Consider the following 72,089-nt stretch of genomic DNA (forward strand, 5'->3'; position numbering starts at 1 on the left):
TTTGTTTTTTCTTATCCACTTATTAAAGTATAATAGATTGTATTTTCTATTTTAATTTAACTACTTGTTTTTTCACAATATATTTTCCTGTTTATTTGTAGGAAATAAAAAATAATAATTTTCAAGTATTGTCTTTAATGGATCACATTATTTTACTTGGAGACTGAGATTTGAAACTGAAAAGTTGTCAGTGATATTCTGGAATGTTTATTTATGTTTTAGCTTATATGCAAGTCCATAAATATGTGGATGGGTTAGATAAACTAATTCACAATTCTTTGGTGAAGCAGTTTGTTGCAATTAATTTTGATGGGTAAAATATGGAGCCAAATGAAAAAAGGGATGGGCGAAGTCACAGTGTGTTGTGGAAAATCAACTTTCGAAGCTAATTCATCAACCTTAACTTGTATAACAGGGGAAACAAATAAATTAGTTCGGATACAAAATGTCAAAATTTGTCCTCACTTTAATGAGTGATACTCGTTGAATATGTCAATGGATATAAATAATATATGATTCTTTTATTACACAAGATAATATATGTATTTTCCTATTTTGCTTTGCTTCAGTTTAAATATATATATATATATATATATATATATATATATATATATATATATATATATATATATATATATATATATATATATATATATTATTGTTTTAAATTATTAAAACACTTTTAATTTACTCAATCATAAAAAAAAAACCTTTTATGTACTGTTACATTGGGTTCTTTTCTTTTTTATATTTCATTTTATTTAAGTAATTCTTTTTCACTCTATAATCTTTCATTCTCTATTAATTATTTTAGTTGTTCAAAAGTTTACTCAAATACTCAGTTTTCTTTTCATCTCAAAATGATCTTGATTGTATATTTTTTCATTACATAATATATTTTTTCATTCTTACACTCAAAATATTCTAAATAATCATGATAAATCAGCTCGACTCAACAAGAAAATGTTAAATTTATGGTAAAAAAGAATTATTTTAAAAATAAAATTTATTAACAAATTTTATCGATGGATTTTAGAATTTTACTTATCGACAAATTTTTAATGGTAATGGATTCGTCGGTAAAATTTATTGGTAGTATTTGTCATTTAGTTATAATTTTGTTATTGATAAAAATATTCACCGATAATATATAATGTTTATTATTGACGAATATTTTTATATGTAGATGTCGATAAAATGGATTCTAAAGTCCCAACTTTAGGGTTTGATAATGTCGTGGTAAAAATCATCGGTAAATATATTTATGAAAGATTTTTTTTCTTAAATATGTCAATAGTGTTATTTTTCTAAATCTACTAGTAAATTGGTAGATAATTCAACTTTTTTTAATTTTTGTGGTAAAATGAGCATCAATTTTCCTACCAAATTTGACGGAATATGTGTTAGAAATTAATTAGAGATGGATAAGAAAAATAGAAGAAATGGATGAGGAGAAAATGAGGAAGAGGATAAGCAAGAGGAGGTAGTGGCAACAATAGAGGCGAAAGTGGCAACAACAAAAATGAAGGAGAAGGACGAGGAAAACAAGAAGAAAGGGAAAAAAAGAGGAAAAAGAGGAGTTGAAGGCGAAAATAGGCAACAACAACGACAAACTCAACGGTGACAACAATGATGAGAGACTCAATAGTGACCACGATGAAAATGGTAGTGACGATAATGACGTTGAAGGAGGAGGAGAGGTAGAAGACGAAGAAAAGGAAGAAGAAGAAGAAGAAAAGGAAAAAAAAAATAGAAGCTGGATGAAGGAGAAGATGAAATTGCAATATTTACCAACAAATTTTATTGATGAACAAAATTTGTTAGTAATTCACCAACTACAAATAATTACCTACAAATTTTTGCCACTGATAATTACCAACTATTTTTTCTATCCATTGATAAAATTTATCGGCATATGTTTTATTAGTAAGTTTTTAGTTGTTCATAATTTTATTGAGTAATAATTTATTGATAACTTTTTTCCTTAGTTGTGACCATAGGCTAACACTTAACATACCCTAAACCCACCAAACTTTATTTGGTCTATGTTCTCGATGCTAAAGTGACACAAGGCATTCATTGACACATGCTACCAAAAGCCAAATGTAAGAATCTATTAGCTTCACATTACTTGAAACCTTTTTTGTGACTAGAATACAATAAATTCGAAAGATAGTGATATTTTAACCCATTTTTTTGACTTACTTTTAATTCATCACTCCAATTACCATTTAGTTATCTATTTTAATTTTTGTAGTGGTCCGATATGATAATTTAAATGGTGATTGAAATAATAGGATAAAAGTAGATCAAAATATCATTATCCAAAATCAAAATACTTCTATTAATGTGATTTTTGTGTTTATTACAACAACCTATGACGTGATACTACCCTATATATCCTTGCATCACTCATTAGGATCATGCAACCACTCATCCATGATCAAACCACACATACATACACACACACACATATATATATATATATATATATATATATATATATATATATAAGTGATATATTTAGATCCACCATGAAGACCATAAAAAAAACTTGGATAACATTGATTATATATATCAATACCAAACTTTGATCAATTCAAAACATTTTATATTAGTTTAACTCCACAAACCTTAGTTTGAGAAGAAATCTACAGTCAAAATTGTGTTTTGTTGAAGTCAGAATGCAAAGAAAGAAAATTTTTATAATAAACTGATAAATGAGCGTCTAATTCTTATTCATAGACTTCATTTCCTATTTACTTTAAAATTTATTTATTAAAATATTTTGAATCTTACATCAATTCCTTTTCCTACCCGTCTTCCATCATTAATAGTTCCACAAAAACTTATAAAACAATATCTTTGTTATTTGTATACAATTAATGAATTATATTAAGTTTACATTCTTTTAATGGTTAAATTAGCACTTTTATTACATGCTTTAAAAATTGAAATAATACTTTACAATTTTAATAAAATTTTAAAGAATTAATATCATAACATACAAAAATTACCTTGAGATTTAAATTGTTTAAAAATATTTAATTTTGAACACATAAAATTTAACACAATAAAATAATAGCGACTGAGAGTCATTATTATATGACAATTCACAATTAAATGATATTATTATTATTTTTATATTATTAATTTTCTTTAACAAGTTTTTTAAATATCAAGAATAAATATTAAAATTATCACGTTAGAATATTAGTACAAATCATTAGTGTAAATTATCATGTTTTACATATTTGAGATAATATGTTAGATATAACTTTCTACAATGGAAAAAATTTAAAAAATTTATGATATATTAGTTTATAATCGAAAATCGACATTAAACAATTTATAAAGATGTTACATTGTTATTCTATCTATCGGATTAAGATAATATTTTTCTTTATTTCACCACTTAGTCTAATCATATATTTATAGTTTTTTATAATATCTTCTTAATTTTATTATTTTCCTAAGGAAAGAATATTACTATATTATCTCATTATATACTCTAATGTGAAAAAAATGAATAATATATTAAATATATTTTTAGTTTCGAAAAACTATAAAACAAAAATTCAAATATAATTATTCTAGCTCAGTTATATTTTTTCGACGTGTTAAACAATATTTAATGTTTCTAAAACTGTTTAACATATAGAAAGATAATTGACATGATTAAGTTAAAAATATATATTTATTCATTTTTTTTTAATTTGAGAATTAAAATATTAAAATCTGAAAGTTTAGAAATTCAAAATATATTTAACTTAAAATATTATAATTATTTATAATAATATATCTATTTTTACTCAACTACTTTTTTTTTTCTTTGTAAATAACGGAAAAGGAAAAATAATTTTTTTATAAACATTTTTTAAATTGCCTTCCGTTCCGTTTTCGTCTCTTTCCGCTGTCCCAAGCGGAGTGGATAGATAGAATGCACCAATTCATCAGAAATCATTTATTTACGCTATTGCTGTCATCTTCCGTGCGAGCCATTAATATGCAAGTCAGAGTAGATTTTCGTGAAAGATAAAAATATATATTCAATATTGAACTCACAACAACTATTTTCTACTTTTTTCTGTGCCTAAGCATGTTTTGATGTTCAACTTTAAGAAATTCTTCTCTCTTTTCTATACACACATTTTATAAAATTCTTTTTCATTAATTATTGAACTCACGTGTTAATGTAGTTCATTCAACTTTTTTTTAAGAACAATAATATTTTAACTATTAAATTTTAACAATTTTTTTTATAACATAAAGTGTCATTTTTTAAATAATTTTAAAATATTAAAAATAATAAAATAGAAAATTAGTAAACAACTTAAAAGATGTCACCTAAAGTTGTGAGAGAAAATTATCAAAATTTAGTAGTTAAAAAATTATTTTCTTTTTTTAACTCAAACTTAAACTTATATTTTATAATCAGAATTTCTCCCCATCAGTATATTTTTTTTCTATGATGAGTATCTGAAGATTTTTCTTGTAGTATCTTTTATCAATTATACATGATTGCATGACTTATAGATCATTTATATAGGTTCAAACTGAAATATCAAGACAAATTAAATTTTAATACCATCAATAGATTTTATGAGAGAGATTTGTCAAAAGTTTTTAAAAGTTAATTAAAAAATGCTTAATTATTATTGGAGCCAAACTTAAAGAAATTTCTCTTTCGACTATCTTTCGACTTTCTTCAATCTCTTATTCAACACTATTTTTTTTGGTTTTTTTCCCAAACTGGTGCAATTTAATTATGTATTTCCTGAAATGGTGCAAATTTTTTTAAAATTCCAGCAAAGGGTAAGTCGTGCCAAGACGATGCGATTTCAATGTGAAGAAGTCGTGCCAAAACGAGGCGATTTTAATTAAAATGACTTGAAGTCGTGCCAACATGGAGAGACTTTTGTGTTATGAAGAAGTCGTGCCATATTGAGACGACTTTAATTAACATTTTAAGCAAAGTCGTGTCAATATGGGAAGACTTCAGTATTAAATTGTTAATGAAAAAGTCGTCCCATATTGGAGAGACTTCAGTGTTGTATTGATAAAGAAGAAGTCGTACCATATTAGGACGACTTTAGTTCGAATAAAAATTAAATATTTTTTAGTCATATTAATTAATTAAATAATAATGCATATAAGTAATTAAAAATTTTATGATGTTTTGGTTTGTTATAGGGCATCAAAGTTATCTATGAGAGCCTGTGCCACAAGGAGGTCTTCTTCGGTGTCGTCTAGGTCTTAATTGAGGGCTCTGAACTGGATCGTCATCATCATTATCTTCATGTTGTTGTCTTTGGTTTATATCTTCCACCATTTGTGGCGGCATTGTAGGTCGATAATATTGCTGGAAGGATGTGGGATATGCAGACGGAGGTGTTGACGAAGAAGTTGCAAAGACATTTTGTGTAGGACCAGAAAAAGTGTCTGGTTGTTGAGGAAACATGTTGTATGTGTATGAAACTTGCTGGAATGGAGTATGTGAAGACATTGGTTGTGATGCATCCAAGTATGGTGGAAAAGGAAGTGGTTGAAAACCCGGTTGACCAAACGACTGGTATTGAGGTTGTTGAACATATGAAGAAGACCCAACACGCTGATAAGGAGTGTGTGGTGGAGGTTGGGTAGACTCTTGTGGCATATCGTACTGTAATATAAAATTAAAATATTAAGTTAAGATGATAAAAAATTTCAACTAAATTGTTCAAGTGAGGTGACTTACATCATCGTCGGATGATGATTGCAGAGGCGAAATATAACGAATAACATGGTTGATGTACCACTCCATATATGTTGTGGTGTCACGCAAGTGGCCATTGCCAGTGAAGTTAATACCCTCAATTAGACGATTATAGCGATCGTTCCACATTGCTATCCATGCGGCATGGTATTGAGGCCAATTTCTTTCTGTTCTACCTCTCATATCTTCTTTGTGAAGCTAATTCAAATTCAAAGGGTTAGTTGGAATATTTTGGCGAAATCCAAATTGTCACATGACCCGATCAGCCTGATGAAATTCCACGGTTGCAAAACAGATAAGAGGGACTACCGCCCGACAAACTGGAGAGACCTCAATATCAATTAGTGCAGCAACCTTTGGCTTACCAACTTTGTTGTTCACTTTTATTTTAACAAATATCAACTAAAAAATTATTGGATCTTATATATTTGTTATTAAAAAACTCTCTTTTTTCTTTTCTTTACTTTTTTATATCTCGGTACAATACAAATTTTAACTTTTTTATTCAATTTAATTTTATCATTATTCAATATTTTTTCTCTTTTCAATTTAACTTTTTCTCGTTAATCACTTACAACTATGAAGTCGTGCCATTATGATCAGACTTTCTTTATACCGAAAACACTAAAGTCGTGCCATAATGGCAAGACTTTCTTGAAAACCTAATACTGAAGTCGTGCCATTATAGCAAGACTTTCTTAATAACCCAATATTAAAGTCGTGCCAATATGGCAAGACTTTCTTAAAACCCTAATACTGAAGTCGTGCCATTATGGGAAGACTTTCTAAAAACCCATTACTGAAGTCGTGCCAATATGGCAAGACTTTCCTTGTTATGAAGTCGTCCCATTATAGGACGACTTTGATTATTCTCGTAATTAATTTAAGTGAAATCGTCTCCGTTTGGTACGACTTCATGAAAAATATTAAAGTCTCTACAATTTGAGACGATTTCAGCTCAAATTAATCAAAGTCGTCTTAATTTGGCACGACTTCTTTAAGATGAAGTCGCTCCATCTTCTCGCGACTTACCTCTGTCGGGAATTAAAAAAAAATCTGCACCATTTTGGAAAATTAGAAAAATAATTGCACCACTTTGGGAAAAAAACCATTTTTTTTATGACATATTCAATCTATTTCGCGAAATTATGCCAAAGCTATATTTGACACATTCTCTTATCATCAAAGTTTCTTTTCAACAAAATGACGTCCCTCTCTTATCACTTTATTTGACCACTGTACATCACGGTGTTTTTGACTTTTTCTTTCCCTCTTCACACTTATAATCGTTCTACAAATATGGTCTTGGAATTTCGTATATCGAAAAGCACTTTTCTACATGAAGGTAAGATGGAGAATGACTAACCAAGATGTAACTTTATAATTTCCCCTTAATTATTATTTTAAGAAGTAAATATTAAATTAATCATATATTTCGAATAAAATCATGTTTTTAATAAAAATTATTTGAATTTCCCCAGCTGCCAATACTAAGATATATTACATTTTAACCACTGTACCAGTTTTCTCAGGAAATATGGCTTTATGACATATTAAAGTTGTACTGTGGGTGGGTGTGCGACAAGCCTTAATTAAATTGGTCGATATTGAAGGCTGAAAATACTTACTTTATCTATTGAGAATAAAATTATTTATTACTTTTCAATTATTTTTATCTATTTCAATAAAAAAATTGTTTTTATTTTATTATACCTTATACATTTTCTAATTTTTAAATAAATTTTACATTAGTATTTAGTGCTTTAGATAGAAAAATGAGTAAAATAAGAAAATGAAAAATTATTTATTATAATTATTTTAATTAAAAAATAATATTCCGATTAGTGAATATTCAAAGATGTGAAATATCTAATTCTCATCTCTTTGTTTTATTATAAAGTCTTTTTCGAGTCTTCCAAACTTTTCACTAAAGTTTCTCTTCAATGATATTCTCTCTTTAATACATTTATTAAATTTATAATCATCATTTAAATAAGGTTTTAATACCTTTTTTGTTCAAAATTTTGTTCAATTTTGTCATTGTAGTCCAAATATTGTTTTTTGTTTAAATAGATCTTAATTTTCATCAATTTTGTTAAATTTGGTCATTTTTTATGCTAACGCCATATAAATAATTAAGACTAGTGAACAGTAACCGCTACATGTAACTTTGTGTCTTTTTTTATTTTTTTAATTTTAAAAAAATGTCTATGTGTCAATCTAATACTATGTCAAGTTAATGTTTTATATTCAAATTAGTCACTATATTCGTTATTTTTGTCTAATTTAGTTCAAATTTTGTTTAAAATTAAACTATTTTATCTATCCCGAAATTGATACCAAATTTAATTTTAATATAAAACTTATAATGATAATTTTATTAAAATTCACATCTTTATTAAATATTTTTTGTTGAAGGTTATTATTATTTTAAAATTAGAACGAAAATTTGAAGGATGACAACTAACACCATATATATATATAATTTTAAAATTAGTCCTCAGTTTTAGAATTTTCATTCTAATTTAAAACTAATTGTAACCCTAAACCAAAATATTTAATAAAAATATGAATTTTATTAAAAACATCATTATAACATTTATATAAAAATTAAATTTGGTCTTAATTTGAAAAGGGACAAAATTGTTCTATTTTTAAAAAAATAAGACTAAATTAAATAAATAAAAAATATAGGATCAAATTGAATATAAGATATTAAACATGACACGTGACACATTGTTGGATTGATAAGTGAATATTTTATAAAAAAATTTAAAAAAATTCAAAAATTAAAAAAAAAATTGCACAAAATGACACGTGATCGTTACCGTTAATTATTTAAATAATATTAATATAAAATTCAAATTAAACAAAATTAACAACAATTAAAACCTATTTGAATAACAAATAATATTATAACTAAAATAACAAAACTAAACCAAAATTAGAACCAAACAAATATTTTAACCTTCAAATATCAACATTTCCAAATTTTACCTTACCATTCAACCTTCATTAATACTAAATCCGATGTCAAATAGAGTTTTATCCTTTTGCCCGGATGACCCAATCGGCTTGCAATAATGAACAAAATTTATTGTGTTTCTTAATTCCTGCAAATAAAATTGACCACTATAAGTCTATAAATGAAGGGAGAGAGTATTCATTTAGTTCATACCACCAAATGCCACTCTTGCCCAGCTGGCTTATGTGAATAAACAGTATTTCTGAAATATTCAGTGTAACTTTCAAAGAGCAACTCACAAAAGGAAAAACTAACAAACAAACTAAGAAAGAAATACTTTAGATCTGAAAACTGTAATTAACTATAAGATAAGACTTTGGATGAATTAAGACTTAAAAACCATTTCAGAAAATATAGTTTCTTTCGCTTTAATTATATCACTAAAAGCTCTCTATTTAACACATTGTTTATTTTTCTTATTTTTGAAATATAATAAATTATTAAATTCACGAATTAAAATGTCAATAAATAACTAAATCCTAAGAATTAACATGATATTAAATGTTTTACCTGATTAACTTTAATCGAAATATTCCAACAAGAAATTAAGGCAACAAACTACTACTTCTAGTTTTTTTTTTCTCTTTTAAGATTATATACTTTTCAGACTTGAATGATAGGAAATTACTACTTTTAAATACTAATGTTTGATTGTAAAATAATCAAATATAAATCAAGATATAAGTAAACTTGGTGATTCAAGATTGTTTTTAAGTTTCACCGAAGACAATTTCCTATATATTTATATTTTGTAATGACAATAAACAAGATTAAGGACAACCTTATGTAAAGTTGGACTTTATCTTATGATTCTAATTTTACACATGAACAATTATATGTTGCAGTATCAAGAATGAAAAAAAAAATTAAAAATAAAAAAAATTAAAAATACTCATTTTGGATGATGATAACAATGTCAAAAATACAATTACAAATGTCATTTATAAAAAAATCTTTGAAAAACTTTAAAAGGTACCAAGTACATGTTTTTTTACTTAGTCATTTATTCAACTTTTGTTTTTCATTTATCATATATTTGATTCCAATATTTTAATATTGAAATACATATGGTTTGACCTTATTATAATCTTCATATTATATTAGTGAAATACATATGGTTTGATGTCATTATGGTTTTCGTATTATATTAAAGACAAGGGTTAAATATGTTTTTGGTCCCTTAACTTTCACTTAATTTTGGAATTAGTCCATTTCAAAACTTTGGACCAATTTAGTCCTTCATCTTTCGAAATATGTGGATTTAGTCATTTTAATCAAATTTTGTTATATTTATTTGATGTTTCGTACACATTTAAGGATTGTATTTGAGTTATTTATACTGTTTGACACATTTTTGCTTTAATGTTAAGTCAAATACTATTATGAAACGCGATTGAAATGTCAAATAAACTTAACAAAATTTGATTAAAAGGACTAAATCCACGTAATTCGAAAGATGAAGGACTAAATTGGTCCAAAGTTTCGAAATGGACTAATTTCAAAATTGACTGAAAGTTAAGAGACCAAAAACATATTTAACCCTAAAGACAATGTATTAAATATCATTGTAAGTTTTTATATTTTTATATCATTTCATATCATATCTTTATTTATAAGTTTCTAATAATTAACCTTTTCCTAAATAAATTGGTCATAAATCTTATTTTAAGAAATTTATTCACTCTTTATCTTTAAAAACATTTCTGTTGCACTTCAATAAATTATGTGCGTTGCATGGTACTAAATCTAGTTAAAGTTATATTTAGAACAATCTATAATTAGTTAATGATATACGCATGTTTGCATTGATTTTATTTATTTTTATAATATCATGAACGGGGAATTTCAGAGTCCTCAAATTTTGGAGCTACGTGGATAAATATTCAACCCATCAATAATATACATGTTTAATCCATGAATTATATATTAATTATAATAATTCGTCAATTTATTAGTTTTCTATACTATTATTTATTAGCATACAAGGATGTATATCCGTTGCTTTAATTTATTTGCATAAAAGTATACAAATTTCTAACTTAAAAGACAATGCTTTTAGACTCTTCTATTGCTATTGCTGAATACATTTTAAAAATTTGGTGTGATTTGCAAAGAAATTCACTCTAAAATGTGAAAAAGAAACAGAAACCTCGTCTATGTAAAACAAAAATAATTGCTTACTTCTTCATTTTTTGATATGAAAATATATATTCAATCAACTATATATCTTATTAAATGGATATATATATATATATATATATATATATATATATATATATATATATATATATATATATATATATATATATATATTTCAATTACTGTAAAAATGATATGTAATTAATTTATTAGCCGACTAATCTGATGTAGAATTATTTTGTATTTTTTTAATATCATATCTTGTATTTTATATATCCTATTGTGTATATAAAATATATGAAGAAATGAAGTATGATAATATGTTTGAGATATTTGTGTTTTCACCTAAGATCACTGAACACGAATGAATTGAATTGAATGTAGTGTTGGAAACTTATATTTGAAAATACCTCAGTCATGCATCCTTTCTCTTTCCTTGTTTGAGATAGATCTACCCACCCCATAACTTCTTAAATAGAGAAAAATTATGATGGATTAGATAAAACTTGTTAATTTGAATTGAATATATTTTTTTATTCAACCAAACATGGTTGGCCACTAGTCACAATAAATATTGTTCATCAATGCGTTATTGATAAGGCGTATGCATTAATATATAGTACTAATCAACACTGTTGATATACAAGTACATCCAATCATATCTAGGGAGGTATAACAATTTCTCGTTCTCATTAATCTGTTATTGGTACGGCTAATGTTATAGTACTTATCACACTGTATAGGGTGTGTTTTTCGTCTAAAAATCTCACCTTAATTAATGCCATTAGAGTTTTTTTTTTTTAATATAATGTCTTATTTGTCAGCTCAAACACTACACTTACTCTTGATTGTCTTATAACTTTTTGGCCATCTTGTGTTTTCCAAGATAAGAAATAGAAGACAATAATTCAATCATGCAATGTAATACAGCATAAAAGTTATAATGATAATATTATATTGTAGGTTGTATGTATATACATCTACAATTATCTTGAAGAAGGAAAAGATTATCTCGTAACATAGTATATAATATCTAACTTTTAAAATAATAAAAGTTGACACATTTTGAAAGTTGGAGTACAATTATAATAGTTAACACACACTTACAAATTTAAACTAATGAAATTAAAACTTGATTTCATTTTATGACGTGGTTAATTAGTATTTTGGTTCTTATATTTAATTATTTGATTTGTTTTATTCTTTATATTAGTTTTTACTCAATTGAGTTTATAGTTTTTTAGAAAAACTCAATGTGATTTATTATATCAAATTGACGTTAACATAGTTTGAAAGTGTCACATGTCAAAATTTAGGTTTCTCATGTGTCAAAATTGGAGACATTGTTTATCTTTGACCACTCTGATTTTGACATGTAATATCTTCAAAGTAGAAGGTGATCCATATTTTGACATGTGGTAGACCTCGATTGTGAGACATGACACTTTCAAATGACGTTAACACCAATTTAATGACAAATATCACATTAAATATTTGTTTACAAAAATAGAAACTCAATTGAGTCTTTTGTAAAAAAAAAAATAGGAACTTAAAGGAGTAAAAAATATATAGAAAACAAAAATGAATCAAAGGACTGAACCAAATCACTAATTAAATCTTTTATAACATTCTTATATTGCATCGTAATCATATATGTTTCAAAGCATATATAATTAATCTCACCCTTTACTGTTGGGCTGATGAAAATAATGTCTTGAAAAATCCCACATTGCTTAAGATAAGTTAGGGAGTGGATGTTTGTGATTATATAATGGCCCCAAGTCAAAGACACTTTGAGTTAGTGTTTGACTTTTCTTATACACTTGTAGTAGGGTGTTATGAGGTATAATTAAATTCTTGCTATGGAGAGTGTGAGTGTACTTAGGGTTAAAAGGTTGAGATTCTTTTATGTGTGTTGTTTGCAACTCTTTTTATGTAAGAGTGTGACAGCCCAAGCGTCACGGTTTGATTGTGACGCCGCCCACTTGGCCTCTATAATGGTACAATTGATACCACCTGCAATAATCTCCTCCTTAATAATTGTCCACTAGAAATCGAACTCGTGACCTTGGCTTTAATACTGTTAGAATGGAGCACTTACCACTTGGCCAACAATTATAGTCATTAGTTAGGGCACAACTCTTTTGTGACCCAACCCACTTAGCCTTTGCCACGGAACAATTGATTCCTCCTACAACAATCTCCCCTTCAACAATTATCTTAATAGGAATCTCACTCTTGGATTGTGACTTGGTTCACCTGACCTCCACCACCGGACAATTTTACAACCCGCAACATTTACACATCATACTATATCAATAAAACTATGTATAAAAACATACATTTCAATGTGAAGAAAACAAAACAAAACCATCATATTACAACCCATTATTGCTTAAGTAACTTCCTCAACATAAACAAAGTAGTGTCCATTTCAATTTTAGCGATATTTCTTGAGAAAAATGCAATTCAAGAACATTACCCTCTCAAGTTTCTCCTTACTGTAATAACCACATTGTCGCTTAAGTGTTTTAGCCAATGCTTAAGTGACAACCTCATGTTGGAATACCATACAATAAGTTCTATAACATTTTCTCAAACATTCATCTAGGTTGTGCCTCATATAACGACACACATTTATGTCATGTGCCCACCATCTTAGTATCATACTTAAGTGTTTAGAATAAATGCTTTGAGCCACGAACAATATCGCTAGGGCATCATGTTCAGTGCTTAAGTAATATGCTTCCAAATTAGATAAAATAGTATAAATATCTCTTTTGTTCATGTTATGAGTTATCACTTGTAGTATGTGTTACATCGCTTGAACGATGTAAGGTGGTTAGTATAATTAATGCATATCGCTTGGTCTCATTTACAACCACCTATCGTTATCGTTGGAGTGATACCTGGCTCGTGAGTAACCTTAAATAAAAATTATACAACATTTCAAAAAGTATTTAAAGTAATTGAAGTTATTTTTCCAACTTTAGCCATTTTGAGTTTTTGTCATAACATTTGGTGAATTGACTAAGAGTTGTTGTGCTCCTTATCTTTCTATATTGGAAAAAAAAAAACTTTTATAGTAATTCATTCTTATGTTACGAGTCATGCAAAGATCCTAACTCTTTCATAAGTTTGATATTTTGTTATATGTTATCTTAGGTTTCTTTACTAAAAGAGTCATGAGTATAGTGCTGAATCTTGATCAAAAATTTTGAAGGGGTCAAAATAATATATTAAAATTTTTACTAATATAACAAAAGTATATATAATTTAGTATTGAAATCTCCTCGTATTTTTTCCTTATAAAAATGATAATTTTGAAATTATATTTAATATAAAATCCATTTTAAATAAGTTTTTATAATTTCATATCTTTGCCGGGATATTCCCATAATTCTTTGAATATTAAGAAAGAGTTCATCTGATTCAACAATTGAATCCTTAGTATCATGCTTAAAGATTGAAGATATGTGAAGAAGTAAATTGTATTGTTTTCATTTTCACGAGTATATTTCTTTTTATCTCTTTAAAAAAAATGAATATATTATTTTATTATTCATCAATGTAGCTATTTTAAAAAAAAATTAATATTATAAAATAACTTATAAAAATCTAATAAAAAATTGAGATACATAATTATTAAAAAAAAATCTATGATAATTAAGCCACATTTAAAGAATGGTTATTAAAAAACATATAGTACACAAATTTTCTTTCTATATTCCCAAAAAGAAAAAAATATATACAAAAATATCATAAGATTAAAAAAAAATTCCCTATTAAGAGACAACAGAGAGTTACCTTTTCTATCTTAAAAGAGAAATAAGAGTGAGGAGAATGAATTTGTGTATAACTTTCTAATTCATTTTTAAAACAAAAAATAAAAAAAGATATGCAAGAGTAGAAATGAATACAATATGTGAAAAACTTAAAACGAGGAAGAACAAAAAAAAATCTCAATAAATTTTCTAATATTTATTTATTTTATTATATAGTAACATTAAATATTATATTTTATAAAAGAAATAAAAATCAATCTAAAAGAATTTAAAAAAATTTAAAAAATTTTGGGGGACATGGCCCCCTAATGGCCTTCTAAGCTCCACCACTAGATGTGTATAATATCTCATAACTTTCATAATATGGTGGAAATGTTGTAAGTGAGTGTGTCTATGTGTCTCTATTTGTGTCTGATTTTGTATTCATGTGTATGTCGACAAAGCTATTTTATCATGGTACCATCAAAAAGTATAGTAGATATTTATATTTCAAAAGTATTAACATAAATAATATATATATATATATATATATATATATATATTAAAATTATAATGGTTAAGATATATATTTTATAATTCCTACGATGATTTTGTAGTTAATTTGATTTGTGAATTAATTTTTAGTATTTCTAATAGAAATATTTAATTCCCCTTTAAATAACACATTTTTTAATTCCAAAAGATGTAATTCTATACATAAAAAATGAAAATGAATAGAAAAAAATCACAATCTACTTGTTAATTTTTTATTTATTTGATAACTTGTTTTATTATAAAAGTGCACGGTTTTATATTTAAAATTGTATATAGAAATTTAAAATGTAAAAGGTAGAAGTTATTAAAATTAATTTTAATTAAGATATAAATAATATACTCATGTTTGGTTTATTGAATACAATATTATATAATGTATTTATATATATTCATATAATTAATCAATTAACGTATTGGAATAGATTCAATTAATCCACCTACTCGCTTTTCTATTATGTTAATTTTTTAGTTGGTGGTTAGTTAGATATTATTTTATTATATAACATTTTATAAAATAATAAGAATTTGATATTATTGTGCTATATATTTATTTAACTTTTAATTATGCTATATTGGTAGATCAACTTAAATTCCCGTACAAGTTGGTACATTGTAATCATCTTCTAAATCAACCACAAAGAGATTAGGATGTGAACTATGATCTCAAACTTAATTAATCTTACTTGATCACTAAGATATATTAATTAAATTTTAATAAATACTAAATTATTTTTTATATATCAAAATATATATTTTTTTTTTTACTTTTTCAACTTTAGAGCTTCAATTTAATATAATAATAAATTATAATTAAAAAAATCGTATTCTGCAGGCGGCTGAAAAAATCTTATGTTACGATTAATTATTATACAACTACTAACGGATTTAGTTCCATAAATTGATAATATTCGTTATTACATAACCACCAACAACTTTAGTTTTAGGAATATTCATCTAAATGTAAAACATAAATGAATAGTTTTCCAAAAAAAGGTTCTGAAGCCCAATGTTACAACTGGAGAATAATTTAAAACCTAATTATTGCGAGTTGGTTCAGTTGGAAGCAGCTTTCAGTATTGTGTGTTTAATGATTGTATTAGTTACTAATCTTCTCCGTCCCAAAATAGTCACAGTCACATCACATCACAAACATTCATTAATCACTTTCTTCCCAAATCCATAATCTCTTATTAATTATGTTGTCATGAGGTGGCAGGTGGCAAACTTTAATACCAACTCAATGGCTACTAACGGTAATGTCGTAACAGAACTGCAACAATTGAATGAATACACTTTTATATATGGATCTTTCTTTCAGGGACAAAACTTCCACCTATTAAGAATTAATTCTAACTTTTCATTAATTATCTGAATTATTTTTATTAATTACCACAATGTCTTCCGATAGATGATATTTCTCCACCATAAATGACTGATTAACTAACTTATTGGAATAATTTTTAATATTTTATGGGCTTTTGAAGTTTGGTTTGGTAAATTAAACTATGTTTAAATGAATTTTGTAACAATGTTGTAAATTGTTTAAGAGTAAAAGTGATATACTAAAATATGAATTTTTCATTATTTAAGTATAAAATTTATAAATAAATAAAAAATTAATTATTCAATATTTTTTTAAACTAATTTATTTTTAAAGATCCATTTTTTATCTTTGTATCATTTTTAGATTTTTGAAGATCTATTAATCTTTTCCTATATCAAAATTCACGTTGAGAATTTTGGTGGAGAATAGAGTAAATTTACAATCATAATTTTCTTTAGAATCAAATTTTCTTTTCATTCATGAGATTACGTTAAGAATTTTGCTGGAGAATAGAGTAAATTTACAATCATAATTTTCATTAGAATCAAATTTTCTTTCCATTCATGAGATCAGAAGATTTGCATGTGAGACTTATAGGATAAATATGAATTTCTATTAGTTTAGGAACGTAAGAGTATGTCCAAATCATTAGTTAGAGTTTTTTTCTATACATTTATCTATTTGAGTTGTTTATACCATTTAATACGTTTCAACTTAAATGTTAATCTAAAATATCGTTTAACATGTAAAATAAATTTAATTTCATTGGGTTAAAAGGATATCCATTCATTTTTAAAGTTTAAGACCAAAATATATCAAAGTTTAAGACATGGACGAATTCTAATTTTATGTCCAAGTTTATAGATCAAAAACATAATTAATCCATTTAAAAATGAATATTAATTACATGTGTAATTGAAATATATATTATATGTATCTATGTAACGAGGTTCATATGATGAATTGTACTTAATTATTTATGGATAGAAAATATTGTGTTGAAATGTTTAGGTGGTGTGTTGAATTATTGAGATTTGTGAGATATCCTAATTTTACTAATATTAGACTCACATAGAAAAAATATATTATGTTTTAAAAGTTTGAAGAAAGTTCTTATGACCTAGTTTATAGTGTGAAAAAGAACTATATATATATATATATATATATATATATATATATATATATATATATATGCTTGGAAGGTAATAGGAATTTACTTTGTTATATGAATAGCTTTGAATTTCTATTATGTTATATCGTTGTAGTGACAATTTAATGAATATAATATGGTAGGTCAAATATCTTTGTATGTCTCTTTTAGACATATAGTCAATTGTCTTAATATTAATGTTTATAAACTATGACATGAGAGGTAACTAGTTGGGTTAGGAGTTAGATGTTATTAAACAAATTTATGGAATGTGTATTCTTGAAAAATGATATGTCTCGTATATTTATAAGTTGTTTACCAATTGTGATAATTATATATTAAATGAGAACAAATCATATTGTAGAGAGAAGATCTTAACAAAGATATATCCAAGAGGTAAAAAAAAGAAAAGTTTATTATTAACTTCAAATATAAAACTAATTCTTAAATTTCAATGATGTTAATATTTATTTATTTAAAATTACTTAACTGGCTAATGCTGGTTTGATAATTTTTATCATTATTATATAAAAAAAATTAGTCAAAATATCATATATATATATATATATATATATATATATATATATATATATATATATATATAGTGGTGGAACTTGGACAAAAAATGTAGGGGAGCCAAATAGTTTTTTTATATATAATTTTTTTTAGTTAGAAAAAAAGCTCTTCATCTTTTCTCTTCATTTTCTCTGCTTAAAATAAGCACACATAATAGTAGAATTCAAACAAAAATATTACTATCATTCATTATTATATCATGCTATTATTTCATGATACCAAATCATGAATACCATTTTAGATAAGTCATTCGTACCTTATCAATTTGATTTTATGGTATTGTCAAATTTGAGGCTGTTTTTCTCGCGTTATAATGAATTTTTAAATTCATTATATTATAACTCTAAGAACTTAGATATTTGTTTTTTATTGTCTTGAATTCATGGTTCTCATGAAATTTCTCAAGTTTAATTAATGTAAATGCATTTTTTTTATCTTTATCACAAACCTACCTCTTTAAAAAAAGAATCAATTTTTTTTACTTTTTATCATAATCTTTCTAATATAAATTTATCATCTCTTGCCTATCTGAAAAAAATAAAATTTATATTCACAAATCACAATTATTACAATGCAAAACATAACAAAACTCATATCACTTTAATTAAATAAGCAACACGGTATGAATTCAAAACTTAAAAAAAAATTACCATAGGCAGCAAAAAACACAAAATCCATAAATTTCACAATTAAGGATTATAATAATATGAGAAAAATTATAATTAGGTTCATACCATTTTCATGAAAGAATCCCTAAAATCATAATTAGGGTTTTATTAATTTGGGATAAACATTCTAAATAAATATAACATACATAAATCATGATAAAATACTAACCTTGATCTGAGAGATCATGCAATAATGTATACTTCAATCTCAATTTATGTGTTTTCCAACCTCTATTTCCCGATCTATCTCTTTGTATTGATTTCTCATAATTTACATGGTGAAAAGATCTTATAACGAGAAAAAAAATCTAATCTCTTTTATAAATCAATGTCTTTATTAAATTTTTTTTATTTTATCTTTTATTATAATTTTTTATAATATAAATAATATATAAATATAATTTAAAAAATATATAAATATATATAAAAAAAAATTGGGGGAGCCACGGCTCCCCTGTCACCACATAAGTTAGGTCCGTCCCTATATATATATATATATATATATATATATATATATATATATATATATATATATATATTGAATTTTCTCTTATTTACGAAGTAATTTTTAAATAACCTTTTACACACAATAAAAAAGTTAATTCTAAAATTGATATCATACTACTTCCATAATCGAAGTTATTTTGTGCTATTAAAGCAATGTTACTCATTATTCAATAATATCAATTTGAAATTGTTACCTGAATATTCTTCAACATAAAATCACCTTTGCTTTTACAAATACAAACGCATGATGAAAACCCAGAAGAATTTATTAACACAATGAAGATAAACAATTAAGTACATTTCGTTCTGACTATTTTTAATGCAAAGTTTCTAAAATCTAAGATATAAAATTTTGTTCAATGATTCATGGATGCAGAAAGAGTTGTATATCGAAGTTGATTTTTAGGTTTTTTTTTTCTTTTCTTTTCACTTTTCTTCGTTTCTCTATATATTTTTTTCTTCAAAACACGACGAGATTTTTGTGTATATTGGAAAAGATGGCTGTTGGGTTTAGGGTAAACAACTTTTGACAGAAAAGTATTTTACTATTCATATGGATTACATATTACAATATTTTCAATAAAAGTTAAGATAAAGTGAAAATATTGTATTTTTTAACTAGTCAACATGCCTCTTGCTATGTTAATTAACATAACGATGAAAATTTAGTACAGTATAAATGACTATTAATTACCGATATCAATACCTTGAAGCTTAATATATACTAATAAAAAATAATATTAAAGTATTATAGTTAAAATAAATATTGTAACATAAAAATATCATTAAACTAATTATTATTTATCCTATCAACATATTATGTAATAAAAAATGTGAAAAAAGAGAAAATTTATCTTATATAAACAAAATAAAATCCTAAGTTAAAGAAGATAAACAAAAGATTATATGATAAAATCTTAGCTTATATAGTAAAATCTAAAAGAAAAATTAATAATAAAAGGAAAAATATTTTTAAAAATCATTACGGATTAATAAAAAAAGCTTGTTTATCAAACAAAACTAATAAGGTTAAATAAATCTTTTAACTATTAAAAAAATTAAAACTATATGAAATAAGATGTTAATCATATATAGCATGTGTCAACAATTTAGATTGACTCAATTTTATTACTAATATTATCAGATTTTAATGGGATGAATGAGTCCAAGTTTACAACATTAATAAACGAAAATGTTGAATAGAGTAGTAATGTAAGTAAAAATAATCCGTGTCATAAGTTTTATCACTTTCTTTATTTGGTATTTAGTGACCTCTTGGTGGAGAATGGCAAGTCGATAAACGAAGGGAATAATTATTATGTTTCGCTTTTGAGTGTAGGAAATAACTGTCTTAGATAGTTATACATTTAATAATTCAAATTGTTTTCTCATTGTATTTATCAGGGCTGACTTAATTTTTTTCCTATAAGATAAAAAAACAAAACTAATTCAATCTAAAAAACTTTCTTTTAAAATGCATTTTTTTTAAATTTAAATTTACAACTAAAGTAATTGGATTGTTATAATAAATTTAATGTAATTGAATTGAATGTTTGTTTTATCTAAAAAAAATCAAACTCAACTCAACGATCCTAATGTATAATTATAAATTCACAAAAATAAATTAATTTGAAAGTGTTATTAAAGCACTATCATATTATTAGTTATGTCCATTACCTCTTCAATGATTTCGTGAGGTACTTATATGCGTTGAATAAGATCATGTCCAAGCCCAACTACGCCTATGATAGGCCAAATCGAAACCATTTCAGCAGCCGTACACCATGAATGCACTCATATTTTTTTTTCTTGCTTCACCATTATTGAGCTGCAAATGTGATCCATGCGTCAACTATAGGAATTTTGGATACGTACGGGTGAAAGTGAGTCCATTCAATTCACACGGAATTCACTCAATCAAGGTTGAATTCAAGGAGTTGACTCGACGTGACTACAGTTAAAAGTGAGTCAACTTAAATATGATTTACTTTTTCTGAGTTTGAGATCTTATAATTTGATTTGATCTATTAGAGGTGATGAACCATTGGATTGACTTAACAATTTTTTTTTTATATTTTAGATATTTATTATAGTATGATCAAAATAAATTACTGATTTTTTTAATAATATTATAATCAAAATATTCATCTATTTTATTAAATATTATTATAAAGATAATTATTAAAAGTCAAAATATTAAGATGTAAAACTCGAAACAAACAAATTAATTAAATATTTAAACTATTAAAGTTTTAATTTTAATGAATAATATTTTAATATTTAAAAATATTAAATTATTAACTTGCATAATTAAAATTAATAAATAATAATAATAAAAAGTTAAAAAGAAACTAATAAAAAATTATCGTTTGTGGGTCATGGATCAATCCATCATCAATGGAGTTCAAACCCACAGTGAGACAAATAGACTCACAAGTTAGAACCGATATTAACATTTGTAATTATACGTATCAATCTCAAAAAAGAAAAGTTGTGGGAAGGAATTATTGGACTCCAGGAATCAACTGCCTTCGCAAGAAGGTAAAACACGAGTGATAGCCCAATAATAGCATCTATGAATTGCTCCACTTAGAAATGAAGCTTTCAAAAACCAAGCACAGCCTAATTTATTTAAGAAAAATTATATTATAATAATTAAATTTTGACAATTTTTTCTTATAATCTAACTTATTATTTTTTAAATGATTTTTCATTTTTCTATATTTCAAACCCACTTAAACTATGACATCTCAGATTGTAAGATAAAGTTGTCAAGATTTAGTTGTTATAGTATCATTATCCTTTATCTAATGTGCATAGATACCAATGTTTTTTTAGGAAAATTATATTTTGACTCTTATTTTTTTATTCTCATCATTTACTTCTTGACGTGACTTAATATAGACCATTGATTCTTTCAAAGAAAAAAATAGTGGTACATTAATTAATGATCCATAGTAAATCATGTCAAAAATGAAAAGGTGAGAATAAAAAAAATGAGAGTCATAATATCAATGTCCATGTTTCTAAGAGTATCGTCTAGCGAAGAAAAACCAATGTGGATACATACCAGCTAACGATGCTTTTAAGAGTTTCTCATTTGAAAAATTGTTAAAGTTAAAACCTCTAATTTTGCATTTCAAGCTCACTCCTGATCCAGAAGATTGGTGAATATAGGTATATATATACTAATAAATTACATGGAGAAACTTGATAACCTCATCTTAGTGTTGAACAGGAACAGATAGAGAGAGGAGTTAGAATTGACTGAAGTGGTTAAGCTAAGTCATTGTGAGTACAGTCTGATATGTATCAGTATCATCATATATTAAACCAATAAATGCCTTGACACATTGTTCTTGTCTAAGGCTGCAAATTGGTGTTAATGGAATAGGCAGCAGGGTACATAATGTTTTAGGAAGACTCATCTGTGGGAGGAGCATAAACTGTTCTCAACCACCGTGACAAATTGATTAAGAATGGCGTATACACGAAGTAGCAAGTGAGTGTCCAAGTGACCAGTCCCTGCACATGGTGTTGGGTGAGAAAATCATCAAAAAGTTCAAAAAATTGATGAAAGGTTTAGAGGGAACTCTTTGCACCTGACCAAAGATTTCAATGTTGGGTTTAGGGTAGTACCAAAGGTGGAAGAACCTGAAAGAAGCAATTGCAAAAGAAAAACAATCATGCATATTTCGAATTTCAACTGGTCATATGAAGCAAAAGCAAACACTGAAAATTAAGGGAGAAACGTTTTACTTCATAATTGGAACCTCAGCCAATGGGCAACCAAGGCCAACAATGCATGCCAAGGTGAAACCTAGCCATGTCCTATCCAAGAAGAACCACATGAACTCTGCTGCAGCAAATAAAATGTAGGCCTCAATGTTCTCCGCTATTCCACCTTTGTAAAGTTCAGCACTCACTTCAATAAACAGCGCCAGCAATCTAGAATAAGACAACCTCAATTTCTGATAATGTCATGGTTTGATATTTTATAGTTGTAGTTGCGTGTTGCAAGTTTTCTAAGTGCTAAAGTAAGATTAAAACACTAAGGACTAAACTGAAAAGTTGAGATATTTATTGGACCCAAATCATTTCCAACCCCATACTTACACGAATGAGACAATTGTTTTTGCTAAACTTGCCTCTTGAACCTTGTCGAAGAGCTTTTGGTCTAGGTAGAGTTGAAGCAAGCCAACGGAGGAATAAAATAGCCCTAGCAAGAAAGGAACCTGTGAATTTGGATTTTGGAGAAGATAAATTAAAAAGCAAAGGCAATAAAGAAGGGTAGAGAAAATTGAAGTTGAAACCCACCCAGATGTTTGTGTGGAGTGGACCTATGTTAATGGAGCCTGAGTCGTAGACGACGAGATTGACCCTGGAATGGAGTCCATCGAGAAGAGGACCGAGTAAGAAGCCTGTGCCAAAAAGTGTGAGTGAGATTGAAGGCCATGAAGTTCTGAGGTTTGTTAGGCTCTCTTTTCTCTTAACACAGTGAGTCTTAAGCAAACCCAATTTGCGTATTCTGGGAAGAGGGTAACTGTGGCGGAGGAAAGTATAAGCGTGAACAGAGGAAGAGGAAGAAGAAGCAGATGCAAGAAGGTATTGCATACTTAGCCCTCTTTGCGGAAACACCAGAAGTGAAGACAGGTTTTAATTTTTTATATAAATATTTATAAAATGAAAAACAGTAGTTTTTTTTTCTTTTTATTAATTGTAATTAACTTATAATCACTATATATCTAACAATTTATAATAACTTATTAATCACAAACATAATCAAATTGAGATACTCTTTGTTGTCCTTCGGAGAATAACTTTGATAACGTAAATATTAATTTGACCAATAATTTCTATAGTTGAGACAGATTTCTCACTCCTAAAAGTAATGTGTTATATTTATATTTTGTAATTATTCAGAGCGGGTATCCTTCACCAAAGATAGCAACGGATATACAGTGAATCAACTACTTGTTACAAATTTTCATTTCAAGCGATGGAACACTGAAAACAACTCATTTATGAATTACAATTTAATTTAAATGTATATTGCATGTTGCCCTATTTAAATGCTGAATTAAAAATTATAATGGCAAGTGGTCGAGTGAGAGCATGTTTGTTATATAATACACATTCTTAAAAGATAAAATTTATACCTATATTTGTTTCATTGCTGTCTCTATTAGATAACAGGTATATCCACTACCGGTATGAATACTTGTTTTTTTTACTGTTTTAAATCAATTAATTAGCTTTTATAAAATTATAAAAATTCTTATAAATGCAGAACATAATATTATCATGTATCCAATATAAAAATAACATAATTTCGTTTTATAATAACAAATATTTAAGAAAAAATTATAATTATATACATTTAAATTTAAAATATTAAATAAAATTCATAAAAATTAAAACCTTTATTAAATTTGTAAAATATTAATGAAGCAAAAGTGATAAAATTTAAAAATACTTTTAAAAGATTATAAAAAGAAAATAGATATTCAAATTTAAAAATATTTTAAATGTTTATTTATTCTCATTCTTTAAATTTTAATGAAATAACTTTTTTTTATACACTAATAAAAATTATAATACACCACTTGAATAAAATTACACAAAGAACAAAAATTAAACTAATAATAATTGAAATTTAACATATATTTTTTCATTTTTTGAACTTCAATATATGTTAGATAGTCTCTAGCTTAGAGTTTTTATACCTTTCGAGTAAAACATTTGTGTAGTATAAGGGTTAATTCTCATTGAAATATTAGGCCCAAGTGCGATCTTTATCTAGTCTTATAAGTTATAATCTAAAGGCTATGGTTAGGGAGTTATGTGGTGTTAAGTCTAATCATGGTTAAGTTGTTAGGCCTAATTTTGAAGGTTTAGTTAGACTCATTTCTTATTGTTATGAGTGGGTATATGTAGGTATCACAAAAATACCCATGGCCGCTAATATTTGTGAATAAAATTCGAGACATATAGTTCATATCTGTGAGTATTTATAAACGAATTGAATGCGGTATCATATTACTCGCGGTATCATATTATTCGTACTTGCAGGTATCCTGAACAAAAATAAAATAAAATTTTAATTTATATTTTATTAAGTTAAATTTAATTTATATTTTATTAAGTTAAATTTAAAATTATATTTTAATGCATATTTAATTTAATTTATATTACATTTGCTATTTTTTATAATTATTTAAATTTTATTTAAAAATTTATAAAATACATATCTTTTTAAATACTTGTTGGTATGCGGGTATCCATGGGTATTGGGTTTTAGAATGAGTACTTTTTAAACGGACACCAGACAAGTAAATAGGCAGGTGGACTTTTTTTTTGCGGGTGAGTGACGGATAAGCATTATTTGTGACCGACCCGGCCCATTGTCATCCCTAGATATATGAGGTCAAGTACCTTCTGAATATATGATAGATGCTTTTGTTACATGAGGTTTTTATATGGAAATATAATTCTTGATGATGGGGAGAAATGAAAGATCGATAAAAAAGGAAGATCAGAAAGCAAAACAAATAAGCGACCATGATATAAAATAAAAGCTTAAGAAAGAGAAGTAAAGCACATTTAATGTTTAACTTAAGAGTAGAGATGCCAAAATAGGTTCTAACTCGTGAGTCAATCCATCTCATCACATGTTTGAGTTGGGTTGAATTGAAAAAATTTCATTTTTTTCAAAAGTGAGTTGAGCTGAATCCGACTCAAGGTACGGATTCAAAGTTGAAGGCGGGTTGATCTACAATACAACCCACCAACAAGAACACTATTATTTTTTTTGCAATTTTTTAAAATGTTTTTATTGTAATTATTTACTATTAATTATATAGGTTCACAATTTGATATTTTTAAACACTAGAATGTTGCTCAATTTGATATATACATTGATGCTTTAATCTTTAACTACTATTTTTATAAAAATATTTTGAGAATTAGGTGAACACTTTGATTTCACTATTAAAAAATAATTTGAGTCAATTCATTTTCATTGTAATGCAATAAATATATAAAATAATTATAAAAAAAAACGATTCGTAAGTGAGTGAGTCAACCTAGTAACCCACCATCTAGTGGTGGGTCAAACCGAGTTGTAAAATTTCTGACTTACCAAAAAATGAATTGGGTTGAATGTACCCTTTTTTTAGTTGAAACGACATCCGTTTCATAAAAAACAAAAAAAAATAACGAAACCAATGTCGACAACCATTTCAAGAATTTGTGAAACGGATTTCGACATCTGTTTCATAAAAAAAAACAAAAAAAGGAAACAGATCTCGAAATCCGTCTCTCAAAATCCTAAAACGGATTTCGACATCCATTTCATAAGAAAACAAAATAAAAATGAAATGCATCTCGACATCCACTGTACACTTCTCTAAAGCGGATGTTGACATCCGTTTTGACACACATAAATTATAACATGGATACAACACCATTCAGCATTCAGGTTCATCAATCACCATCATCATTCACGAAAAATCAATAAAAAGATTCAGAAAACTTAATTGAATGTGTGGATTGTGGATTAAGTGCGGCTGCGGGGCAAATCTACTCCACATGGCAGCAACGAGTGAATGCAAAAATGAGTGAAGGCAAAGAAGAGTGAATGGAAATAAGAGAGGAAGGCTAATTTTAAATGCCCGCTGCTGCTGGGTTAGGTCAACGAGATTCCTTTTTAGGGTGCAGGACTGCAGTAAAAGCAGATTCATTGGGGTACAGGGAGTGCAGTGCGGTTGCAATTTTTTTTTTAATGTTTTTGCTCTTTCTTCTTTTATTTTTAATTGTGGGCAAAACTGGGAATAAAAAAAGTTTTGGGGTATATGAAAAAGGTTGGGGTGCAGGGAGAAGCTCCCATTCAATTCCTAAGATTTTGTTAGTCCCATGCCAGATGTTTATGACTAAATATGAGTGGTTGGGTAACTTTGGAATAAATGATAAATGCTTCTTTTACATCATAAGTTTTTGTAAAGGAATATAATTCCTCATGATTGTAAGAATAGAGGAGGAAATAAACGATCCATAAAAAGAGATAAGAATGTAAAAAGTCAAAGCGACAAAAAGGTAAGATGAAATAAATCATTAATTTATTAATTATTTAAGAACAAGTTATATTTTATCTTGAATGCCTTACAAAACCTTTTTTAATAAATTTCGGCAATATTAAAATTTTCTTAATAAATGATAAATGACTAATTTTCCTAATAAATAATAAATTATTAGAATGTTTATATTTCGCAATAAATATTTATATTTAGCCAATTGATATTATATATTTACATTATTTTCTCAATGCGATATTTTGGCTCAAAATTTTATGTTTATTTTAATTTGCATTATCTTCAATCAATAAATAATAAAATTGCGCCACCAATTGAAAATATCCAACAAAAAAAGACTCAACATGTGAGAAACATAGAAATAAAAATAAATTAAAACGCATTATTAAAGAGCTCCAACATTTTGGGCCCAGGCCCGTTTCAGTATGAACAAACCCAAATCTCTAACATCCTGTTGTTAATTACATTTTTCTCGGTTTCAATCATTCTCTCTTGTCTTGAACAAAATTTACGTGGCGTAAACTTGGTTAAAATTTTTGTTTTATTTTGATCTCGAAAACACTAATTTTGTAGGAACGAGATAAAATGCTAATTTTGATTTACACCATATTACACCAATAAAAAAAAAAAAGAAGAAAAAACTGAATCCTGATCTGATTGTCCCCATTGAAGACCAAAACACCACACAGCTCAAATACGGTCTCTGGGCCGGTTGGTTTCTGTTTTGTGGGTTGGCCCACCATTCTCTATGCCCCTTTCGTGTTTCTTCATCTCATTCTCCTTTCTGTGGACGCCACAGTTACACATCTTAAGATGCAGGGGCAGAGATCCAACACACACCCAAACCAAATATTAAAATTCTGTGCCCAAACTTCTCTCCAATCATAATTTTTATCAAAAGCACCATCACAATGTTTTCTAAACAAAAGAAAAGATTGATGAAGCAATTATGGCCGGAGAGAAACATCAGAATAATTAATATTCTTGTTTATGATGTAACACCAATAGCAAATATATAAATATAATAAAACAAAGGAGTTTACTTTTAACATATGGATTGTGTTGGGAACACGTATGCACAAGAAAAATTTCCGAATCGCACATTTTAATTCCGAAGCAAGTGAAGTCTGAAAACTCCCTTTGCAGGCCTCAAGAGTTATTTTAAGGCAAAAGAATTTGAAATGAGATGACGCTACAAAAGTTGGTCTTGATTCAACTTCTCACAAGAATCCAGTGAACAAGACACAACAGAAAACTTCCAACACTTGACTCATTTTTGTACACGAACTTCTCCTTTTTACCCAAACGACACGATATTTGGCTTTTGTTTCTCATTGTCATATTCTTATCTACCCTTTCTTATATCACCTTTGTCTCTTAATTTCATCTTTTGCTGTCAATTCCATCTTGTCTTCTATTGCCCTTCATGCTCTGCTTGCAGCAGGCGCTTCTATATAATCAAAAATTAACACACAACAAGAAGTCAGATTTAAAGTGATTTTTATTAGATGTAAATATTTGAATTTTAAAATGAATATAAAAAAATATTATTGTATTATTTGAGATGAAGCATAACATAGGCATCTCTCTGTCTATAGTTATTTGCAGAAACAGTGGTTGTCCATAAGCAAGTGTCTCCATTTGTTGTTGTTTTCGACATCGTTATTCTTGAGACAAAAGTTAAGGTATTATATTATGAAATATTTTCCCCCTTTACAGACAGATAAATCAGCCTCATTCATCATCATATATTATCACTTCTACTTTTTCTGATTAAATATGTCGGCAGGACGGAGGTGGGAAGCCAAATATATACTTATTTTATAAACTAATAATTCATAAAACCAATTAGTCCTCCCAGACTTGTCATGCATCATACGTGATCATTAGAAAGTGCAACATTTAACTAAACACATCTTTTTCTGCCGCTTTTTTATTTATCTATTTTTTTATTACTATAATAATAACTACTCCTCCACCCAAATCTGAATCCAAGCCTAACAATCCGCCATTACGCCAAGAACTCAACCCATGGATACTAAGAGAAAATTGTTTATTTTATCCAAAAGAGACCACACATCTCATATTATGACATCACTAAAATACCCAAGTGAATTCATGCTACCTTTGATTATGTTCATTAAATAACATTTTTTTTTTTGGACATGGAAATGAAAGAAAAGAGATATTTTTGTTTTGAAAAAGTGGGGGTTGGGTCCATGAGGGTGAAAAAGAAAAAATAATAATAATAATAATAATAGAAGAGAAAACCTGAATAGAGAGGATGCAGGAGATAAGGGTGGTGGAAAGCACTACCAACTGCAAGTGCAACTGCAACTGCCACCGGAAGAGGGTGGCAGGCAGGTTGTATATATTATAAATATGATTGGAGACGAAAAAGGCGTTTTTGTCTGAATCCATTCACCAGATAACGTCTTCTTCAATATTTTATTCCTATATAATTAATTCCATTAACTACATTTAATATCATTCTGTCATCATCAAAATGCCACCCACTTCATCACCATTATTAATAGATTCTACCTACCATTGCAAGTAGCAGAGTAATTCACGTCAACACCTTCACCATATTCCTCAATTTCCATTTTCTTAAATAACCAATTCTATTCTTCTCAACCTGCAGAGGGACCCAACCCAACACTCTAACCAGTCAAACACCTCCATCGTCTTTCTCAACCTTCTACATTAATTATCGATTCATCAAAACAACATATAATATTAATAATGTAATGTGATATAGACCTTGCTCATATTCTTCCGTAACTTACGCTCAATCATTGCCCAATTTCATTTCTATATTCTCCCTGCTTGCCTTAATTAATCACTCATCACCTCACTAATAATGCCACATGCCAAACCCTGCTAAATTCTTTTCATCGTTTTATCAGTTTCGATTTGACTTTGGTCCATTCAGATATGTTGCATGTGAACTTTGTTTCACTCGTATGGGAAAACACTTGTGCTACTCTATAATTACAGAAAATGCTTGTTGTGTTGTGTCTATCCAATGAATGAACCAACCTTATATATATTAGAGAAAATGGTTAATTAGGGCATGTGAAGGTGTGGTTATTCAGGTGGTGTTGAATATATTTTGTGGACAGGTGTGTTTATTTTTATTAAGGAATATTGGTTAAGGGTAGGGGTGATGAATGTAAGGTTATGACTTCCGACTTATCACGAGCTTTTGTTTCAAAAAATCTTCCCAATACTAGGTCAATATTCCTTAAATAGATTCTACCCATTTTCAAACAATACTTATTGACTCTGGTTGAAGAATATTCTGAGCTTAGAGAAGGTTTATAACTTCTAAGCTTATTTACTAATTTCTTTTAAACTTGTTATTATGAATATAACGGGTAATATCAGTCGGTAGTCTCCGGTTTATAGTGCTGAGCAAAATAAACCTAATTGCACTAAACTATAGATTATCTATACTATATTGTACTAAAAAAACTAAACTATTTCTAACAAAAACTGCATTGTACTGTTTGAAAGTTCAGTTAAAAAAAATTAAACAATTGTATATGCAATACAGTTAACTGTTTGAACCTCTTGTACTGTATTAAATTTAAGTTTGGAGTTGTCCAATTTTTATATACAGGGTAAGTTATTATAGTAGTATAAAATGTTATATTATAAGCGTCCCATGTAGGTAGAGTAATATTAATTTACGACAACTTACTCTACATATTTTTTCTATTCAAATCATTCAAGGTTTCGGTTTTTGAACTCAAATATAAAATTTATGGCAACTTTTGTTTAATACTTGAGATATTTTTACTGAGAATTAGAAATTATTTTGTTATAAAATATTAAAATCAATTTTAGAGGATAATTTTTTAATAGATATTTTTCACATATACAAATATCAAAATACCTATTAAGGAATACAAAAATTTACCAGTATTTAATTTTTGAAATATTTTTTTATGCAAGAATATTTATAATAACAATAAATATTTATAATTTATGTTTAATAATTTTTTTGTGATAAATTTGCTTATTACCTGGTAAATAGTATCTTTCAGAAATGTTAAAATTCAATTTTAAAATAAATGTAAAAGATAAAGTGGATAATATAAACTTTTAAGAAAATAAAATGCAGAAATAAATAAATAAAAGAGATGTTTAAAATAATCAAGAAATAAAAGAGAGGTTTAAAATAATCAAGAAATAAAAGAGAGGTTTAAAATAGATAAAGTGAATATTATAGTACAGTTCAATGCAGTGCAGTTCAGTTTATTAAATAGAAAAACAGTTCAGTTCAGTTCGTCTGAACTGTTTTTCAGATTAGTGTAGTTCATGCAAATTACTTTTGTAGTTCAGTGCAGTTTTTGGTAGTGCAGTGCAGTTTGGTATATTTTGTCCAACTCTACTGATTTGACGTGTTAGTTTTAGAGAAATATTTATAAAATTAGGGTATTGTTAACCTATTTGGATAGACTAAATAAATCTCTTAGATACCTATTTTAATGATATTAACATTAAAATCTGCATTAATTACACTAGAAATATCTTTTAAATATTTAATATTTTTCAAAATTTTAACTTCTTTAAATCAGGTATCTATGAAGTCTAATCTTGTGCAGTGATTGAATTATATTGATTAAAGAAAACAAAAGTTTACAGACTATTAAATTTTTATAAAGCAAACGAATGCGTGATTGTTACAAATTAACCCTATAAAATATTCTCTTTCCAAGAAAAACTCTTCTTGGCTACCTATTTAAGCGCTTCATTAGTTCTAGTCCATTGTAAATCTAATAGGTATTTCATTTATTTTTTTTAAATGTGTAGCTCTCCTATGGATAAATATTTTAAAATTTACTTAAATATATTTTTGTTAATTTTTAGTCATTAAACAAATCTGTAGAACATAATTGTCTAAAAGTAACACCATTATTTTTCGATTATTTAAAAGAATATATAAAAATTAGTTTAAGAAAATGATATTAACTTTGTTTGGTCACTCTACGAAAATTAGTTTTAAAAATATATTACAATTGCTTTTATATATACGAATGAATAAAATAAGTACCAAATAATAATACCAACAAAATAAAAGAAAGATCAACATCGAAATTTTAGATTAATGTTTACGAAATTTGTAAAAAACTATAAATAATAATTATATCTTATACACAAACTAATTTCTATAATCTTTTTAAAACCAAAAGGAACATTTCAATTAAATCAATTGATTAAAAGTACATCTAAACCTTTTAAAGATAATCAAATAAGTACATACATGGTAGTAATTATACTACTAACTAACCACCGTTTGGCTGAAAATTTTTAAATATATAGTTTACTCGATCTTTTAAATCTTTGAATAAAAAAAATCCTACTGCTAGATCATGGAGTTTTTTTTAATATATTTATAATTGTATAAATTACTCAAGTTTATTACTAAAAATTAGCATTGAGTAATGTAATGTGTTTGAATAAAAGGGAAAAGAAGTTTTTTTTTTTTTTTTCATTTTATAAAAGATACAATATTACATTATAATTTATTATTGTTCATTGTTGCTTTTACAATTAAATTAATGTTGTATTTGGATCCGCATGAGTAATGTTCATGTGGATGCTAAGTGAGTTCCAGACGTGTTTGATTTCAGTGATTTGTGCTGATTTGAGAAGACGGATTTGAACGTGAGTTATATTGTAGCACTCTCTAAATTGCAGAGAAATGCAGAGAAAGACAACTCATCACATTAAAATTACTTCATTGTCCTATGTTTAATAACTTAATTCATTTTATATTTATTACTTTCTATTTTGTATATAATAATTATATATATATATATATATTATATATATATAAACATGTATTATATGTATATAATGATAGAATATATTATAAAGATAATATATAAAATAATCATTATATATATATATATATATTATAATAATTATACATATATATTTAATTACTATTTTTTAAATATTAATAATAATTGTAATTGTAATTCTTATAATAATTAGTATTATATAATAATAATAATATTATTATTATTATTCAAATAAATATTTTTTGTATTTGAATTAATTATATCAAATAAAATAAATTTAAATAAATGTGGAGATATAAATTAAATAGTTTATATTTTGAATTATTTCAAGATATCATTGAGAATAATAATAATTTATTTTAATTTATTAATGATAATATCAATAAATTATATTTTTCTAATTTTAAATAATATTTTTATTTTATTTTAATATCATTTCTTCTATTTACATCAAAGGATAAAATAGTAATCATACAATTTACTCTATTAAAAATTATAATTTATTAACTTTTATCAATCGTATCATACACAACTTTTCATAAATTTTTCAGTCATATCCGATCAAATCATGTTATATTTCTCTTAATTTAAACAACTCAATCTTTACATACAAAGCAATTCAAATCATTACAAATTCACTCTTTCAAATCTACACCCCCAATCCAAACACACCATAAGTCTCTCACCAGTTTATTCTTTTACCTATTGAATTAAACAACCAAAAGTTATTAAAATAAAAAAAAACTAACAAAAATTATTAATTAAAAAATAAAATTGAATTATCAACAAGTTTTTAAATAAATTATAATAACAAAAATCAGAATTAAAAAAAATACTCTATTTTGCAGAAATTAAAGAAGAATGTTTTAATTGCATATAACTGTGAATTCACAACAGAATGAATCGATACTCAACCCATAATTAACTTAATTTAAACCTACATTCTTTTCTATATCATGCATTAATATGAAGTATTATCGATTTTCTAAATAAAATAACAAATATTTATACGAGTGTTTAATTTGATGGATTTAAAGAAGGAGAAGAAAAAATTGGAAAATAAGGACATTAATAAAGATAATACTTAATAGAAACTATGAAATTTTTAAAAAAGTTGAATACTAATAGAATAAAGAATAAAATAACTTAGTAATTTTACAATTTCTTCCCAAGATTTTTTTTCTTAATTATATTATTGGTGCACTGCATTAAAGCTTATTTTTAACAAGCTTGGATCCCTCCACGTAGTCTGTGATTCAACCGGCTGGTTAACATTCAATAAATAGAATAAAATAAAATTGAAAACATCATTTTAAAATTGTACTTGTGTTAACAATCTAACTATAACTTGTCAACTGAATATTTTTTTTTTCAAAATAGTAATATGATTTGTACGTTAAATCCATCTATTATTTTTGTCTACATTATATTTACTTAATCTATAATTTCACAATAAATAAAAATATTGTACTACCGTTCAATCATTGTTAGAATATATATATATATATATATATATATATATATATATATATATATACTTTTTATTTAATTTTTCAATCTTATATATTAACACTATAGTTATATATTGATATATAAAAGCAAGTGATCTACTAGACCTAGAGATAAAACTTCATTTAAGACGGTTATATATTGACAATAGTTAATAGTTTTACATTACGCATTAAAAATATTTATAAAAAAAAAAAAAGCCACTTACTTTGAATTTGTCATCATAGTTTTTTCTTTTTACTTATTTAAGGCTAAATATATTCAAATTCAATACTACCAAATGTTAAATAAGACGCTGTCCTAATAATTTTAAGAACTCATCGTACCATTAATAGGTTTTAATGAAGCTGTTTTTCTGTCGAATTTAGGTCATGAGTTTAACACTAAAAAAAGTTAATTTTTCCTCAATTCACAAATGAACAAGCCGCTGAATGGTAACCAACAAGAAAAACACAACTAATATCGTAAAATTTAAAACGTCCGAACTCATTAATCAAAACCTTAAAGACAAAAACCTTCAAAACCTGACTTCTCAAACAAATATTAACCCTTCCATTTTAATTTAATTGGCACGAAACTTTTTGTCCCGTGACTACACTATAAAGGTCAAATACGAGGTGACAAGAGTGAGGTAAGGATGATGAAGTATTGATGGCATGTGAATTTTCAAGTGACTTGTTGATTTGCCCATTCTGGAGACTTCATTTTTCTTACTATATTCCCTTTATGTTTTTTCTTTCATATTTTCATAAAACCTTTTTTTAGTGACTTCACATATATAGCTATAAGATTTGTAGATCTTAGACCCACTACAAATGTCCAAGTAAGATTATTTTACCACGTAATAAGTCAACCTACTAGTACTCCACATTTCTCATTGTTTAATAAATATCTAAAAATTAATTAAGATGTTCTAAGTCATATACAATAAAAGCTTAGCACAGTGACAACATTAAGCAAAATTAGGACAAGTTATTTCCAATAACCTACAACCATGTCACAAGAAAACATTTGATTTTATTTATTCTAGACAAGCTTCCAAAATAAAAAGTCAAATGGTAACCCTAATATTGTAAATTCAAATGGCAACCCTAATATTGTAAATTCAAATGGTAACACTAAATAAACATTATAAAGATTTAGGTCCCATAAGTAAGGATGGTCATGGATTAAATTTTTAATGATCCAATTCACGTCTATTTTAAATCCAAATAGTTAGATTAGATTTTCGATCCAAATCTATTAATTAGTTTGAATTTTTTTAAAATCTAGATCCAAATATTTGGATCAAAATTTAAATTCAATCCAAATATTTGGATCAAATTCAAAACCCAAAATCCATTTTTTATAAAAGAAATTTAATTCTTTGGGATATTGGAAACTGCTTTTTTCCATAGGGTTTATTGCTCTTTTATGTTTTCATGAACCAACATAGTAAGTAACCAATATCTTGTTATTTTGTAAATTAATATCTAAATTGGTCACTATAGTGACTAACAAATTTTTGTCACTAAAATTGGTTATTATCGGAGGATTTTCTTATAGTTTATATTTATTTATTTTAGTATCGATTAATCTAATTTTAATTTATATATATTATCAATATGTGTGCCTATGTGACATCGAATAAGAACCATAGATTATTTCAATTCAAAAGTCCAAATTTGAAGAGGACAAGTTTTCTCACTCAATTTTTCTTTCCCACTTTTGATATAAATATCCTTACACTCATCTCATCCATAATCATATCCTTTATCCACACTCATCTTCTTCGTCCACACACATTTTCTTCATACACACTCTTATATCCTTCTTCCACATTTATTTTCTTTACTCACATTGATCTCCTTCATCCACAACATTTTTTTCTATATTTTTGTATTTTGTCTTGGAGATGAATGTTTTCTGCAAGAATATTTCTTTTTGAAATTATTATCATTAATGTTTGCTAGGTTGATGCAAATTAAATTAATATGAAAAGGATTAAATATGCTTTAAATTTCTAAATTTTGACATGAAATTGAAATTCGTCTGTGTTTCAAACTTTGATACATTTTGATACCTAAATTTAAAAAGTAAATGAATATATTCTTTTTAATCCAGTTATGTTAAATTTTTTTGATGTGCCAAATGGATTTTAGGGTGACATTTAAGTTATTTATACCATTTTACCATGTTCATGCTTAAATGTCAATTCGAAACGCCATTTAATAAGCCTAAAAAGCCTAACATCATTGGATATTGGATTAAAAGTACTATATTAATTATTCTTAAAGTTTGTGGAACAAAATTGTTGGGAAGATAAACAAGCGAAACAGAACTCAAATCAAATCTTCCTTAAATAAATAATATGCAAAATAATAAAATGCGTTAAACAAAGAAGAGAGGAACCAACAAACACCAGAACTTTTTAACATGGGAAAATCTCAAGAGGAAAAATCCACGGGAACTAGTCCAATAAAATCTTTCAATAATAACAATTAATTGATACACCACAAGTTCTCTTGGAGCTTCCAAAGATCAACAAAACACTGTTCTCTTCGCCAACAACAAGGTGGATAACAAACCCCAATGAATACTTTAAATAAACAACATAAGCAACCCTCATATATGAGATGGTGAATAAAACATTTTCTCCAAGATAGTTTCTCTGCACAGACTTGCACATGATAAATTGATTGCTCTTTTTTTTTTCTTCTTCATGTCTGATGAGTTATTTTCTTTTTTCACTAGAGATACTCACAAACTTCTGTCTTTGCACACTATTTTCCCTCATAACAAATTTGATGCAAGAGTTACATATTTTAAATTGCATAATGGGCCGGGAACCCATAAAAAATACCTAATTTTTTTTTAATTAAATCAGTGTAGGTCTAATATATTGGTGATTCACATGACAAGAACGTATCAAAGTTTGGGACATTGACGAGTTTTAATTTCACAGATAAATTTAAGAACTAAAAACAGCTTGGTTAAATTATGCCTTCGTCCCCATTTTTGTTGGAAAATATCAATTTGGTCATTTTTTTATTTGTCTCAATTTGGTCTCTTTGTTGAGAAATATTATCCAATTAGATCTTTTTCGTTAGTATGATATTAACAACGTGAATAAGTGTCACGTGTCAGTTCCTAGTCTTATTTTTTAATTATTATTATGTTTTTTGATTTGATTTGATTTTTATTATTTAAATTTTTAAAAAATAAAAAAATATTCACGTGTTAAACTGACGTCATGTCATGTGATAGTTGTGGTGTGGTAGTAACACTGCCACATTATGTGTCAATGTCTCGGTCTTAATTTGGTCCATGTACTTTTCTTTTGTTTCAATTTAGTCCATTTTTTTTTAAAATTGAGTTAGAGATTAAAATAAAATTAATTTTTATATAAATGCTATACAAGTATTTTTGTTAAAATTGATATTTTTATTCAAATTAATACTTTTATTATATATTTTTAATAAAATTAAGTTTATTTAAATTTGTATTTCACATTCAACTTTATTTATTTATTTTTTAATTTTTTAATTTTTTAATTTATTTGTTTTAAATTGTTATAAAAAAATTTTAAAATTATTTAAAAATTTTACACTTGAATTTATATAATTGTATAGAATATTAAATTTATCACATTTTAAAAATATACAATTATTTGAAATATAAATTCATATAAAAAAACATTAAAGAATAATGTAGTAAATTATCAATACAAATACAAATCAATGTAAAATAAAAATTTTAAGATAGTTGAAAAAGTTGATAAATTTATTTTATTTTATGAAATACAATTGATCAACAAGTTTAACATTAGTTGAAATTAATTTTGATTTTTTTTTCTATTAACAAATTTAAAACAATTTTAAATAAAATTCAATGTAAAATATAAATTTAAATAATCTTAACCTTGCTAAAAAAATTTAACAAGAACATTAATTTTAATAAAAATATTTGTATACCATTTAAATAAAAATTAAATTTTGTTTTAATTGGAGGATTAACGAATGCTAAATTTTAAAAAAAATGGAATTAAGTTGAGACAAAATAAAAATACACGAACTAAATTGAGATTGAGTGTAATAGTGACATGTGTCCCTACTATTGCCACATCATACCATCATTGTCATGTCATCAACGCGACACATGATAAAATTTTAATTATTTAAAAAATTTAAAAATAATTAAAAAATAAAAATTCAAAAAAATAAAAAACTGACACACATAATACTTCTCTCTTTTTAACGTTGTTAGTACAATGTTAACAAAAAGATCTGATTGCATCATATTTTCAAAAATAAAAATCAAATTGAGATGAATAAAAAAAATGATATTTCTCAACAAAAATAAAAACCAAAAACATAATTTAATTAAACATATTTAATTCATATACAAAATAGTTTTTATTTAACTTCAAATAAGTCGATATTAAATTAAATAAATTTTAAAATAAAAATTTTTAGTGTCCACTGTGAAGGTAAACTGATTTAGTTAAATATTAATTTAAAACCTATTGTTGAGTTAACATCTGCTTACCAAATATCAGTTAGAGTTGATCTTCAACAGTTGATATTAATGGATTAATATTTAAGATTTTAAAGTCCGGGCAATGCAAATTTGATGTTATGGAATAATTGATGAGGATTTTTGATTGATACTAAATATTTTTTTATCTATAATCTTGTACATTTCGTAAAATACAGTAAAATTCAATAAAGGAAAGACTAAAATGAAAAAAAAAATTATAGAATGGTTAAGAAACTAAAAATGAATTTCGTAAAAAAACTAAAATCATAATTTTTATAAAATTTTATGTGAAGTTAAACTACTGGATGATATGACTACTGGCATTATCTTTATATTATGTTTATATCATTATACTTTATGATAAAAACAAAAATACATTAACCGGAAGAATATAGAAATTAAGACTAATGAAATTTTCATTTATTTAATTGAGAGTGAAATTGAAAAAATAGAACGTACAACCCCGGAAGATAACAAAAGTGAGGAATAATTACATAAACTATAATTTTAAAAATATTTCCCATCTTCGAACTTTTTTAATCTAATGAATTTATTGAGTAACAAACTTTTTACCATTAAATTAAAAAAAGTAAATAAAATAAAAAAACAAAAGGATTACAAATTAATTTTAAAATGTCTTTTTCCCTGTTTCTTTCTATAAAGAAAACATAACTCGGAGAAGGAATCTATAAAGAGCTTTATAAAAGTAGAAATAACCTAATTCCGTATGAATGCTCAAGAGACCACCATTATTATTATTATTATTAGTGTTAAATCTTAAAGTAGCTTATAAATACACTAATTAGTTTATTTGTAATTGCGCCTTTAGTTAATTTGTTTAGAGTTAGAAAGGTGTATGAAAGTGAAAAAGTTGTTGAGAAAAAAACTGTGTGAAAGGGTTGGGCATTAACTTTGTTCGCAAAAACAGTGTGGGGAACATGGGCGACTCTAAAGAACATGGTCCAAACCTGACAAGCCACCACCTTCGCCAAACAAAAAAATTAAAATATGAATTATGAATAAACTTGAACCTCCTACGCCCAACACTGTCTGGGCAACACCTGCAATATGTTTAAAGTTTGTATCATATGATATTCCCGTTAAGATCACTACTTAACCTTCTACTTCTCTAAATTAAAATGCTTTCACTTTGAACCACTGAGGAACATGTTTCAACAAAAACCGCCTGAAACAATAAGGATACCCGACAATGTCTTATGCAAATTACAGAAAGAGTAGATTCTCCGTTTTCAGTTTCTCAACACCACCCAACATCATCATGCGCACTTTGACCATTCTCAATAACTTACTTCTGCAATAATATAACAAAATTTTCGTATTATAAACCTTGGGTCCCCTAATTAAAAAAATAACACATATATTTCAATTGATTAGATTAGTAAAATATTACATGATAAAAAGGAGCGAGTGGGGTAAAGTAGAATCTTTAATCTTATAGATAGGTTGCAGTGGGTGAGTCAAAGATATATACGCGTAACTCGTATGTGTAAATATGTAAAATATGTAGAGCAGCCAACAAGAAGAACACCTTTAGACCACGCAGTTCTGAAAAGCTTTTGGTAGCAGCCAAGTCCAATTAAGGCAGCAAGCAGCCGCTACCAGTTGGCTCCCAAGTCTTAAATTTTTCTTTCACCTAAACCTAATCTCGTCACTTCCCACCTTCAAATCTTCCTCTGAAAAATATTCAATTAAATGATTAATGTGACACTGTAACACCACAAATCTCACTCACATCTTTCATAAATTAATCAACTCCTAATCACTTCTTCAACATTCCTGCTTTCGTTAATTCTCATCATTACTTGCTTTAGTTACTCTCCTGCATTATAATATTTCCTTAATTATCCCTTTTTAAATTCCACCCGTCTTTTTACTTGGTGTAGACCGTGGAAGATTAGGATTGGAAGATTTTCGACTTGTCAAATTTTCTTCTATCAATTCATGCACACCACCAAGATCACAATTCCTTCTTCCTTTTGAATTCCTTTTGCTTTTTTCACCCATCTTGGACTGTCTTGTCTACGAAGTCCACGCCACCTTAAATAATCACAACATTTATAATATATATATATATATATATATATATATATCAATTTCTTATTCTTATATATAAAATTGTCACTTAATCACCATACCCCATCTCGCTCCTGCTCCTGCACGTAATAATTTAATTGCTTTCAATAGAAAAAATAAAAATTTAAACAAAACCTCTTTTTCCTTCTCCTCATTCTCTCCCTTCCCACCCCTTACATGTCAAGTATAAATAGGTGATATGTGATGCCACCTTTCTGCAACCAAAAATCCACAACCCTCTCCGGAGTTATACCAGTTCTCTATATACAACCCATTCACATATATTCCTCGTGGATCAAAATAACACACAGACATATTATAGCAATGGTTGCGCCTTGTCCAACTTCCATGATGGTAAGAAGCAAGAAAACAAAGGGTATGGGAGTTCCGACGATCGACCTTTCATTGGAGAGGTCGAAGCTGTCGGAAATAGTGGTGAAAGCATGTGAAGAATATGGTTTCTTCAAGGTGGTGAAGCACAGTGTGGCGAAGGAGGTGATTTCAAGGTTGGAAGAGGAGGGAACGGCGTTTTTCTCGAAAAGCTCCTCCGAGAAGCGTCAAGCTGGCCCTGCAAATCCTTTTGGCTATGGCTGCAGAAATATTGGCCCCAATGGCGATATGGGTCACCTCGAGTATCTTCTCCTTCATACCAATCCTCTTTCCGTATCTGAGAGATCCCAAACCATAGCCAACGACCCTACCAAGTTCAGGTACTCCCTCCTATTACTTTCACAACTCTTCTATCTCCTTTCTTCTCTCAACTACGGATTCCATTAACACGTCCTCAAAATAATAATACACTCATAAACTTATTTACAACTGATTTTTAATCTTTTACGAGTCTTAAGTTTGTTCGACAATAGTATTACTATAGGAACAGTTTAAGATTTACTACTACAACATAATAATTACTGTTTATTGGCATGTGTGTGACAGGGATGGGTAGAAAGCCAGGGGGAGGGGGGGTCTGTGGGGATATAGAGTAGGGAACAACCCCTTATCTGTTTGTGTTTCTTAAGAGCCAAGCAGGGTGGTGGGTGTTTTAGTCCGTAACTCTGACGAAATTCATATAACTTTTCATTTTTTTTTTATCATGTATTTCATAGCTGTATTTTTCCTATTTCGATAACATTTCTCAATAAATTAGAAAACAATGATTATGTCTTAATATGAACAAGAGAATTTAATCATGAAAAATTGAAAGAATTATTAGTATTTCTTTCTTCACGTCTACATTCTTTGAGAAGACATCTTTCCTTTATACCGGAAGTTATGACGGCTGCAAATTTTTTCCACTTTTTAATATTTAGCAGTTAATAACCTCATTTTTATATAAAAAAAGAAAAAAATTACCTCACCAATGTATTTATGATTTATGTAGAACTTCTTTTTCATGGTTTACCGGATATTTAATAAAGACTTCTAGTCGTTTACATTACTGGTAGACCATTCTTACGAGGATAAAGGATCATCTAGAAATCTATATTCGTACTAATAATATTTTTTTGGATTACTTTATTTATATGTATATATTAATATGGCCCTGTCTACCGCTTTCCGTGTATGATAAATAAAGTGAAATAACAACAATTATGGTAGCTTATTTTATGGTTTTTTAGTAAAATAACAACACAATTATGCTATCTTATTTTATTAATTTTCTATCCATTAAATATGAATATTTGAGTTGAAAAGGTATAAGCAACACGTGCACAAACAATGACTGTGTCAAAGAACCTTAATTAATTATTTTTCTTCGGGTACAAATCCTGACTGATTTGCAGTTCAATTTTCCGGTTAAAATTTTAAAATAAATGTAAAACACATTTCAAAATACCATTACACTTACAATCATTGTGTTTTATATATATTATTTTTATGTATTTTCTGTAATTCAGCATTAAGCAGCACCTTTAGCATTAATAGTTTAATAAAAGTTTTTTAATATTCCTATACATATATATATATTTTTTTTATCTTTTCTCTTTTCAGTATATCCAATTGTTTTTTCTCATTTCCGCCTCCTCTATCCTGAGATGGGTGTGTATGTCTCATTTTTCTTCTTTAAAATGCATGGGAATTGGCAGCAGCTATAAAACTGTTTTTGTTTATGGAACACACTTTCTATGAGTGCTGGGCCCAACATATGTAGAACTAACATTATTGCACGACAATCACGTTATTTAATGGCTTTACCACAAGTCATTACGTGGCAGTGGTTTGAAGTAAAAAGGAAAATGAGGCGCATAATTTTGGGTTAAATTGTGAATAAGCCGAAAAGGGTAGATATAGAATATAAGCTTGGTTTAGCAGTGTATTAAGGAGAAAGGAGAGTAGAAAGTTAATGTAAGAGGTTGTGTTATTTGTGCTATGAGTAGCAGTGGTCTTTATTGAAATTGTGGAGCCACGTTGCCCACTTTTCCTAGCATGCCCGTACAAAGGCAGTGACCATATATCTTGATGTCACCGGAAGAAAATGGACCAAATATTGGGGTAACACTGTCACATAGAAACAAACAAGTGACACAATCCAATCAAGAATAGAGAAAAGTAATATTATATGATATGATCCTCCATGTGTGTTTGCCTGGTAGTATGTGGTAACATGAGAAAAGACGCATGTTTAGATATACTTGAGATAGGTTTTTAACCTTAAATAGAGGTCAGTAACGCCCTGCATGTTTTGGTTTCAATTGCAGTTGCGCCGTAAATGATTATATAGAAGCAGCTAAAGGACTAACATGTGAGATTCTTGATCTTGTGGCGGAGGGTCTGTGGGTCCAAGACAAGTTCTTACTCAGCAACCTCATCAAAGACGTCCACAGTGACTCACTCCTCAGGATCAATCAGTACCCTCCCGTGAGCCTAAACGGCAACAAGAACAGGGACACCTCCAAACTTGAGCCACATCACCTCCACAACCAAAATAATAATAATAATAATAACAACACCACCAACAACATTGGTTTCGGAGAGCATTCTGACCCTCAGATCTTGACCATCATGCGATCCAACAACGTGGACGGCCTTCAGATTTCCACCCACGATGGCTTGTGGATCCCTGTCCCCCCTGACCCTAATCACTTCTTCGTTATGGTTGGTGATGCCCTCCAGGTTGGTTTCTAATCAACTCAATATCACACTCATAACATACTATAACCACGATTACCACTAATCAACTTCTCATTTACTGTACCTTACTTAACATGTCTGCAAACAGAGACACGCCTTAGGCATAGTAACATAATGTTGTTTCATATGTTTGTATATTTTTTCTTAGGTTTTGACAAATGGAAGGTTTAGAAGCGTGAGACACAGAGTATTGACCAACGCGACCAAAGCCAGAATGTCGATGATGTACTTCGCAGCACCACCGCTGAATTGGTGGATCACTCCACTGCCCAAGATGGTGACACCGCACAATCCAACTCTCTATAAGCCCTTCACCTGGGCCCAATACAAACAAGCAGCATACTCTCTACGATTGGGAGACACTCGCCTTGATCTCTTCAAGATCCAACGACAACAAGATACCCATCTCGCTTCTGCTTCTCCCTGACACTTACATCGCATTCCTTCTGCATATTCTTCCACCACCTAATGTTACTCACAGAGAGCAAGCAGCACTTGGACTTTCCCAATACCTCTTTTTTCTCTCTCTCTCTCTCTTTTTTTTTTTTTTTTATATAATATAGTCTCTATAGTTTCATAGAGTTGTAAAAGCTCACCATTAGTGATTTACATTGGTGGAAAAGTATTCCACCTTGTTCCTACTGCTGTAAAATATAGCCAACTTTGAATTCCTATACAAGGGTATTTTGACATAATCAATCATCATCTATGAATTCAGCACCACCATCATTTATTTATTTATTCTTTTGAGTCCCCTGCTACAGAGCTACCAGATCTAATAATGCATAAATTTTTTAAAAATGGCCATTTGTGTATTTATTACCCCAATGTTTGACTATGCACATTTAAACGAGTTCAGGTAGAGTGATTTTTAGCACCTGTTAAAGCTTATTAAAAAATAATTATTAATTAAGGTTTGGTCGCTTGATTTGTGTTGAAAAAGTTGGAATCTTTCTTGTTGAATAAGTATAACATGCAGCATGTTTAGTTTTTTTCTTTATTAACTATAAAAATGTATGAAGCAACCGGAGACTGATATTCTGGTCTTCGTTGACACTGACAGAAGAGAAAGCCAGCTACTAGAATTTGAAAGTCAACTTAGATTTTGGCGGAGAGTAGAAAACTGGAAACCAGATCTGTTCTGTCTATTACAGATAAATATAGCTATTCACAAATCAAAGCTAGTGTTTCTAACTTCTAAGTATAAAAAAACTTGTGTTTTCTGAAAATGCAGTAATTTCTACACATTTTATATTTTAATTTTAGTTCTTTAGACTGGTAGACTTATCTGGGGGGAAATAGATAAATCATGTATCAACAAGTCTAATTTCAACAGGATCGTAGAACCATTTCTATCGCAATAATGTTTTGTTTCCTCTGTAGGTTTTAATTGAGCTAAATTCCTGACAAAACTGTGTAGGACAAATGCTTTAAGTTTGTTGAAAACACATCCTTAAGTGTTTATAATTTTGTGCATGGAATTTATGAATAAAAGGGAAATGAATTTCTCTAGAATAATATATCTTTCTTTAAATATATTTTCTGTATAAAAAACCAGTAATTGGTATCAAGATTATGTTCTAAAAGTCAAAGACTTTTAGATCTGTGAGAGGTCTTCAAAGAAGATTACGATGTTGCTTTGTAGTCACAATATTTCCACCATTATCCAGATAAAAATTGACAAGAAAAAAACAAAAATTAAGAACGAAAAAGTGAAGCCATTTTGTTGTATTTTGTGTTTCACAAACCATTTTCACCAAAATCATGGATCTTAAAATTGTAAATACAATTTGTGATTGCAAGATACGAAGAATATGAAATGATCCTAAGGATACAAACTGAAAATGGAAAATAGTACTTGATTAATGCGTGGCATTACTAACAAGGCGTGAAAAAAGTTGCGACTATGCTTGAAAATATGAAACTTATATAGTCACGATAGAACAAAGTATCACTTTGGCAGAGTGTTATATGCATCGCAGAACTTGAATAAACTTGAATAAAGAAGACTTAAAGAGACAAGAAAGAAGAAAGGTGCTTTAAGCTAGATTGAAGATAAGAAACGAGGCCAAACAAGAAAAAAGAGCATGTAGGAAATAGCAATGAAAACAATAATAACCTAACTTTTTCACCATGCCCTTTAAAATGTAAAATGTAATGGCTGGGCAAGATAGTTGTTGGATATGAGTGTAGGCATGTTGCAGCAATAATGCAGTAGCTTGAACAGGTGGTGTGATGACATACATAGTGTAATGTTTTGAAAAAGGAGAGAAAGTGTTTGAGGTAGCTAGCAGAGTGTGAGAATTATGGACTTAGAATAGAAGCCCCCATTAGAGTGTGAAAGGTCCACCTATCTGATGCAGAGGTGGTGGGTTCTTTGTAGATGACAAGCAGAAAGGACAAGATGAGAAGAGTGATGAAGATGAGCAACAGTTGCAGCATTTTCATTAAACCCTGCATCGACATTGAATTTAACATGATTTTGCTAAACAATAAGGTCATTTCATTTCTGTCTGGGGTTGATTACTATTACTATTACTATTGTTGTTTGATGCAGGTATTTTTTTCAGGTTACTTAAGCTGCTTTTAGTTGGTGTTTATGTCTTGGTACAATGTCTAGTTTGGACCCAATTCTTGTATTCTATCAAGTACTACTTTGAGCCAACCCTCCTGTAATTAACTGCCACTTTCAGATATTGGCTAGGAAGGAAGCACCCTTCTTTTAAACCGCTAATGTCATGTCCCAATGTTTCTATGTCAAACATCACATAACATTTCAAACACTTTTAGCTGTATTTTTTAATTCCTTTATTTTATACTTCTATATATTCAAATCCCATAATAACTTACATATTTATTATCATTAATACTGTTAAAATAACTGAATTATGAATATATATACATATATATGTATATTCACTAATATTGATGAACATTATTGGAGGTTCTTAACCTTTTTTATGGATTGTCTAGTCATTTATCTTGAGAGAGATGTTTTTTTTTTTTTCCAGTGACCAGTTTCTCTCAACTCACTTCATCAAAGATTAGTGAATTCACATCTGGTACTGGTAAAAGATACGTTTTTATGCGAAGTAAGTATAACAAGAAAATTCGAATACAACATACCCATTCCATTTAAATGGCAAAAAAAATGTTTTGATCGAGTTTAGATTTCGATACAGCAAAACCAATTGTCTGTTATCTTCGAACTATCCTGTTATACTTATACATATATTCATATACATATGTGTAATATAATTTATTTTTTGTGATGATTAAAAATAAAAAGTGAATTATTATTTGAGTAGTTAAATAATAATAATATTAATTAAAATTGTGATAATTAAATAACAAAAATAAAACTTTAAAATTATACATTCAAATAAAAGTATACGTTGATTCCTATTTTTTATTTTATTATTTGTTTACATACTATTTTAACTATAATATAACCAATAACTTAATTCGTGTAATTTAATTGAATTGTATGAGTAAATCAACATTGAAAAATTTAACTGACATGGATGATAAAGAATTTTAAAATCTAAAACCCGTATCCTTTGTAGGGACCTTACACTTAGCATTACTCTTTTTAGAAACTTTAACATTTTTGTTTTTGAATTATGTAACTCCAATAACTTAAAATGAATCCTATAAATTAAGAGAATTGAGGAGATGAGTTATCATAATTAAAATATATTCTAAGAATGTTAGAAATTATAGTTATTATATAATTAATGATGTGAATATATTGGAAGTAAATTAATTATTTGTTTTTATTTAGTTTGTAATGGTAAATATAATTAAAATTATAAAAAAGAATTGATATGTAATTAAAGAGAGTAAAAAAAAAAAGAGTGGCATACCCTGTGAAATTGATGATCCAGCAGTTTAAAGGTCCTCTTCATTTTGGCAGCAAGATTGCATATATTATCGTTCAGCCTTTTGTGAGTTGGCTTCACTCCAATGGTGTTGTACGCTCTGAACCTCAAGACATCACTATCCAATGCGAAAGATTTTGTGCACAAAAAGAGCAGCACATCAAGATTAAGACCTAAGCAAACAAATGGCTCCATAGGGAACAATCAAGATAATCCCTTCTTTCAAGCCCTTTTACCAAGATTCGGACACTCGCTTCACACCACTAATCGTCCTTGCCGACTCGTTGACTGCAACATAACATTTCATTACGCATGTCATTTCTCAGGAAAATCACATTTTACCAACATTTCAGCCTCACTCAACTTTCTAAGATGGTTTTACTGTCATTCTCATTTGATCATTTCTTCTTGCTCCACACAGCCCCGAATCAGAAGCAAACACCTACGTAAATCTAAAGAAAGAAAACTGAATCAATAGAAGCCCTTTTCCTTTCTAGATAGTAAAGTCTTGCTTGTCTAATTCGGTCCTACCAACTAACCAATATGACGAAGAATTAAGTCACACCTGTTCCATCAACCATTCAAGATCCCTCATGCGTGCTTCTTTACATTTTTTGAGTTAACCAAAATGGTAGGTAAGCTACACTGTGACCTCACACAAGCTTTTCTCTGTTATACTGCACTTTCTTCCGCTAGATTCAGTTCCCAAGTTGCATGGTTGGTGGCCAGTATTTTTCTCATGCACAAAAGAAATTTACAAAACGAATCTAACACGGCTAATAATATCCATTTTTTTATGATCAAAAATAACTTTCCAAGTTGCTAAACTTATATTTCAGACAAGTGCTGTCGACACGTGAGAAAAAGAAATTTTTACTCTATGCCATTCATCACAAGCCAAGTGCACAAGTGTTAGTTTGGAGGTTTTTTGGTCATGCAGAAAGACCCATCAAGATTTTGTATTAATTGTCATAATTTGGTAAGAAAATGGAATAACCAACCTGGTATAATTACTAATTTCACAAGGAATTAATCCTGATTTTTTTTTCTACTTTTTTTGCGTAAGAGATAAGCTTCCCTTCAAATCCTAGTATTAAAACCTTGTTATACGTATCTGATATTTGAAATTTATTTTGTGGCGAAACCTTAAAAACGTACATGTCCAATCTGTGTTCTGGTCTACTACAATGGCTTCAATTTTGCTATTACTAAAAGCGTTACTAAGATGCTGTCACCATGAACTTCAGCCCGAGAGTCGAAGGTGGAAAGACACAGAAACAAAGGAGTTGATATCCACTATTAAGGGAAAGAAAGCAGGGAAATCATCCAGTGGCTTAGACAACCTAGAACACTTCTGGAATTTCTTCAATGGTCACAACGATGAGACCAGACCCTGGAAATTAGCCGAGTGTTGCATTTGGCCTTAAAATTCTGTTCCCTGTCTTATCCTGCTCCATCATGTTCGTGTTTTTTTGCGTATTCCTGCTTCATCATGCTGCCATTCCATAACTCACAAGCTTCAAGATCAAATTTTATGTCTTTCTTTTTCCGTACTTTGATAAGTATAAAGCTGGTTCAGCTTGCGCATGCGTGGTGTTCATTGTGCTCACATCATTTCCTTTCCACCACAACAGTTTTAAACAGTGTTCTCCTTTTATTTATATTCCCATTTAAGGAACACATTTATGAAACAAATTTGGTGGTGTAACATACAACAAAGAATGGATGTAGTGCTAATATTTTCAATCAATGAAAACAAACCACTGTTTATTTGTAAATTATCAATATTCAGAAGCACCAGGGTTTTAATTAACTCATAAATACGTACTAATTGAAGTCTGCATGTTGTTTCATTTTCACCACGTGTCGATGAGCCAAGTGTCCCCTTCAATGAATTGGGTCCCAATAAATGGCTTGGCCTCTTCATCATTAAGCACTCGTGCCCATGGCACTCTTCCAGCAAAGTTAGCTCCTGGCCCACTACACATGTATTCTCCATAATATACCCTCCTGCAATACACACATACAATTAGTTCTAGTAATTAATTTGTGTAAAAAGAAAAATGCATGACTTGAATGTGGTGCATTGAACTAACGAATCACGGTTTTGGTGACCCCAATCACTCCATCCTTTGGGGAGTACTAGGTTGTCCATGTAGGTGTAAGAGAAAACAACTCTGGAATAATCGCCCCATGCTCTTCCTAGATAAACATGCCCACTACCGGTTACTGTGCAGTTTTTGAAGGAGAATCCACCCTCCAGTGACGAATTTGTACGCTTTTGAGCAGTGATAGAAGCCACCTTCTTAGTCGTGGAATTTAGGTAGCAATTCTGCTTGCCAAGTCAATAAATAAACTTACCAGTGCTAAATTAATACACAAAAGATACTGCTCCTAACAAAATAAAGATTGTCCTCAACTCTTCAGAACACGAGATGAAATCATGAGTATCAACCTTTTATATGTGAATATTTTAAAAGGTCTGATTAAATTTGCAATTAACTTAGAAATTTGTTATTTTTAACTCAGTTTTGTGTTTTAAAAAATTGTTTTACTTTAAAAATTTACTGTTCATCTTTATACTTTTTTTGGTTACTTAACTTGTTTTTGAGAAGTAAAGAAACAATGATATCATTTTGGTGATTACAAAATTAAATGAAAGTACTTAAATAAAAATTTTAAAATAAATTTAATAAAATGTTTTTTTTAATATAAGGTTTAATCATATACATGATACTCCTATTTGTGGTTCAATTTTGTTCTTTTACTTTTTTTTCAATTTATAATTCTTTTATTTTTTCTTAAATGATTCAATTTAATTATTTCTGTTAAGCTGATGTTAATACTATATATAATTTAATTTTGTATGGTGATTATATATATTACCAAGAACACATTATCGTATTTGTGTGTTCGCATTTTTTAATTTAAGAAAATTAAAAAATTAAGTTAAAATCAATAATATTTACTTTCATAATATATAATTAATTTTTAAAATAATTGTTAAATAAAATAACTATTCGAAACAAAAGAAATTTTTAAAATAATGATTAAAAAAATTATTTATAAAATAATTAATTTTAAAATAATAATTAAAAGTAAAAATGGAAAAAATGAAATTGGACATAAAAGAAGAATTTTCTTTATATATTGTTACAGATTTTATAATATAAATTAAAAATATATATTTTGGATTGTTTATTTCAAAATACAAAATTAACAATAATTTTAAATACAAAATATTTATACGGTGCAGCAAGAAATACACAGAGGTGTAAGAACAAACTGCCGAATGTTACTATTTGAGAACTGAAGACTTTTTCTCACTTTGGGCCATGGGCCTTGGACCATTGCCTCTCAAAACACAAACCTTATGATGCAGTTTTTTCCTGCACCATCATGGGTTTCTTCTTGCACCTTCATATAAAAGATATTTCTCATTTGTTCTCTATTGAATTGTCCAATCCAAAAATTAAAATTAACTTCTGAATATATAATCTGAAAAAGCTTTCCCAGTGTATAAGTTGGATATCATTTTTAACTTATAGATTATACAAGAAAAACAACTTTTAGATTGTAGAATCCAAATTCAAAAGTAAACAGTTATTAAGAAAAAAAAAATACTTCCAAATTACACAATTTAAAATTTAACTTTTATCTCTGAATTATGTAATTCATAATTTTTTTAAAGAAAAAAATGATTTACAAATTATAAAATTTACAATTTTTATAATATAATGTGCATGAAGAAGCTGCTACAGCAGGATCGGTCTAACTGCAGATTATCTAACACCTTTGGGTCTTTATTATGTATCTCTAAAATTTTTTTTACACCTTCAAACTTTTTTTAAAATTCCAAAAAATCTTTTGACCATTTAAGGGGAAATCCATGGACATCATCCTCCCAAAATTTCTTTCGGATACCGACTTTCGGAAGTCAAAATATATGACCATTTAAGGAAATCCACGGACATCATCCTCCCAAAATTTCTTTCGGATGCCGACTTTCGGAAGTCAAAATATATGACTTCCGAAAGTTAAAATATATCACCGGAAGTCAACTTTCAGAAGTTAAAATATATCATCGAAAGTCGACTTCCGAAAGTCAAAATATATCACCGAAATTCGACTTTCAAAAGTCAAAACATATCATCAGAAGTCGATTTTTGGAAGTTAAAATGTTTCACTGGAAGTCGACTTCTGGAAGTCAAAAAAAATATTACCGGAAGTCGACTTTCGGAAGTCAAAAAATTAATTCTATTTGAAATATTTTTAATTCTTTTTAGAATTTATGTTTTCTAACTTTTAATTGTTTTTTAGTTTATTATTTATTGTTTTATTTATTTTTTATGTTTTCATATTTCTTAATATATTTTAAAAATAAAAAAATATTAATATCCATATATATAATTTTATTTTTATTTAATATACTGAAAAATAAATATAAATATAAAAATAGGTAAAAATAAAATAATATTAAACTTTAAATAAAAAACAAAAAAACAAAAAAAATATTCTGCTTCATTTAATTTTATTTTATATTTAAATTGATTTTAAAATAATAAAACTTTAAATTAAAAAGAAGGAAAAAAAGAAAAATAATATATATATATATATATATATATATATATATATATATTCGTTTTTTTTAATTTTTAATATATGTTATTTTAAATATGTATTTTTTAATTCTTTTTTATTTTTATTAAAAAATTTTAATAAATTATATTAAAATAAATTTAAATTTAAAAATAGAAAAAAATATATAATTGAATTTTTTTTAAAAATATGATTAAAATTAAATATTTAAATTTTAAATAAAATTAAAAAATTCAAATAAAATATAAAATACTATACACATTAAATATGTAAATAAAATAATAATATCAATAAAATAAATAATATAGAAAAATAATTTAAATTAAAATATTAAAATTATAATAATTTCAATTTTATTTTTTAATTTCAATTTTAAAAAGAATTAAAAATATTAGAATTAGAATTAATTTTTTTAATTCTGGTAATAATTTTTGACTTCCGGAAGTCGATTTCCGATGAAACATTTTGATTTAGAGGTGCAGAAAAAATGCTTGGATGTGTAGAAAGAAAGAAAGTCGATTTCCGATGAAACATTTTGATTTAGAGGTGCAGAAGAAAGTCTTGGATGTGTAGAAAGAAAGAAAGACCTGACACCTTTTCATATTGAGAAGTTTAGGAGAAAATACAGCTAGTCCAATACAAGAAAACCTTCAATATTCAATTATAATAGCTAAATAAAATAAAAGTAATTTTTAGTTATTCATATTTTCATCGATTTAATGATATTCTTCCAAAAATATCTTTCAATTATTTAAGATGTTATTCTTAATTTTTTTAATTCGTGATATCAAATTTCAATCAAATATAGAACACTCAAACTTTTTAATTGTAATTAGTAGAATTAAACGGCATTAATTAGCTTCTTAATTAATAAAGAAGTCATGTAATTTTACATGTATTTGTGACTGGAGAAGATCATTACGTTTATCTCATTCAAAAAAGTTGTAAGTACTTTTTTAACAAAGTGGTATTCTTCTTGTTAATTTTTTATATTTCAAGATAGCATTATTTTTCTTTTCAGTTATACTCTTAATTAATATGGGTATACAAAAATTAGTTATGATAAGAGAGAAAAAGATCTGATAATACAGTGCACAGTGAAATTAGACAATTAAAAAGAATAATAGATAATTCACTTAAAAATATATTAAAGGCCTTAAAAGTAAATCACAAAAAGTAATTAGTACTAATTTTATTTATAAAAAAATACTAAATTGTTTAATAGTGAAATTTAGTATCACCAAACGGATAAATAAAATTGAGTAAAATAAATAACTGTAGACAGCGGATTGGAATTTTATGAATATCCGTATTGATCCGAATTTATATTTTAATATTTTTAAATTTTTAAATATATTTAAAAATTTTAAATATAATTTTTAATATGATATATAATTATGTTAAAATTTAATACTAAGTTATATAAAACATAGTCATTATAATTATTATCATTAAAATTATATATATATATATATATATATATATATATATATATATATTAGTTAAAGATTTTTTGTATTTATGTCACTTATTCAAAACAAAAATATTTTTTTAATAAAAAAAATTAATTTAATATAAATTCACAATCTGAACAATACGATCAAATTAATCTGCAATTCGAACAACCCAACTCCTATTGATCCAATAAATTCAATAAATTAAATAAGGTTTAATTAATCGTAAGGTACCCAGTTTGGTACTAGAGTGTCAATTTGGTACCCGCTTTTAAAAAAGTGTCAATTGCATCCCAATTTTTGAAAATTGTTTCAATTAGGTCCCTTTCAGACAGAGTTGACTAACGCCGTTAGTCAACGTGCCACGTGTCAATCTGTGGTTTTTTTGATTTTTTTTTTAAAAAATTTAATTTTTTTTTAAAAATGCCACGTGTCAAGTCCTTGTGTGTGACACGTGGCATTGTCAGTGCCACGTGGCATTGTAATGCCACGTGTCAGTGTCACTATTAGATGTCATTGTGTTGATTTCGATTTGATCCCCACATATGTCTTTTTGTTTCAATTTAGTACCTAAGTATGTGTATCTGATTCAATTTTGACCTAATAATTTTTAATAATTAAAATATTTTTTAATAAAATTAAAAGTAATTAAGTATAAAAGTTTAAAAAAAATTAAGTATTTGATATTTATATTAAAATTTAGTGGTAAAAGTCATTTTAGTACTTATAAATAGCACAACATTCATACAAATAATAAATTTGGTCTGAAATTGAGAGAAACATTATAAATATTAGTACTTAATTTTGTAAAAATATTTATACTTAATTATTTTTAATCTTATAAAAAATGGATTACAAAAATATTTTAATTATTAAAAAAAAAATTGGGACAAAATTGAATCAGATACACGTACTTAGGTACTAAATTGAAACAAAAAGACATATGTGGGGACCAAATCGAAATCAACACAATGACATCTAATAGTGACACTGACACGTGGCATTACAATGCCACGTGGCACTGACAATGCCACGTGTCACATACAGGGACTTGACACGTGGCATTTTTAATTTTTTTAAAAAAAAATTAAAAAAAAATTTAAAAATTAAAAAAAAAATTAAAATTTTTTTAAAAAAAAATCAAAAAAACCACAGATTGACACGTGGCACGTTGACTAACGGCGTTAGTCAATTCTGTCTGAAAGGGACCTAATTGAAACAATTTTCAAAAGTTGGGATGCAATTGACACTTTTTTAAAAACGGGTACCAATTTGACACTCTAGTACCAAACAGGGTACCTTACGATTAATTAAACCATTAAATAATTATATGTAAATTTTAAAATATTAAATTTAGATTAGGTTGGAACCAAAATGATCTAACTCGACAGATATCCCGACCTAGTTATATTATTGATTATTGTGAAGTTTTATTTGTCATTTAGTAAACATCTCATGTACCAGATTAGTAATTTACATGACTTTATAAAATATAAATTTGAAATAAATACATATTTAATTTAAGTATAAATCACAAATTTTAAAAAGTTTAGAAATGAAAAATACATTTAAGCTTTGTTAAAGAAAATTTATGAAATTGAAAGTAATAGTTAATAAATAAGGGAAGAAAGTTATAAATTTGTATTAATGAGTCAATAATAAAACTACTATTTAAAAAAAAAAAAAAAAAAGTGGTTTAATTTAACATACTGTATTACTATCACTAACATTTGAAAGCATGGTAAACATTGGAGGTTGATGAAGGAGAAAGAGTTGGAAAGGAAAGAGAACCTGGTAAAGGGACCTGGCAGAGCCGAAGATGAAATCCACAGAACCTTGAATATAGCAGTTGTTGAAGAAATGAAGGCCTTTATGATCGTAGAGAGTGTCTTGAGCTCCACTGAAACTGCAATTGTAAAAAGCAGCTTTGGTTCCTGAAATCCGAAGCGCCACGCCTTGTTCTCCTCTTCTTCCAATCTCATGAGGAGCACTGTTCTGTTTTACCACACACTCATTATATGCTTCTTATATTCACATTTGAGTATTGCTGAATCAAATGTTAATGTTAAGTGTCTGTACCTCAAATTTGATGTTGATGGCCACAAAGTAGCTACCATCCACAGCAACAGTTGCACTCTGGAACGTCCCCAAGGGACTGCCATTTCTTCCGGAGGCAGATGCTGTATCGTTTCCGGTAATGGTCAGAGGATTTCCGGCGTTCCCTGACAATGTAACGAAAGCCATTGTTCTTGGGATCATCACCTTCTCCCTATAAACGCCCGGCGAAATCGACACTATAACTCTCCTTGTGTTGCGTGGTGGAATGCTATTGAGAGCTTCTGAAATGGTCTTGAAGTGACCGGAACCGTCTTGGCTAACTGTTATGGTAACTTTGTTACTCTCAGCTTGCCTCAGCTTCAAATCTGGACCAGGATCATTCTTTCTCTCTTCATGCTTCTTCACATTGAAAGATATCCACTTGTCAAAATTGGCCACATTATGTGTGTACGAGCTTGAAGCAATGTTTAATGATGAAAGAAGAAACAGAAATAGAAAAATGAGTTGGGAGTGGGTTTTGGAAACCATGGCACTGCAAATGCTAACTAGTGTTACCGAAATTTCAAGACCAGACAGAATATTATAAGTTAAACCTCGTGAGACCATGTTAACATGACACAAAATAATTGCTCTCTTACCAATTTACTAAACTAACCCTCCTGAAGAGGAAAAAGAACAACATACATAACATTATGAGCCCATTTTTGTTGTGTAAGAGGTGTAGCTAGAGAGCACTAAGCAGTATCTAGAAGAAAATTGAGAAACTTGGTGGGTATTGAGGTAGGGGTCTGGGGCCCCATTGCGCAAATTATGAGCAGCAGCGTGTAGTCCCCAACATTCTCTTGGGAATGAATTATGGCGCAGGAAGAAGAAAATGGGTGTACTCCATTTTGTTTTGGAAAATGGTAGTGGTGGGAGGGCCTGTTTCGTATATAGCCATAGCACACACATTCCATGTATAGGCAACAATTAGTCGTGGAGTCGTGGGGTAGGACTTCTAGAAAACTGAAAATATATAAATATTTATTGCATCAGGCTTATGAAGCATGTTGGTCACCCTATGAGAAATGACAGTAACAGAGTCTTGTTTAAGGCATGGTGTACTATTCATTGTGTTCAATTTATGAAGTTATAAGCCCCTGGTATTGGATTTAATAAATTTGTAATGCTCTTTCTTATGCATGATCTAGCTAGCATGATGCATGTGACTGTGTCCATGACCAATGGAATGTGATTAGGTTCAAGGGTCGCACGCTAGTTGTCCTAATCGGTCAAACCATGGTCATTTACTTGTGTATGGTATTTTAAGACCATAATTTAAAATGTTTTGTTATAAAATAAGTTGTTTGCGTACGAAATTTTGAAAGAAATTCACATTCTATAACATTATTAGAGTAATTGGATTGATTAATTAAAATTAAAGAATTTCGAATTTCACCTAAATGTAAGAATTTGAAAAAAAAAATTATTCTCGAACTCATATTTTAGTCTTCATTGTTAGTGTCGACTTAGATTCAGGTCGATTTGGCTTAACTTGAAATTCAGTAAAATTTAGCTTAACCCAATAAATTTTAGAATCTAATATAAGTTGATTAAAGCTGAATTGATTTTGATGGGTCCTATTTGGGCTTAATTCAACTAGAACTCAACCTAAGTTGTACCCCATCAAACTTGACTCAACATGACACTCAACATGACTCTTGCCTAAATCGTGATCCCAATCCAACTCAGCTTGATATGGACCTTAGTCTACTCAGCTTAACTTGGGCCCAAGTTTACTCAACTTGATTTGGCCAAGCCATCTTAGCCTGATCTAGACCTAGGATGATTTGAGTCGACTTGAGTTGGGAAAACTCAGCTCAAACTAGGGCAGAACCAACTTAACTTGACCTAGACTCAGCTTGACCAGGTCGACTTGACCTAATCTTGATCGAACTAGACCCGAACATGATCTTGATTGGACTAGGACCCGCTTGAGCATAGTCCAACTTTGTAGAACTTGGATCAGCTCAACGCAGATGAACATTGTCCCACCCAATTCATCTCGACCTAGGCTCAGATTGACTTAAATCGAGCTAGACCCAAGCTAACTCAACTCGCTCGAGTTGACTAAACTCGATTGGTCTGTGCCGACTCAACTCGATTAGTCTTAAGTTGACTCAACTTTACCTAGGGTAGAGCTGAATCAACTCGACTCAGCCCAGTCAAAATCAACTTGACTTAGTCTTGATTGGACTAGGACTGACCTGATCTTGAATGATCTAGGATTAACTTGGGCCTAACCCAACCCAACTAAATGTAGGTCGACCCCAACTTAGATGAACGTTGACTCGCCTCAACTCGACTAAATGCAAGCTTGCCATAACCGATTCGTCTCAATGTTGGCCAATGTTAACTCGACTATATTCAGCTTGCCTAGGCCTACTTGACTCAATTGAATGTGGGTTGACTTGGGTCGACCCGAAATGTCTTTTGTCTTGATTAGGCTAGGTCATACCTATTATTGATGTGACTATAATCGACCTAGTCTAATCACTATATAAATTCATGTATATAATGACGTTTAATATGACAATTCTTTAAAAATGTTGTTTTTTACAATATTATATGACATTTTGAGAATTGTCATACATTACATTGCAAATTTTTAAATGTCATATTATTAATTATTATACTATTATTGAAAAATATGTCATTTAGAAATGTCATATCTTAATAAATAATGTTTTTTCCATTATGAAATATTTTCTTGGTTTTTATTTTTGTCTCTCTCTTTCTTTTTTCGATTATCATAGACTTGGATAAACTTGGATTGACTCAAATTCGAATGAACATGAACCCCTCCTAACTCCATTGAATGTTTAGTTTGAATTGACTCGATTTGGATCCAAATCGATCTAACTCGACTTTAGTTTGAATTAACTTGGCTCAACTAGTCATTTCAAATTAATATATTTGAATTTCTTAAAAATTATGAAATTGCGCCAAAGCTTAGAATTTGAAAGACATTATATTATTCGATGAGGAAGTGTATATTGTTCTTTGTACGTTCAATCCTTTGAGTTTAAAATCTGCAATTACTTAGTCAGCTTACCTAAAAGACATGAAGGATTTGCTCAATAGTAGATCTATTTAACATACAATCTACTAGAAAAACTCATATTTCCTGCCAATTTGTTTTTGAAATTTTTTTCGTAGGAAATACTTACAAATTTTGTTGTGAAAATAGAAATTACAAGAAATTGCTACCAATTTTCTTACAAAATATTTTGTATAAAACACTTTTCGTAACAAATTTTGTAGGAAATATTTTCAAATTTTATAATTTTGTAGGAAATGGTTACTTAGGAAGGAATTACTTGTCAATTAAAAATCTTTAAAAAAATGACAGAAAAAAAGTTTTTTCTTGTAATTTTTTTTAACAAATTTGTAAGAAAAATCACATGTAATATGAGAATGTCTAGTAGTGCAAATTCAAATTACAAGTTATTAGAAAAATCATCAAAATATATGGCTTGTACTCTTTACTTAAAGAATCTCTATAAGATTTTGTAATTTTTTAAACTTGAATTTAAAGAGTAAATATTAAGTGTGTTGTTAGCACGTGAAAAATATTACTAACACATTCTCTAGAACATTTTTATTAATAATCTCGTACAATATTTTATTTGTTTCTAAAATATTTAAATAGTATAAAACTGTTAAAAAGAATATTTTTTGATGAAATTGACAAAAAATAATAAAATGGAAGAAATTAACGGGCTTAAATAAAAAAAAAGGAATTCTTTTCAGGATGTATAATATTGATATGAGAAGAATATAGACTACAAGAAAATTACTCATTAACTACCCATTTTAATGACTAAAAGTTGTTAGTTGTTATAGTAATCAATTTAGATACCAATTTACAAATAAAAAATTATTGATTACTAAAATAGTCTCTATATTTAGTGACCAGTTTCCTTGCTAGCTAATCTTGGTAGTTACATTTTAGAAATCAATTTAAAGAATAATTATAATTTTTTATTCACAATCGTGACTATTTTAATAATTAATAATTTTTTATTTTGTAAATTTGTATCTAAATTAGTCACTATGGTGATTAACAACTTCTGGTCACTAAAATTAGTTGTTAATGATTTATTTTCTTGCAGTAGTGATAGACTTGATTTTATAAAAATATAAAATGAAGGGGATAATTTATCATCTATTCATTAAAACTAGAGATGATAATATGGGTTTAGCTCAGCAGGTCGGCGATATGCCCACCAAAAACGCGGGACGAGCTAGAACATTGAACTCGCCAGCTAGAATATTAATTTAAAACCTCAACTCCTCTATAAGTATTATTTTGAATATGAAAACGAAAACGAAATATCTATTCGTATATTATTCCTAAAAGGTTCCAAGATCTTTTCCTAAAATGAAAAATACCAATTGTACATATACTAGATGAAAAAAAAAACTCGTTTTAACTTTTTTTTTATTCAAAATTTGTATTTTAATGTGATATTATGTTTTTTTCTCTAAAACTAACATGTAAGACATGGTTATAAAATATCAAAATCTCAGTTAAATTGGTATATCTCAAGGATAATATAACTACTTTAATATAAATCTTGATTATTTAAGATATTTTACATCACTTATAAGTGATGTAGGAAAGAGTTTCAATGTAATTATATAGGTCAATTATTCGAACTTTGTATTTTTAATGTGATATTATGTTATTTTCTTACGAAAACTAACATATAAAACATATAAAGTATCAAAATCTCAATTAAATTGGTATTTCAACTATGATATAGACTATTTTAATATGTCTTGATTATTTAGGATATTTTACATTACTTATAAGTGTCGTAGGAAAGAGTTTCCATGTAATTATATATGTCAATTTGGCATAGTGTTCTGACGTATTTGGATCAGGACAATATATGTTTACAATACTGAAAAAGTCCATATTAAAAAACAAAGCTCATAAGGTTAAAATGACAACAAAACTCTCAAAGGCAAAGATTAACTCAGATGTTGATTTATGTGAATTAGTTTTAGGTCAATATATATAGGGATGAGTTGGGTCTAAGTTATCATTTAGGTTGGACCTAGACTATGTTGGTCCATGTTAAAAATATTAATAGATTTCACATGCTAAGATGAATTGAGTTCACATTAAGTTATATTCACCTTTGGTTGAGTTGAATCAAACCTATTTTTGGTCGAGTCAAGTTGGATCCACATTGGGTGTTAGGTTGACGTTGGATTGAGTCAAGTTAGACCTATGTCAAGCCAAGTTCATATCATGTCATGCTAATTCAGGTTAAGATGAAGTTAACTAAGTCCAGAACCACTTTAGATATTTTTGGGTTCAGCCAAACCCAAATTAGGTTGGGTTGGATCTACCTAGTCAATAAGTTGGGTTAGATCTTAACTTTCTTGTTAAATTTCAAATAATAAAAATATTTAAAAGTTAACTTCAATCTTATCATAAGACCAAACACACCTCGACCCTAATTCGAACCTAATTTAAGTGAGATTTTCTTAGCTAACTCATTTAGTGGACCAATAAAATGAAAATCTATAATTAGATGGATCGAGAGTGATCCATAAAACATGGGTTAAAGATATATCTCTATATATATGATCAATAATAAAAATAAACTTCTACATCTAAAGAATAATTTATGCTTATATAAAGAAAAGAATAATTGATATAGAATATTACTTTTTACATACTCTGTAATAAGTATACTAAAGAATTCACACATATGTATGACAATGTGACTAACAAAAAACTACATACAAAACAAATATGAAGGCATCTAATGTCTTTATTCCTCGTGTACCACGAAACAAGAGAAAACTTCAATATGCCAAAAGAACTAACATCTCTAACAACAAGAATAATAGAAATATTTTATTGACACCCAATATAACCAATTGACGACTATTTTTAAGAGTAATATAATCATTAAATGAAATTCTATATTTATAAATAAAAATAAATTAAAAAATAAAATAATAGATAAAAAGTACATGCAAAAGTTTATTGGTGTCAAAATACTGAATCTAAAAAAATATTGTGGTGGAGGTAAGGTAACCCTGAAAGACATTTCTAGAACACATTTAATTTAATTAAGGCGTGAATAGAACATTGAATTAATATTAGTAACACCTAACTATATATCCCTTAGATGTTTGGTGTCAGAAATGTCAAAATACCAGTATGCGCCTACGTGGAGCTAGTGCAGCTATTAAATATGTCTTCTTCTCGCTTCATAGGAAGACAGCAAAATGTTGAAACTTTGTTACCCAAACACATCTTATTGCCGACGCTTTTTCGACAATAAAGTTGAAAAAGATAAATGTATTCTCATCCAGACTCCAAATGCAAGACATACCAAGTCCAAGTAAACGGCAGCATAGCACAAATTATCAACAGTCAACCTATACCTAGAATTTATGAACATTGAAAATGGTAATGAAAAACTATATAACTGGCCTCCTTAAGTAAAACCTGGTATGAAAACAAATATATTAAAAAAACACAGCACTGGATATGAGGTCATCTGTGACTTCAACTCTACAACCTACTATAGCCACATCCGAAACCAAAGAAAAAGAAACAATAAATATAGTTGACTGACCAATTACGTGTGAACGACTCAAGACTCAAATGAATTACATAACAATGAAAACCTGATTTTTTTCAAATGTTGCGGCACTTAGTGCTTCCAATGAGAAACCCATTGAATTTAAACCAATATACTATTACTTTGCAACGTACGTACTCATCCAGTTTTCCTACTCAGTAAATTAATTAATTTCAAACTCCCATCACGTTTTTTATTTTTCGTACATGTTTCTAGAGGATTAGAAGGCAAAATACAAGGCAGTGTTGAAGATTCTTAACTCAAACAGTGAAATTCAATACGTAATTAATCATACTTCCTTGCTCATAGTTTCGAATAGATTTTGGATTTGTTTATGTAGATGCAAACCCATTTCTTTTATTTGTGCTTCTCAGAACATTTCCATGAGATTGTTCTCAAGCAAATGCGTCATTCGACTACCATGATTTTACTTTTGTAAAAAAGAATATATATCATTCAGTAGTTGGACAGTTACAAACAATCAATCCTCGGTTAAATTTCATTCAGTAGTTTATCGATATGAAGTCAGATAAACTCTGATATCTTTGAACTATCTAATATAATGGGTAGTGTATACAGAAAAACTGGATCAAAACTCATCAACAAGATGCTGCTGCAAAAACCACATGTTTTCATCGGTCCACAAGTCTGCATCACCAAAACCATGGTTGGGTTCAAATGCCTGGAGATCAGAGTAGTCCCACTGCTGCCACCCCTTTTCAACACTGTCCGATGAACAGCTACCATCTCCCATTAAATTGCAAGATGAAGTTGTACTCGCATCAGAGAGAGAAAGAGGCTGAACATCAACCCCTGAAGAGTACGAGGAAATCACTGAGCTTTCACAAAACATCATGGGATTGACCCCACTAGATTCAGCGTGTGTTTGAGTGTTGCACAATGTGGTTTGGCCATGTCCATAGGAAGAAGAAGCTTGAATCCGCTCCATAAGGCGTGGCATCCAAACAAAACGCACAGCATCCCTAAACTGTTTGCTGTTCACATCACATTTGAGTTGCTTCGCTTGCTTCACCACTCTCGTCCTCCAATAGTTCTTTATTTCATTATCTGTTCGCCCAGGCAATTGTTCTGCTATTTTAGCCCACCTTCAATAAATAATAACACAACACAACGCATTACATTATATTATATTAATTAGTATGATCAACGTGCAAAACTATAGGAAGTTAAACAATGATATTCTATTGTTCTACACAACACAGTACGTAAATAATATCATAATACACGTACCGGTTGCCCCAGCGGGAATGGAGTTCGAGAATCAAGAGCTGTTCTTGAAGGGTGATGTTCCCACGTCGAACATTTGGACGCAAGTAGTTCAACCATCTTAGCCTGCAGCTTTTTCCCGTTCGCTTTAGACCTGATGCATGATAACAAACGCGGTTAAAGATTTTAATTATTCAGGAGTTTGGTCACAACTATATATACATGAATGCATGCTTAATTACCTGCAGAGCGAGCGAGGGAATTCCAATGGCCCTCGCCGTGGAGGTTGACATAGTTGATGAGAAGACAATCTTCTTCCTCAGTCCATGATCCTTTCTTAATTGCCGATTCTCCTTCACTATCTGATAAGCTTCTCATTGCCCCAACACTGATAGTCTCCATATACACTTCTTTGGCCTTTTTGTTGTTTTGGTTGTGGAAAAATATCTTAGGTGGTTCCGTTGTGATAGAGAGAGTGATTTATATATAGGGAGAGATGGGGAAAGGATGTGACATTGGATTTAGGAGGATGAGCACTATGAGGATTGAATATTTGTCAAAACTAAAAGCAGAAGTGGGGGGCTGCGAACATTGCCCATAACGCTGAATTGTTGAACTGAGTGAAGGAGACATTAAATTAGTTTTTCCTCGTATGTTTCTGTGTTTTTTATTTTGACCTTCCCATTACGGCTTCATACCCTTTGACTTTTCACACGCAAATGGAACAAGTTGCCAAAATAATAACAATATTTTCTTCAGCACTCGGTCAGCACTGTGATACAAAATCGAAATGCTTCTTTTGTATTGTATCTCTCTCTTCTTTGGTTGTTCCTCTAAACGACTATCTATCTAGGAAAACTTCCTTTCTTAAATTAAATGTGGAAATGGTTCAGTTTTGTAAGTTAATTAGGCTCCTTGCGGGTTTAATTTTCTTCAACTTCCTTTTAATTTTTTTTAGTCATGATTATTACGAGATAAAGCTTATACCCTTTTCTTATTTCTTTTTCCTTTTTCTCTTTTTTTATTCATGCTTTTTATTTTCTAGAAGATTCATTTAAAAGATAATTTTTTAATATATATATATATATATAATAACTAATTTTTTTTTTAATTATTGTGTTTTCTTCTTATTATTTTATTTTTACTAACATTTTTCCATTTTACTTAATTATAATAACTTTTAAAAACTACTTTATTTCTTTTTCAATATTCAGATTTTATCTAGATGGAATATAAATATTTTTTAAGATGATTCAGAGAGTGTAAAACGTAATATTTTCTAACTCTTATTTTAAAATAAAAATAAATTAAATAATATGATTATTTAAAAGTTGGGATGTTAAAAAAGCAACATGTATTAATTAATTATATATATATATATATATATATATATATATATATATATGTCAAAATAGGTTGTAGACATTACTGTAGATATAACTTTTGATGACAGTTAAAAAAATATGTTACCACAATTTCAGATTCGTCGTTTTATTGAACGTCGTTAAAAGTACGAGAGAATTAACAATGAGAACACTAACTGTCATCAATTTGCATATAAAACAACGACGGTTTTAAAATTAACTGAACCCATTAATAATTAAAAAATTAACAAATAAATCACGTATACAATATACCATGACAAATATCATCCTAACCATCATTGAAATTGATATATAACGACGATTAGAGTAAAATTATCGTCATATGATATAGTTTTTTTTAAGAGAAACTATTCTAAATTTTGAATTATCATAAAACTTGTCATCAATTTTCACATAGAAGACAGTTGAAAAACATCCAAAGAAAATATTAAATGATTTCAAAATGGTTACAATTAACTAACTGGTATATACAAAAGTATTGTAAAATAATTGTAACTCTAACTAACGTCTAAATAGAAAATACTATGTTGACATTAAACACTAGCTAATGCTTTTAAATTTAATTATTCTCATCCATTGCATAACGAAATGATCATAATCATTTTAGAATCCATAATATATTTCGGGATCCGAAAATACATTACGGAAGGGAAATACATTCCGAATTACTAATTTTGGAAGCTGTTAATATAACCCAACCCATCTCCCTCTGCACTGTGTTCACCCACCACATATGTACAATCAGAAAATCATATTTTTTTTTCAACACCCCAACACCCTCACCCCACCTAGCTAGTGCAAAACCTTAAAAGTTTACCTTGAAACAAAGATGGAGGTGCAACAACACTAAAGCAAGAACAGGGGTGGAGGAGTTCAAGGACTAACTCAAACTCTATGGGTGGATGAAGGTACTTGATGAAACTGTGAGGACAGAAGAAAGGGGATCACGAGCAAACTGTGGAGGTGCACAAAAGTCGCCAACGGCCGAAGAAGACGACCACAGGAGGGGCTGCACATAGGGAAGATGAGATGTGAAATTAGGACAAAAAAACTTAACTATTTACCAAAGGCAGAAAAGATAAATGAGGGTAAAATAGCCATTTTCGAGAAGGTTAAGGAGGTGCAGGAGAAAAAACTTTGGTGCAGCAAGTAGGATCCCTATAGAGGAAGAAACGGAACCGAAAAGAAAATGGACCTAAAAAAAAAAAACAAAAAAAGTCAATCCGCAACAAGTTGCATTTTAAGAAACTCACCGTGTTGAAATCATGCATACACGAGTCCAAACCTACCACGCTCTTACCAATTCCAGAAGGTCTTTAAATGTTAATATATAATTACAGATTTGGAAATAATCAAATCCAAACTAGATAGGTGTAAAACCTTTTGAAACACTCCAAAAAATACATCTTAAAAATGAAATGAAAAGAAGAGACTATAAGGGTGAAAATAGAGTCGACGAAAGAGATCTTTAAGACTTGTTACTTGTCACAAACTTTACTTTTTGGTATGACTTGCCAATTACAATAGTTTTAGGTGATTATTAATCACTCTATTGACTAAGTATTGAAATAATGTCTCGCGTTGATAAGTCTACTAAAAATAAGAAGATTCAAAGAGATTAAAGAAAAAAGTTGCCAATACTACGTTGAAGATAAGGTCATCTCACATTGAAATTCTGTTTGAAGCTTATAGTGGGTTTTGACCATTAGGATTTATATTTATAATCACTATAATATATCTTAACCTCTCTTACTATATAATATTTTTAATCATTTTATTTGTGTAATTTATATTTCGTGCACTTTAAGATTTTTCTCTTATAATTTTGAAAATATCTTTGGATCACCCTCATTTATATTTTTAATTTTGTTTTAGTAATTTACTTCGTGCAAGTTAATAGTTTTTCTTTATTATTTTGTAATCCTTAAAAGCCTATTAAACGCTTTATTTACGTTTTTAAAGGAGCATACAATACGAGAAAAAAGTACTTTTTATTAGCCATTATTTTGTGATAGTTAAATTAATAGTTAGAAATATTAAATAATTTGTAGAAATATTTTTATTTATGGCAGTTTTTTTTAACCGTCACACATTTTTATAATAATTTTATATTCTGTAATTTTTTTATCCTTTTGAACTTTCTTAAAAAATATAAATAGGTTAAATAATTTTATTGGTCTCTAACTTTGTAGAAAAATATTAAATCGGTTTTTTTTATTTGTCTTAATTTGATCTCAATTATGAAAAATTTATTATGATCAATTTTCGTTAATAGTACACTAACAACATTAACTTATGCGACATTGGTCTATGTCTTTTTATTTGTTTTTCTTTTCTATATATTTTTTAAATATAAATTTTGTCACATATCAAGTTGATTTTGTATCACGTGACAGTAGCAATGTAATGTGATAGTAGTACCAGTGTCATTGTTGAATGTGAAAATTTTCACAATTTAGTTCCTATATTTGTTATTTTGTCTCAATTTAGTCCCAATTCTTTTTAAATGAAAGGAATTTCATCCCTCCAAATTGAGGCCAGATTTAACTTTTATATAAACGTTACAATAATACTCCTAATAAAATAAAGTTTATTAAAATTTATATTTTACATAAAATTTTATTTAAATTTTGTTTCAAATATGTATGTATCAATAATCTCGCTTGAGTTAGTTTAAAAATAACAACTTCATAAATTGGAATGTAAAATTTTAAAATAGTTTTATAACAATTTAAAATATTATAAATCGGTAAATAAATTTATTTTAAAACAGTTTTATAACAATTTTAAAATTTTTTTAAAACAATTTAAAATGTTATAAATTGTTAAATAAAATTTTAAATAAATATATTTCTTTTAAATTGTTATAAAACATTTTTAACATTTTATATTTGAATTTATAAATTTGTTATTTTTAAATCAACTATAATATTTGTCTAAGAAATTATAAATATATAAATATTTAAAATAAATTTAAATAAAAATTAATTTAAAATATAAATTTAAATAAACTTAATTTGAATAAAAATATCAATTAGAATAAAAATATCATTGTAATATTTATATAAAATTAAATTTTGTGTAAAAATCTAAAAGAGATGAAATTGCTACAGTTTTAAAAAAATTAGAATTAAATTGAGACAAAATAACAAATATAGGTATTAAATTGAAATTGTTCACATCAATAGTGACATATGACATTGTCATTACCATGTCACAGTTTCTGTCACGTGGCACAACGTCAACGTGACACATGACAAAAATTTATATTTTCTTAAAAAAATACAAAAAAAAATCTGACACATGACACATAAATTAACATTATTAGTGTATTTGCAACTGAAAGGGTTTGATGGTAACAAATTTCCTAAAATAATAACTAAATTGAGATAAATAAAGAAAGTACTTTATGTTTTTAATCTCCATCTTCATTTGAAAATATCGATTTGGTCATTCCATTTTTATAAGTTTCAATTAGATCTCCATTTTTAAGAAATGGTATCAATCATACCCTTTATATTAAGTTAAATTGTTAAATTCGGTTGAACGAGGTTAAGAGCACAGTGACTCATGACTGGACAGGATTCTGTATGAATAAATACAGACTAGGCAAAATAAAAAATAATGATGTGGGTTATTATTTTTAATAATTAAATTATTGAAAAAATCTTCCAATAGGATTTTTTGTAATGAAGGGATATTGAAAATGGATTATGCTGGCATATTAGGGTTTTTTTATTCAAGAAAAATAAGGATTGAACACGGATATAAGATTGAGGTGTTGAAGGAAGATTTGATAGAAGATTGGTTTTGGCTGAAAGTTTTAAATGAAATTAAACCAATGATCTTTCGAAAATAAAATTGATAACCATGGCAACGTTCTACGTTTGTTCTCTTAAAAAATGAGTGTGGTTGTATCTGCGGGCAGGATGCTAGTGAGTACAATTCTAACAGTGAAATTTTGTAGTAAGATTGGATCATTCCTATGGTAGCAAACACCTTAGGCATCCTTAATAAAATCAACCAGCTATATACCCACATTGAATGGATCCGCTTCGCTCAAAAAGAAAAAATGTTTCATTCTCTTTCTCCCATTGCTTTAAGAATCACCACTTTCGCTCTCGTCACTCTCATATGAATCCTTGTATCTTCTCTTCCTGCTACTCCTATTACTTATTTTTTTTCTTCTATTGATACTGACTCTAACACTCTCGCTATATAATTTCCTCCTCAACGAACCAGCATAACTCTTTCTTCTCTTCTTCCTAGAACGCTAATACATGGCAGATCGAAATCACCTTCACTGAATAGGTCAATCTTCAATTTCAATTTCCCTTCAAATACAAAACCCCAATTTCACATAATCTCTAATGTTATTTACAAAAATTCTAAATTATAAATTATGTTTTTAATTATTAAAGAACAAGTTTTCATGTCAGTAATTTATTAGAATTTTATTTTCTCTCTCGTTGTTTAAGCAGACATCACCATGCCAATTTACTATTCTTTTCATGCCGTTTAACCCAATTTAATAGAAAGAGCATGATTGATACTATTTTTTAAAAATTGAAATCTAATTGAGACTTACAACACCAAATCAATATTTTCAAATGAAAATGGGACTAATAGCATAATTTAACCGAGAAAGACGAACGATTTGAAATCTAACGATAGAATGATTTAACAAAAAAAAAATAATAATGGAGTACCGAAGAATTACATATTGATGTGTTGTTTCATCGCCATCGCGAACTTTGTATCTCTTCTCTCCCTCTCGTTTTTCTCTATCTCTAGTATCTCTTTTTTCGTTCGATGAAAGAGCAACACTGAATCTTTATTCACTGCTCTCCCTTTCGGTTTTCTCCATGGCAACTCTTCGTTTGCTGGTCGAAAGAGTAACACTGAATCATATACGATGAGTGCTTCGAATCTATTCCACAAGAAGGTATCAATTGGGATGAATTGTTCTTGATCTAGGGTTCGACACAGAACTCTAAGCCATCAATTCTTTTCGCTGTCACTGCCATTTCTGCCGCATCGGTCAGTCACCACCCGATATATTATACATTTTCCTTTTTTTCTTGTTGATCGAATTACACTTGCCTTTGCCTTTGCTTTCGCTTATTTTACTTCATTCTTCCGACTTTCTTCTGCCCTGGTTCTCGCCCGCTCTGAAATGTGATCTATAGATGTAATCTTATTTTGAAAATCCTCTAAAAAGCTCTCATCCTTCGTTTTTCAAGTTCTCTCTGCAGTTTCACAAGATCGTGATTAGGAATCACATACAGATTTTATGGCTTAAAATTTTCCTCGATATATTTGATCTGTGTTGCACATTGAGTTGTTGTCGAAATTATAATGTCAGATTTATTATACTCTGATGCTTTGTTTTAGAACTAATGCAGTCAAAATAAATGCTTCACTTCTCCCTATCAAACATTAAACATAACAACCATTTATTTTTGTTGCAGCATGGGAGATAAACAAACCATGTCAAATTAACAAGTTCATTCTGATGGCATTTAAGGATAATAATTAAAGGAATATTACAAGTACTGATTAGGAAAATGTGAGAAAGGAGAGTGAAGAGATGAAGGAAAGAGATATGGGTAAGTTGATAAACTTCATTCTTATTGTTACAGGCCAACATTTAACTTGAATATTTTTCGACTGATAAAGTGTAATTTTATGATAGGTATTCTTGAAAGAACCATCTTTATATGACTTTAAAGGACTTGTAGGTCCATCAGATATATGCACGGAAAATTATCTTGCTATCTGGTCCACCTAGAGTGGGTATGGTTCTGTTTCTGTTTTTGTTTTTGTGAACGTGTATCTAGCTTCTGAAGTTGTGGATATATCAAATAGCTTCGCGTGTGTATTGCACATATAAGTGTAATAAAAACTAAAGGTAATGCATGGTTTAGTATTGTAACTAACATCACTTACCTTATTTTTATTCTCCTTTCCCATGTATCCAATTATTCTAAGGAATTGGAGGAGATGAAGCATGTAACGAAGCAAGAATTTATTGCATCACTGCGAAGGTTTGCGTGAGTTAAGCTTATTAAGTGGTTACTGAAATTTATCAATGTTATGCCAGTTCATGTCACCACTAGTAGAGTTTCATTTTTTAGACAACACATTTAGGTGGGTTTCTGAACATCCTTTTTGACTGAAGAAGGCCAGAGTATCAAATCAAATCAGTGT

General features: G+C 28.2%; 4 protein-coding genes and 3 long non-coding RNA genes across 8 annotated transcripts; 2 read left to right on the top strand and 5 right to left on the bottom strand.

The window, feature by feature from the left end:
* Positions 1 to 22,693: 22,693 nt before the first annotated feature.
* Positions 22,694 to 24,119, bottom strand: LOC114190607. Of its 2 annotated transcripts, none has more exons than XM_028079558.1 (5): positions 23,781 to 24,119; positions 23,580 to 23,698; positions 23,223 to 23,411; positions 23,066 to 23,117; positions 22,694 to 22,909 (listed from the first exon to the last, which is right to left on the bottom strand). In XM_028079558.1, exons 1-5 carry the CDS (start codon positions 24,075 to 24,077, stop codon positions 22,745 to 22,747), a joined length of 822 nt encoding a protein of 273 aa, XP_027935359.1. In that variant the 5' UTR covers positions 24,078 to 24,119; the 3' UTR covers positions 22,694 to 22,744. The 2 variants fall into 2 exon arrangements, with proteins under 2 accessions (XP_027935359.1, XP_027935360.1); XM_028079559.1 differs by having other exon boundaries at positions 22,694 to 22,988; positions 23,781 to 24,118.
* A 4,522-nt stretch (positions 24,120 to 28,641) lies between these two features.
* LOC114189688 lies at positions 28,642 to 29,936 on the bottom strand. Its single transcript, XR_003605718.1, has 2 exons — positions 29,825 to 29,936; positions 28,642 to 29,003 (listed from the first exon to the last, which is right to left on the bottom strand). It is a non-coding gene; the product is annotated as an uncharacterized LOC114189688 (long non-coding RNA).
* An 11,740-nt stretch (positions 29,937 to 41,676) lies between these two features.
* Positions 41,677 to 45,321, top strand: LOC114189461 (gibberellin 2-beta-dioxygenase 2-like). The gene is made up of 3 exons (XM_028078009.1): positions 41,677 to 42,200; positions 44,190 to 44,604; positions 44,771 to 45,321. The coding sequence occupies exons 1-3, from the start codon at positions 41,695 to 41,697 to the stop codon at positions 45,047 to 45,049; spliced, it is 1,200 nt and encodes a 399-aa protein (XP_027933810.1). The 5' UTR covers positions 41,677 to 41,694; the 3' UTR covers positions 45,050 to 45,321.
* Positions 45,149 to 48,973, bottom strand: LOC114189462. The gene is made up of 2 exons (XR_003605678.1): positions 48,489 to 48,973; positions 45,149 to 47,076 (listed from the first exon to the last, which is right to left on the bottom strand). It is a non-coding gene; the product is annotated as an uncharacterized LOC114189462 (long non-coding RNA).
* A 986-nt stretch (positions 48,974 to 49,959) lies between these two features.
* On the bottom strand, positions 49,960 to 57,259 carry LOC114190790 (probable pectinesterase 53). The gene is made up of 4 exons (XM_028079827.1): positions 56,636 to 57,259; positions 56,348 to 56,551; positions 50,600 to 50,835; positions 49,960 to 50,513 (listed from the first exon to the last, which is right to left on the bottom strand). The coding sequence occupies exons 1-4, from the start codon at positions 57,218 to 57,220 to the stop codon at positions 50,360 to 50,362; spliced, it is 1,179 nt and encodes a 392-aa protein (XP_027935628.1). The 5' UTR covers positions 57,221 to 57,259; the 3' UTR covers positions 49,960 to 50,359.
* Positions 57,260 to 63,680: 6,421 nt separating this feature from the next.
* Positions 63,681 to 65,080, bottom strand: LOC114190840 (transcription factor MYB78-like). The gene is made up of 3 exons (XM_028079887.1): positions 64,737 to 65,080; positions 64,519 to 64,648; positions 63,681 to 64,373 (listed from the first exon to the last, which is right to left on the bottom strand). The coding sequence occupies exons 1-3, from the start codon at positions 64,894 to 64,896 to the stop codon at positions 63,857 to 63,859; spliced, it is 807 nt and encodes a 268-aa protein (XP_027935688.1). The 5' UTR covers positions 64,897 to 65,080; the 3' UTR covers positions 63,681 to 63,856.
* A 5,465-nt stretch (positions 65,081 to 70,545) lies between these two features.
* LOC114192809 lies at positions 70,546 to 72,034 on the top strand. Its single transcript, XR_003606149.1, has 3 exons — positions 70,546 to 70,919; positions 71,351 to 71,488; positions 71,575 to 72,034. It is a non-coding gene; the product is annotated as an uncharacterized LOC114192809 (long non-coding RNA).
* The last annotated feature ends 55 nt before the right edge of the window (positions 72,035 to 72,089 follow it).

The sequence above is a fragment of the Vigna unguiculata genome, chromosome 7 (genome assembly GCF_004118075.2).
Source record: "Vigna unguiculata cultivar IT97K-499-35 chromosome 7, ASM411807v1, whole genome shotgun sequence".
In the NCBI taxonomy this organism is placed as follows: Eukaryota; Viridiplantae; Streptophyta; class Magnoliopsida; order Fabales; family Fabaceae; genus Vigna; species Vigna unguiculata.

Excerpts from the sequence above, each read along its gene's own strand:
- LOC114190607 (XM_028079558.1), bottom strand. The coding sequence starts at position 24,077 with ATGCAATACCTTCTTGCATCTGCTTCTTCTTCCTCTTCCTCTGTTCAC. Across the intron at positions 23,699-23,780 it reads CACTCCACACAAACATCTGG|GTTCCTTTCTTGCTAGGGCT; the intron begins GTGGGTTTCAAC and ends CCAAATTCACAG. Across the intron at positions 23,412-23,579 it reads AAAACAATTGTCTCATTCGT|ATTGCTGGCGCTGTTTATTG; the intron begins GTAAGTATGGGG and ends GTCTTATTCTAG.
- LOC114190790 (XM_028079827.1), bottom strand. The coding sequence starts at position 57,220 with ATGGTCTCACGAGGTTTAACTTATAATATTCTGTCTGGTCTTGAAATT. Across the intron at positions 50,836-56,347 it reads CTGCCAGGTCCCTTTACCAG|AATTGCTACCTAAATTCCAC; the intron begins GTTCTCTTTCCT and ends CTTGGCAAGCAG. Across the intron at positions 50,514-50,599 it reads GGTCACCAAAACCGTGATTC|GAGGGTATATTATGGAGAAT; the intron begins GTTAGTTCAATG and ends TGTGTATTGCAG.
- LOC114189461 (XM_028078009.1), top strand. The coding sequence starts at position 41,695 with ATGCCACCTTTCTGCAACCAAAAATCCACAACCCTCTCCGGAGTTATA. Across the intron at positions 42,201-44,189 it reads AACGACCCTACCAAGTTCAG|TTGCGCCGTAAATGATTATA; the intron begins GTACTCCCTCCT and ends TTTCAATTGCAG. Across the intron at positions 44,605-44,770 it reads TGGTTGGTGATGCCCTCCAG|GTTTTGACAAATGGAAGGTT; the intron begins GTTGGTTTCTAA and ends ATTTTTTCTTAG.
- LOC114190840 (XM_028079887.1), bottom strand. The coding sequence starts at position 64,896 with ATGGAGACTATCAGTGTTGGGGCAATGAGAAGCTTATCAGATAGTGAA. Across the intron at positions 64,649-64,736 it reads TTCCCTCGCTCGCTCTGCAG|GTCTAAAGCGAACGGGAAAA; the intron begins GTAATTAAGCAT and ends ATCATGCATCAG. Across the intron at positions 64,374-64,518 it reads CATTCCCGCTGGGGCAACCG|GTGGGCTAAAATAGCAGAAC; the intron begins GTACGTGTATTA and ends TATTTATTGAAG.